The sequence below is a fragment of the Amphiura filiformis genome, chromosome 9, assembly GCF_039555335.1.
Source record: "Amphiura filiformis chromosome 9, Afil_fr2py, whole genome shotgun sequence".
Classification (NCBI taxonomy): Eukaryota; Metazoa; Echinodermata; class Ophiuroidea; order Amphilepidida; family Amphiuridae; genus Amphiura; species Amphiura filiformis.
Genome location: NC_092636.1, coordinates 29,206,912 through 29,267,859, shown reverse-complemented (window position 1 = coordinate 29,267,859; position 60,948 = coordinate 29,206,912). Strand labels below are relative to the sequence as shown.

The following is a 60,948-nucleotide window of genomic DNA, read 5'->3' as shown; positions in this document are numbered from 1 at the left end:
ACTGTCTTCACTATTTCAATGAGATAAATAACTTTGATAAAATCAATTAAATCATAGAAAGTGGTCATACCTGCACTGCATGCAACAGGAACCAAATCGATCTTAAACAGTATACAATTGCATATAATAGTTTAAGTAAGAATACGAATAATTAATAAGCAGGCGTTTATAACGCATACATTAGGTGTGAGCAACGCATTAAACATATGAAGTATTAACTATGAAGTGCTATACTAAAAAAATATACTTGTAAAAGTAATGATCACGGCTGTTGTATGCAAGCAGATTATCAATTGTATTTAATTTAATTTTGTTGGCCTTGTAGCCAGTTTAAAAGTCGATACACTATGAAGAATATGCAATGTTCAGTTTACAATATATACAATGTTCAGTTTTCAAAATGGTGGATTCTTTCACCCATGAAAATTTAAGACACATCTACGTCTGGTACCTCACCATATAAGTTTATGAGGTTGTCAATGTCCCACTTAGCTCTGCGGATAACATGCCGAACTGGTCTTACAGTGTCATGTATGGTAACGTAGATGACTCCATCCCATGACCAGGCTGCTCTTGCCCGGGGAATTTTGGTTACCATGTCCTTTGCTCGGTTTAGAAGGTCTTGCTTTGTCTTGCAGAGTAGTTCTTGTATTCCTTTGTGGGTACCTTTCAGTTTCTGTCGTGCTCTGATTAGTTTGTCTCTTGTGTTATACCTAGTGAGTTTTGCGATTAGAGCTCTTGGTTTTCCATCGCGTCTAATGTTCTTTGACACTCTGTGCGTGCGATCGATGTCCTCTGGTTTCAGTTCTATGTCCAACTTTTCTTTTGCAAAGTCAATAAGGACTTTATCAGTGTCTTCTGGAAGTAGTTTTCCATCTTGATCCCTCCGCTCTGCGGTTTCAGCGATGCCAGATATTAACAAACAGTTTCTTCTAGTATATTGTTGAAGATCTGTAATGTTGACACGGCTTGTGAAATCTCTTTCATACAACACACTGCGGTCAGTTTGAAGATGTGCTACTGTCTGTTGTAATTTAGCTAAGTCCACATTTAATTCGTGGATTTCTCCTCTTAGTTTTTCTGATTCTAGTTCCAGTTCTTCTTGCTTCTTGGTTACACTTGCAAGCTTATTTGCAACTACTTCCTCAATAGTTTGCTTAAGTAATTTCTTAAACGATTGGTCATTTTGGACCATGCTTACGAGTTTGTCCACAACCTGCTGTGACGCGTCGTTCACCACGTCGTCGCTAACAGCGACAGAAACATCCTCAGAAGCCATAGTAGCAGAGGTCCATAAATTTCCGTAAATTAAAAAATCCCGTAAATGAAAACTTTAATGTAGTAGCATCCAATATAAAATAAGATCCAAGTAAATAGTCAAGTAAACGTAGTTGGTTGCATGCAGTGAGCAGGCCTAATCACTCGTAATACTTTCCAATTGATTTTACATGTTGATGTGGAGAAGTGCGAAAACACGTCCGCACTCGATGAAATCTAAATTATAAATTTGGATGACCTTCAAAAAATGCTGCTTTAAATGTTGACTGTACCTACCAAGTTTCATGCCCATACGACTCTTTTTAGTAATTTGACCTTAGATGACCCCTGGGAGGGGACCCGTGGTCGGATGACTTAACGAACATAGACATCTTCTTGCCAGGACAGAACTACACCCACCCACCGAGTTTGAGCCCCATAGGACCTAGTTTCATGCCCATATGACAGTTTGTAGTCATTTGACCTCAAATGACCCCTGGGAGGGGCCCCGGGGTCGGATGACTTAACGAACATAAACATCTTCTTGCCAGGACAGAACGTCACCCACCCACCGAGTTTGAGTCCCGTACGACCTAGTTTCATGCCCATATGACAGTTTTTAGTCATTTGACCTCAAATGACCCCTGGGAGGGGCCCCGGGGTCGGATGACTTAACGAACATAAACTTCTTCTTGCCAGGACAGAGCTACACCCACCCACCGAGTTTGAGCCCCGTACGACCTACGACGGCCTCACATTAGCAGTCACAGACAAAACCTAAATCTACAGAATATATCCATTACTCGTCGATACTCGAAAGAGCTCAAAATAAATAACTTAGAAAATTTTCTTGATGTCCTTTAACATGTTTTCATAGTTAACCATCGTTAGCCATGGATATCTATCATGAGAACTGACCGGTGACTAAGTCCGATTTATTGGGACGTTTATCGGCAGTCAACGAGTAATGATTATATTAATCAAATCAAATTAAAAATCTGTTGAAAACTACCTAGGCCTATCCACATTTTAGCTTTTTTTGGTTTAGTTATAAGTAAAAACCTTAAGTGTTCCTTACAATATCAACCCTGACCCGAGTCAACCATCCCTTAACTCACCGTGAGTGATGCCCCTGAACTATCCCCCATGGTTGGTCTGAACCCTTAAATTATGAAAACTTTCGGGCCTCATATTAAAATTGTTGGTCTAAAGTATAATAAAAGTAGGCTATACATATTTAGAATGGCAAAGACTTGATAGGTTCATCTGTGAGGTCAAATTTGGGCCAAAATGCTCATTTTTGGCCCAAAAAGTTCCCAAAAAACGGGTTTTTTTGGCCCACTTAAAGCAATATTATAACATTATCATACAAAATAGATTAGCATTTCTTTGATATAAAATGTTAGTTTTACTGTCAGATATATCCTTTTATTTTTGAGCCGAACAACTACGTCAAAGCAAAGAAAATTGGAATTTACTACCAGCGCGTATGTCGCCAATACATACCACTCCTTCGGTCATGTTATGGTACGACCCTTTGTTGTGTAGATCACCGTCCCGCACTGTGTGTTATGGGTTACGGTTCGCTATCTCTAAGGTTCGCTATCTCTAAGGTTCGCTATCTCTAAGGTTCGTTATCACTAATTACGAAAAAGGTCCGCTATACCTAATGTTCGATATCACTAATTTTGAAAAAGGTTCGGCATTTCTAAGGTTCGATATCACTAATTTTAAATAAGGTTCGCTATCTCTAATTTTAAATAAGGTCCGTTATCACTAATTTATTGAAGGTTCGCTATCTCTAAGGTTCGCTATCACTAATTTAAAATAAGGTCCGCTATCTCTAATTTTAACAATCCCGGTATCCCTAAGGTTCGCTATCTCTAATTTCAAATAAGGTCCGCTATCTCTAAGGTTAGCTATCTCTAAGGATCGTTATCTCTAAGGTTCGCTATCACTAATTTCAAATAAGGTTCGCGAGATAGTGGACCTTTTTTAAGATTAGTGATAACGAACCTTAGGTATAGCGAACCTTAATCGAAATTAGTGATAACGAACCTTAGAGATAGCGAACGTTAATTAATTAGGAATAGCGAACCTGAAACAAAATTAGTACGGTGATAGCGAACCTTAGGTATAGTGGACCTTTATTGGAATTAGTGATAACGAACCTTAGATATAGCGAACCTTCAATAAATTAGTGATAGCGGACCTTATTCAAAATTAGTGATAGCGAACCTTATTTTAAATTAGTGATAGCGAACCTTATTTTAAATTAGTGATATCGAACCTTAGAAGTAGCGGACCTTTTTTTAGGTATAGCGAACCTTTTTCTCTATTAGAGATAGCGGGATTCTGATCGCCATAGACTTTACACGTTAGTGATAGCGAACCTTAGAGATAGCGAACCTTAGAGACAGCGGACCTTAGAGATAGCGGGATGTCACCGTGTTATGAACATCGTGTAGGCCTATGCGTTCGACTAATAATTTCATCGTAATAATAAGACGCCGGTTCCGGCGCTTTATTCAAAATATCGGATTTTGACAAAACTACAGCACCTAGAGTCTTGATTTTTGCAGGGTATATTGGTTTAATAAAGTACAATATAATTGTGTAAAAAAATGAATTTTAAAAAATCAGTGAGGGCGTCCTCAACAGCAAATGTTATAATATGGCTTTAATCTTTTTCGTTAATCGTAACAAAAAAATTCTAATCTTTAAAAACATGATAGAAATATCTAGGAGCCGCTTTTTTAAAAATAATTTCGACCAACTTTGAGAAATCTGCACCAAAAATGGTCGGAAAATGCTGATTTTGGCCCAACAATTGTTTTGTTACGTTTAACGAAAAAGGCCCAAAACCGTTATTTTTGGGATTTTAGGGCCAAAAATGGCATTTTGGCCCAAATTTGACCTCACATATGAATATTGACCAAGTCTTTGCCATATATAATTAGGCCTACACGAACAATTTTGCAGTTATGCATGTGAGGCCCGAAAGTTTCCATAATTCCAGGGTTCAGACCAACCTTAATACATTCCCAACACACCCCTTAGGGGCTGTGCAATAATTATGAGCCCTGGGGGGAGGGTAAAATTGGGGGGGGCAAGAAATTGTTGGCGAACCGAAAGGGGTTTGGAAGCAATTTTTGGCAAGCCGAGAGGGGGCCGGGGGCGCGATTTTTGGCACGCATTCATGGGGCGCCTTTTTAATAAAACGCTCTAAAAAGGCTTAGGAAAACAGTACGGAAACGCCTAAATATGCAAATTTTCCTGCTCGCTGCGCTCGCAACATACATCTAGACCATTTAAGGTTTGCAATTTAGGATCCCAAAATTTGGCATTTTCAAGGGGGAGGCAAAGAATTTTTGGCGGCCGAGAGGTGGGGGGGGAAGCGATTTTTGGCGGGCCGAGAGGGGGGGGCAAGCGATTTTTGGCGAGCCGTTTGGAAATTTTACCCCCCCCGGGGGGGGCTCATAATTATTGCACAGCCCCTTATCCAGTACCCTTCCTTTAACTAGCACTTTTTAATCCACGCTGACACCCACTTAACCCATCCCTGAACTCACTTCCTAATCTACTGTGACACTCCTTAATTCAATGACACCCCAACATTAATCCACCTGACCCCAATAACCAAACGTTAAACAACCCTGACACCACCTCAAGTTAACCCATCCTGTATTAGCTCACACCCGGTACCCTTAACCCATCTTTTATCTCAACTCCAATTACCCACCCCGACATGGCACCCCTTAACTTACCCCCATCAATCCACCTTGAAAACCCTTTAATCCCACTTAACCCATCCCAACTCGCCCTCTTATTAATCTACCCCAATGCCCCCTGAACTAACCCCATGACACCACCAAACGCTTAATTTACCCCGACATGGCACCCCTTAACTTACCCCCATCAATCCACCTTGACAACCCTTTAATCCCACTTAACCCATCCTAACTCACCCTCTCCCAATGCCCCCTGAACTGACCCCATGACACCACCAAACGCTTAATCCACCCTGACATGGCACCCCTTAACTTACCCCCATCAATCCACCTTGAAAACCCTTTAATCCCACTTAACCCATCCCAACTCGCCTCTTATTAATCTACCCCAATGCCCCTGAACTAACCCCATGACACCACCAAACGCTTAATTTACCCCGACATGGCACCCCTTAACTTACCCCATCAATCCACCTTGACAACCCTTTAATCCCACTTAACCCATCCTAACTCGCCCTCTTAATCTACCCCAATGCCCCCTGAACTGACCCCATGACACCACCAAACGCTTAATTTACCCCAACATAGCACCCCTTAACTTACCCCATCAATCCACCTTGAAAACCCTTTAATCCCACTTAACCCATCCCAACTCGCCCTCTTAATAATCTACCCCAATGCCCCCCTGAACTAACCCCATGACACCACCAAACGCTTAATTTACCCCGACATGGCACCCCTTAACTTACCCCATCAATCCACCTTGACAACCCTTTAATCCCACTTAACCCATCCTAACTCGCCCTCTTAATCTACCCCAATGCATCCTCAACCATCCCTTAACACAATTTATCCTTTTTCAGGAGAAATACGCATAAAAATTGCAACAAGTGTCAACTTGTAATAATGTAATGTAATAAGTATTCTCTTCGAATAGAGATTAACTTGTTTTTGCAATAGACCTGCCCTTTAACTGATCCCCTAGCACCTCCTTAACCCATCCCTTCACTCACCTCCTTAACCCCTGACAAACCCCCTTACCCACCCTGAATTGTGGGAACCAGAACCGTACTATCCTTTGTTATTATGCTTTTCATATCAAAACCCCTGAAGCAATAGAACTCAAAATTTGGACACATGCCTCAATGTCAGATAGAAAACAGAATATGGAAAAAATCGGACCACACCCTTAAAGATCAGAGTAAAATCACAACCTTTATAAAGAAATTGAACAAAATCATACAAGCAATGAACGAGAGCAATCTATTGCCCGGTTAGTTTATTGATAGCCCAGACTGGCCAGTCTCCATAGATATAGACATGGAACATTTTACATCATGTATTTAATACATCTGAATCTGATACCATTATACTGTGCCTTGACACAGCCACCACAATAAGGCAAGTGGTGAATAATGTACTCAAGTACCAGACAAACAAATGCGATATGCAGCAAAATTTACATTAATCGGGCTGTTTCTTTAAATATTTGTTTTTATGGTACAGATATTCTTGTTATGATTATACCAAAGTGGTACCCTTCTTGACTTTCATTTGCTTGGAAAAAAAAAGAGAAAAGACCAAAAAATCAGCTCATAACTGCTTATTTAGCATTTAAATTAATAAACAGATAACATTTTAGAATTGTGTATAGACCACTTGACATCAATGTTTATCAACAAAGGCGATATGCTCGAACGAACCGCTACACTGTTCAATGGCTTTCTTGTACTATATGAAATGTGGTGGGCTATTTAAAATGCATGTGCCCTGAGCAAACTACGATGCGTACGCACATTGCAGGGCAAAGAACAATGGAAATTGCCATAATTCGCGCGCATACTGCCGGGCAATGACGTCACATGTCAAGTGGTCTATATATACTAGTGCTTTTATAATTCATTGGAATAAATTTTCCATCAAATATAATTTTATACTTGTCTCGAAAAAGATATAGATAACATACATTTATGAAAAGATATAGAACACACCACTAGTCTTGTGTTCATTTATTGCCGAAAGTGTTCATGCTTTCAATTGTGACACGATCTGGTCCATGGGGGCCAAAGGAGGCATTTTTGAAAGTTGAGTTACTGTAATTGTTACATTATACATAGAATATGCTATCATTTACTGAAAACACCAATGGTCTAGCATACTTGGTTCTAAAGTTATGAAATATTTTGATGCCTATTTTCTTATGTATTTGATTGTTTTCTACTCCATATTTTTACCTTTATCTCAGTTTCAAATTTGCCCCCTTTGGCCCCCCATGGACCAGATCGTGTCACAATTATGCTTACTGAAAGTTCTCTATATAGACTAACACTATTTCATAAACATTTTTGTATGCATGTAAGGTTCATGTAACTTTTAGCATGTGAACATTAACATTCCCGCAAACACAAAACTGTTTACAGAAAATGTGTAAATGTCTGATTATATAAAGGATACACATATGAGTGTAAAAAGGTTTTACTAACCAATGCTAATATTCAAAACCATTTTTGGAAACTTGCTGCAAATGATCTAACATAACATTATTAAACTGTTGACAAAATATTTTGCACAAAACTTTGCCAAAAATCTTTTACAATAACATTTTTACAACATTTATAAAATGATGTTGTAGTATTCTTTTTCATATGAAACATTTTAAATACCGTTTTCATGACCTTTATATAATCCAACATTTAAATATCATATAAAAATGTTTTGATTAAAACCAAAGCACATTTATACCAAGTTTCTGTAAAAATGAGTATTTTGTGATACTAGCATCCTCTGTTTATGACATCGTTCAGTAGATATCCATTAAAAAAGCTCATTCCCAAAATTTCAGTTGATTCCAATTTTGCATTTGTGAGTTATGCATAAAGGCATGATTATGTGTTTTACACTGTTCCATAGACAATGTGTTGTGATTTCGTTCTGGTGTTCCAGAACGTAATTCAAATTTCACAATATTTTTGCTGAATGAATTAATCTGCAAGAATTTCAACTTTTTATGCAAAAGTGGGGGAATGATGCTGTGGATCACGATATGCCCTTGTAAGTTGTAAAAACATTTTTGTGTTTGCTGGGATAGCGCAAACAGTACACAAATCTCAAAATGGGATGCTGTTAAGTCCAAGCTCAAGTTCAATATAGTACAATTTTGAAAAGTATGTTTGACCTGATGGTTGATGAAGTGGACGTTCGTATTTTTCACATACTTGATACTGAAGTAACAGCCTAGAGATCCATGTTCATAGTAGTCCAGCCTGTTGCCTTATCACCATGGGTCAACCATTGCAACGACTGTGGCTCTGATTTAAATTGTAAGTAAGTGAAGAGTGTCAGGTCTTCATTCAGTTTTCAATTGTGTGTAATGCCTACAAAGTACACTGGACAAGCCTTGAAATAAGCAGACTGGAACCAGCAGCAATTTGTTTTCAAACATTGCTCCTGGTTCACTGGGATTTTACAAGAACCAGGAGCAATTTCTGAAGAAACAGGAGCAATTTTCAAATATTAAATCCTTTTCTGCATATAAAAGACCTGTGCAAAACTGTAACCAGGAGCAATTTGTTTTTAGAAAATTGCTCCAGGTTCATGTAAATTTTTCAAGGACCAGGTGCAAGGACGAGGGCAGCTCATTTCAAGGCTTGACAGTGGAAGGATCACCTTGAAAACTGAATGAAAATTAACCCACCACAATTTGGTCCCAAGTCCAGACACTTCAGAGCACACTGATCTAGACAGACTATGAAGAGATTGTTTTCCAAACCATGTGAAGGTCACAAACACATGTTTCTGATTTACCTGTGCGATAATGCAATGGGTTGTGATGCTATACAGGTATAGTAATTTCAGCTGGATACACCATACACAGCAAACAGTGGATGGATGCACAATAACAATACAATACAATAAGGCCTCACCCTTTGGTTCCCAAATGAGAACAATAGTCTGCATATTGTCAAGCCGCATTGTTGTGGTAAATAATGGCTTGTTGATGGTACAACTCATTGTTGCTAATGTCAAACTTGTCAAAATAATTGTGATTGTATCACACAAGTAAATGAGAAACATGTGGTTGTGGACTTACACGGTTTGGAAATAAGCTCTTCATATATTGCAAAAGGTGAATTTTTTACGAAGACACCAGGCTGCGACAAATCGCCTGTCCAATAGCCCGGGGCAATCACATTTTTTGTCGGGCAATTAAAACTCTGAAGAGCTGTGCCCGATCGGGCAAGTCTAAAATTAAACCAATTAATATGATTTAAAATGGAATATTTCTGTCCAACTTGGCGTGTTCACAGAAGTAAAAAAACGTCAAAACAAAGTAGAAAACTTCTTGAAATGGAACTCAAATTTTGCTAGGCACTCGTATCCCACACCAGACTTGCAGACATATACATGTATATATGCTAATGAACATTATGCCGTTACGTGACGTATTGGAAGTTTGGCCAATTATAGAACCTGTTTTGTGCAAATATCATGACGTCAATGACGTCAGCTGGCCATGTATTTGCATATGATTGAGATTGAGATGTACTAGTGGTTGGCGAAATACGTAAATCGCCGTGACTTTACTGACAAAATTTCACATAAAATACACATTATTTTCCACATGTAAGAAACAAACAGTGAAATAATTGAATGAAATGTTCATTTTTATGCATTTCATGAATACTCATTTATTTATCAACTTAACTGAGAAAAGTATTGGATTTCGTAAGAATGAAACTGCTAAATTCGCACACTTACGGTACTATGCACTGCACTGCATGATGAGTACGGTATGTGACTTTGTCGACAATTGTTGCCGGAATATGGGCTAATTTCGGGCAACCAATTTTGATATTGCCTGCCCGATCGGGCAAGCTAAAAAATAAAATTTGTCGCGGCCTGGAAGACACTTTTACAGAGTGGTAAAATTAGGCTCCGAATTGAGGCGACAGCACTGACGTGTGAGGCTATCTATTGGTCACTTACATGTATAACGACATGTATAATGAAATAAAGAACACAAAATTTAAGTGTAACATGGTCCCAAATATCATCTGTTTGTCCACAGTATGTTTATAATTGTACATACATACATACATAAAACATTTCTATAGCGCTTTTTCACAGTTCAAAGCACTTCACAGTACAAAGAAAAATAAATGAAATTGTAGGTTTTTTTTTTTTTTTTTTTCAATTCGAAGTCTGGGCAATGCCTCTTTGCTTTGAGAACACAAATGATGCACACGCAAACTAAAATCTAAGGAATATTTTGTGATTCACACATTGAATTTGCAGGTTACACATACTTGCATGTATTACAGTGCCCCACAGGCCACTGTCAGATGCAAAATACAAATTGAATGTCTTTGTCAAACGACTGTATGTACACAAACTTTGTGCAGTCTTAGGTCCGTATGCACAAAAGAGTTAGACCGGGTCTAAAGTTAGACCTGGTCTAAGCAGAATTTAGTTCCACCAGGAATGGACCTTTACTCTTATTTCCTTCCTAAAGTAGCTAGCAAATTTTAAAGATTTAAATGCAAAGTTCAAAAATAATACAAAAGAACTTAAGAAAATGTAAAGGAAAATGTCCTTTCTCCTGGTATTAAATTCCACTTAGACCAGGTCTAACTTTAGACCCAGTCTAACTCTTTTGTGCATACGGACCTTAAGGTTTAAAAATCTCAATTTTTTTGAGGCTGTGGATCACAAAGTACCCCTTTAATTTATATTCTGTTACCCGCCCTATAATTATAGGTTAATACATGTGTATCACTTGTTGGGAGTGAATTTGTACAAAATAATGCACGCGTACTGAAATGTTGATGCGTCTAATGCAAGAGGCCCGAAGGGGGGGGGGGAGTGCATTAGACGCATCAACATCTCAGTACAAGTGCATTCTTCTGTACAATTTCTCGAGCAACAAGTGATACGCATTTATTAACCTATTTCATACACAAGAAAAAAATCCTGTGATTTTAGCATTTTTATATAACAAAATTGTCACTAAAAATTTGGAAAATGCAGGCAAATATAAATGCAACAACCCGCAAGTAAAATGAACGTGCCCGAAAGCACTGCGCGTACTACGCGCCTGTGCAATTGTACAACATTTATGCACGGCTAGTAATTTACTAACGGAGGCTCTGATTGGTTCTCACAATCTAGTAGTGTATGAATTCAAAATAACACATGTGGTGTGACAAAACGCACCTTGTGAAAGCCCCCTTTTCTGCAATAATGTGTCAAGTGTAACCCATTCTATGCATAGTATTATGCTTGCTTATGCATACAATATTTCCGTGATATGCACTGTCCAGTACTTCAGCTGTAGATATGCGTACAGTAAACAACTGAAAAATTTCGGTAAAAAAGTGACCTGTGGTTTTAAAATCACTATTCTTTATGGGAATAGAATAAAAATAAAGGGTGTAGCTTTGCTGCATTATCCTGAACACTAATTTGGCCAATACACATAACAATGAGCCACCATTTTTGAGGTATCCCAGCATTCACTGCGATCAATGCACACTTCATTGTTATCATCGTCACTGTACACATTGAACTGCACAGTAACAACGTGTGCATCGTCACGAAGAATCGCAAAGACTTTTGGGATATTAAAAAATAATCTATTCTCCGATCACAAGGTCATCTCAAAAGAAGGTTCTACCCGCAAAGTGTGCAGTGTGTGTGTACACCTGTCAAACGCATGCTTTAATTACCACGTACGCGTTGCAAAAGCTGTTTGGCGCGTTGCTAGAAAAGCGTGAGAAACAAAAATTCACATTTTATGCATGTGTTTACAGGAAAACCTCGTTTTGGTAGCTAGATGGAGGATCCGTGCAAAGGGCGAATTGCAATACGTGGAACATGGGTTTCTTTACCGTAAGTCAGTACTGAAATTACAATAATTATGTCATGTCCTGGGTCAACCCGTGGTGTACATCGCATGCGAACACAAACTGTACGCTCTGCTGACTGTGTGTGTGTGGGGTGATTACAGACATGCTGTTAGCAAGATAAACCCAGGATCCACATATTGAACAATTATTCTAATAATTTCCACAAGAAACTCTTAGGCCGTAGGAAAAATTATTGTTAAGCTGGTGTTCCCCACCGCTTGTAAAGTATGGTCGGTGGCAAAATTATTTGATTTGATTGATTGATTTTGTGTGATGAACAATGTATCGTCCGTCCATCAATATCACTGCCATCATGAAATTGTGATATTGTCCGGGAAAAAGCCATCAACACGCGATCCAATAATGATGCATCAGCAGATTTTGCTTTGAAATTGCAGTTTTATACACATGTAGACGTAAAATTTGTTTTTTGGAATATCTACACTAATAAATAAAATCTCTATCAATTTTTTTTCCCAAGGCCTCAAAATGTTTTGAGCTACGGTCGGTCAGGGAGCCTATAAACCAAGCAAATAATTTTGCAGGGCCTTATTGAAGTTGCATACATGTACATCCTTTGAGATTCCAATCTAATCCTCTAAGAAAAAGTAGTTGCCAGTCTTCTTCTGTTCTGAATCTTTCACAGAATTCATCTTGTTGATGCGAGGTCTGAAGTTGTTGGGGTCCCGCCGGAAGGTGATCTCCAACGACTCTAAGAACTTGTTCATGCCATTGAGCAGTGTCTGAGGGCTGTAAGGAAACATTAAAAATTAATCATTAAATTGTTTACCCAAAATTCACGCACCTTTGGTATTTATCGTAGAAGTATGTTTGTTGGAATGTCTACAATGAGTTCCAAGGTATTGCATCAAATGCATCAACTCATTATGAAATGACTGTACCTAATACAGGGTGTATCAAAATGATTGGTACCCATCAACTTAAGGGATGGGGTATGAACGTTTGGACAGTATTTATTGTGGGACATTAGAGCACATCAGACATATCAAATCGCATTCTGAATACGAAGAATGTCCTTCTGATATCAAATAATTTTCATTTTTTGAAATTCGCAAATGTAATACACATTTTATGGCAAATGATTAAAAATTGATATTTTTGATATTTAACAGTACTCGAAGTAAACTTTATACATCTGATGATTTATACTTAGTGTATGCAGGTGGGATGAAAAGCCGACGATCAATTGAAAATTGTGACCTTTCATATTGAAGATATGGATTTTTTCCCCCAAAACACACAAAAATGAGGTCTTTTTGGAAAAAATCCCAATATTAAAGGTCAAAATTTTCAATTGATCGTCGGCTTTTCCTCCCAGCTACATACACTTTAAGAATATAATCATTAGATTTATAAAATTTACTTCGAGGACTGTTATATCTTTACTAATAAAATAATGAGCTCTGTCTGTCTGTCCGGCAATGCGTTTCGCCGCGCTTCGACGCATCAATCCAATATTTTGGATATAGATAGGTATCGGGCATTCCACGTTTATGGGGTGGTTTAGAAGGTCATCGGAGGTCAAGGTCAAAGGTCATGGATTTCAAACTTCGTCTGATCGGGCCCAAACTTGGTGGGTGGAATCCTTGATACGAGGGGAATATATGCCCGAAATAAAATTGAGGTCAACCGAGGTCAAAGATCATTACGGAGGGGTCAAATTTCAAACTTCGTCCGATCGGGCTCAAACTTGGTGGGTGGAATCCTTCGTATGAGGGGAGCATGAAAAACATTATATAGAGGTCAAAGGTCATGGATTTCAAACTTTGTATATCGTGAATTTCAAAAATGAAAATTATTTGATATCAGAAAGACATTCTTCGTATTCAGAATGCAATTCGATATGTCTTGATGCGCTCTCATGTCCCACAAAAAATACTGTCGAAACGCTCAAAACGCTCATTCCAGATCCCTTAAGTGTCTGACAAAACACCTGCTTCTTCCAAATTCTACATTATAACAGCTTGAAATGACTACAATTTATAGGTTTATGACCTTTTATCACATAAATCTACAAATAAGGTGGATGTTATGTTGTAATCTGAAGTGTCAGTCTTGGCCATGTTCACTGGATATTGATGGTACTAATCATTTTGATACACCATGTATATAAAAAAAAAATCTGCGCGAGTGAACCACAATGAACTTTTTACAATTTTGTGTTTCCCGTCTGATATACGCTATTTAACCCTATTAATTGAAGGCAAATATAACTCGGTATCAGGCAGGATAATTTGATATCGTCCACCAGCGAAACCCAAGTACTAGTGAATAATACAGTAATGGGCATTATAGATGGACATAAGTGCATCACTAGCCAGTGACAATACGGGCTAGCTTATTCAAGTTAAATTACACAACATTTTACATTTGCTGGTTTTTTGTACCAATTGTTCCAGTGTAAAAATTCAAAGAACACTATCCACTAATCATATACTGCCTTGTCTGACTCTTACAATTCTTTAATTAAAGGCTTAATTAATTAGTGATCCCAGCGAAAGTGTAAATTTTTTTTTAAAGTTTTGTACAAATTTCCTAAAACTGAAGGACGTCTGTAAAATTGTCATAAGGTATTTTAAAATAAAAATTGGGCAAAAAAATGATGAAACAAAGTTGAAGCCCCATTCAAATACATGTAGTTATAATTCCTCTCCGTAAGTAGAGAAATTACAGATTCAAGCAAAATGTATAATTTTGTCTTTAATATGTTGCTTAACCACTAGCAGGCTGTGTTAGCACACTAACACTAACAAAGGTGCCAAAATCTGAATGTTGATATTTACAATCCTCTGGATGAGCAATTGAATATGCCTTTAACCCCATGAGAACTACACACCGATTGGTCAAAAAGAAGTTTTCATTATCAATTCGACCAATCAGCAACATTGTTAAAATAATTTCACCATAAAAAAATTGGGGTGAATTATTTGCAAAGCTCCATTCTGATTGGTGATTAAAATGAAGATATCATGTTATTGACCAGTCACAGGCAATGTTAGATCGGCAAGTAGTGCTCAGGGGGTTAAGTAGTACCGCCTTCCTTGTTTGTCAATACAAACTTAGTGAATACTTCTCAATATTCATACCATTTTAGTTTTACTACTAAATGCACTATACTGGGAATTTCAATTGAATGAACATAGCTGCACAACAGTGCGTGCTGCGGAAGTGAATCTGACCATACCAACTTACTTGTGATTGGTTAGTATCTTCCAAGGTGCATTTTGTGTTGTATTTTGAAATATGAACAGATACGATAGTGGTCGTTTTGAAGCAACAAACGTATCTGTGCAATGTTTCCAGTCCGATATAAACTACTCAACCTTATAAATTCAAGGCAAGCATAAGTCAATATCAGAAAGGATAATTTGATGTTGTCCACCAGCGAAACCCAAGTACTGGGGAATAAAACCAGTAATGGGCATTAAAGATGGACGAAACTTATCTGCTACAAAATTAAAGTTTATTTACTGACCAAGTACAATATGGACTGTTGTAAGATTATTCAAGTTAAGGGGGTACTACACCCCTGTTGTAAATTTGTGACTATTTTTGCATTTTTCTCAAAAAATAATAACACACTGGTAACAAAAGTTATGTATATTATTGGGGCCAGGAATCCAATTACTACACTGAAATTTCAGTGAATCAAGACAAGCAGTTCAGTGTATATGATAGGAAAAGAGGTACATCCTAGCGGGTCTTATTTCTTATCATAAATAACGAACCGCTTGTCTTGGGACACTGAAATTCCAGTGTAGTAATTGGATTCCTTGCCCCTATAATATACATAACTTTTTGTTACCACTGTGTTATTAGTTTTGAGAAAAAATGCAAAAATAGACATTAAATTTATCGAGGGGTGTAGTACCCCTTAAGATATTTCAATTGCTAGTAGTCCGGTAATATATTAAGAAAATATCAGGTATCATAAACTGTTTTGTTTGAATCTTTCAACTTTTATTCATACCTTTTTACTACTAAATTAATTTTTTAAAGGTTGAATCCTTTAAGGGATGGGGTATGAACGTTTGGACAGTATTTATTGTGGGCCATTGGAGTTGGAGCACATCAGACATATCTGAATACGAAGAATGTCTTTCTGATATCAAATAATTTTGATTTTTTGAAATTCGCAATATGTAATACACATTTTATGGCAAATGATTAAAAATTGATATTTTTGATATTTAACAGTACTTGAACTTGAAGTAAACTTTATAAATCTGATGATTTATACTTAAAGTGTATGTAGGTGGGATGAAAAGCCGACGATCAATTAAAAATTGTGACCTTTAGTATTGACGATACAGATTTTTTCCCCCAAACTTAGTGCATATTTCTCAATATTCATACCATTTGATGTTTTACTACTAAATGCACTATACTGGGAATTTCAATTGAATGAACATAGCTGCACAACAGTGTGAAGAACGTCCGCGTATTCTGTGTGATGAATGTTCGCGTGTGCATGCTGCGGAAGTGAATCTGACCATACCACCTCAATTGTGATTGGTTAGTATTTTTCAAGGTCCTGCGTTTGTGTTGTATTTTGAAATATGAACAGATACGATAGTGGTCGTTTTGAAGCAACAAACGTATCTGTGCAATGTTTCCAGTCCGATATATAAACTACTCAACCTTATGAATTCAAGGCAAGCATAAGTCAATATCAGAAAGGATAATTTGATGTTGTCCACCAGCGAAACCCAAGTACTGGGGAATAAAACCAGTAATGGGCATTAAAGATGGACAAAACTTATCTGCTACAAAATTAAAGTTTATTTACTGACCAAGTACAATATGGACTGTTGTAAGCTTATTCAAGTTAAGATATATTTCAATTGTTAGTAGTCCGGTAATGTATTAAGAAAATATCAGGTATCATAAACTGTTTTGTTTGAATCTTTCAACTTTTATTCATACCTTTTTACTACCAAATTAATTTTAAAGGTTGAATCCTTTAAGTAGAGAGCTGTCATCAAGATCTGTTTGTGTGATGACATATTAGAATAATACAAATCCTGATGTCAACATGGTGTCAACATTTTAGTGTTGCCAATAATGGTGACCCCAATGAGTGAGGTTTGAATTGAGGAAACAGGCAACAATGAATACCCATTGTTATTTACTGTCACCCCCCCTCCGTCAATCATGCTGAATTACGAAATTATTATGTCTATATAGATGGAGAATTTGTTCTTACATATTTTTGTACCTCATTTAGCACGATGCACCTTTATTTCCACAAAACTATACACATTTGAATGCTATAAGCGACAAATTTGAATATTTCCTCCTAAAGGGGAATCCAGCATTTCCAGCTAACTTTTTGTAAAAGGCTTTTCATTAACAGTGTGACAGAATAACGCTCACAGCCCTGTGATCATAACGTGCATGCTTTGAGGGAAAGTCTATGTCAATTTGGTTACTTTTGAAATACTCTTTTTTCATTCAAAATGTTATAAGTTGGGGAAATAAAGTTGCATAATTGTGCCGAATGAGGTATCAAAATGTACAACAAAATTATTAACCACTATAAAAACTATCAACCACTTTAATTTAATTTCAGTGTCTTTATGAAATGGCTTTTGTTTAAAAAAAAACCAAGTATGCTAGACCTTTGGTGTTTTCAGTAAATGATAGCCAATTGTGTATAATGTAATAATTACAGTAACTCAATTTTCAAAATGCCTCCCTTGGCCCCATGGACCAGATCGTGTCAAAATGGGAATTTCAATTGAATGAACACAGCTGCACAACAGTGTGATGATCGTCCGCATACACTGTGTGATGAACGTTCGCATGTGCGTGCCGCGGAAGTGAATCCGACAATACCACCTCTCACTTGTGATTGGTTAGTATTTTCCAAGGTGCGTTTGTGTTGTATTTTGAAATATGAACAGATACGATAGTGGTCGTTTTGAAGCAACAAACGTATCTGTGCAATGTTTCCAGTCCGATATAAACTACTCAACCTTATAAATTCAAGGCAAGCATAAGTCAATATCAGAAAGGATAATTTGATGTTGTCCACCAGCGAAACCCAAGTACTGGGGAATAAAACCAGTAATGGGCATTAAAGATGGACAAAACTTATCTGCTACAAAAGTTTATTACTGACCAAGTACAATATGGACTGTTGTAAGCTTATTCAAGTTAAGATATTTCAATTGCTAGTAGTCCGGTAATGTATTAAGAAAATATCAGGTATCATAAACTGTTTTGTTTGAATCTTTCAATTTTTATTCATACCTATTTCCTACTAAATTAATTTTAAAGGTTGAATCCTTTAAGTAGAGAGCTGTCATGAAGATCTGTTTGTGATGATGACATATTGGAATAATACAAATCCTGATGTCAACATGGTGTCAACATTTTAGTGTTGCCAATGATGGTGACCCCAATGAGAGATGTTTGAATTGAGGAAACAGGCAACAATGAATACCCATTGTTATTTACTGTCACCCCCCCTCCGTCAATCATGCTGAATTACGAAATTATTATGTCTATATAGATGGAGAATTTGTTCTTACATATTTTTGTACCTCATTTAGCATGATGCACCTTTATTTCCACAAAACTATACACATTTGAATGCCATAAGCGACAAATTTGAATATTTCCTCCTAAAGGGGAATCCAGCATTTCCAGTTAACCTTTTGTAAAAGGCTTTTCATTAACAGTGTGACAGAATAACGCTCAGCCCTGGGATCATAACATGCATGCTTTGAGGAAAGCCTATGAAAATTTGTTTACTTTTGAAATACTCTCTTTTTTTTTTTTTTTTTTTTATAAGTTGGGGAAATCAAGTTGTATTATGTTGAATGAGGTATCAAAATGTACAACAAAATTATTACCCACTATAAAAGCTATCAACCACTTTAATTTAATTTCAGTGTCTTTATGAAATGGCTTTTGTTTTCAAAGGGCATTTCATGATACCAGCCTCATCCCCCACATTTCTCCAAAAAAGTTGAGATTTTATACCACTAGAAACTTCTGGCTACATGTTTATGTACCAAAAATTTCGTTTAGCAAAAATATCATCAAATTAGAATTAAAATTACAACAGTGGCCTATGGAGCAGTGTAATACACCACATAATCATGCATAACTCGCAAATGCAAAATCAGAATCAAATGAGATTTTGGGAATAAGCATTTTTTGTGGATATCTGCTGAAAAATGTCATAAAAAGCGGATGCTAGGATCACAAAATACTCCTTTAAATGTAATTAATTTTGTGCACAGTATAACAGCATGCTAACAAATTACCTGTTTGCGACAGTCTGTATGGAGGGTAGCCCATCAAATACAATGACTCTATCTGCTAGGTAGGTTGCCATTATGAAATCGTGTTCTACTACAAATCCAGTCTTCTTGGCATGCAGTATAAACCTGCAAATTGAAAAAATAAATACAAATCATAATTCAGGTTGGCTCACAACAAAGACTTGTTATACAAAGAACATTTAGGGATTTAATCATGTTTCACCGTTGTTCATCACCGATTAACAACGATGCGTCCTGCGTCGTCTGAGTGGTTTACTTACGCTGCCCGGCGAGGTAAACCACGAGACGCATGAGTTGATGTCGGTGATGAACAACGGTGAAACATGATTGAATCCTTTTAACAACAAAACAAGCTAAAGATGTCTAATTCACATGATTCTTTCATTCAGAATGTCCATTTGTCATTGCTACTCAACCTTTCCAAGACCATCGCGGTATTTCTTGGTTGATATCGGCAATAAAACTAAAGAATAAAGCGGTAATATTTAGCTGCTACCGCCAACATAAGAGAGTTCACGTTTACGCATACGTTCCAGGCATGACAAATTTTACGCGCTCATGCGTAACGCGTACGCGTAACCTTGCGTTCGTGTATACCCTACTGGACTGTGGATTCATCACAGATTAACAATGGTTGGCTCCTGTACAAAGGTATAGGAAGAGTTGTTGAATATAATATCAATTTTGTACCGGTCGGAGGGAGCATATTTTGATTTGAGTATCGGTTAGCAAATGGTATAGTGGCTGTTACAGCCAACAGGCACCATCAGGCTTAGCTACAACTCTTGTCATCAATATTCATAAATATACAAATAATTGGACACGAAACTATACAGCATAAAAGGTCATCATACTGTATCGCCCTACCAAGTTAGAAGTTTGTCAGTTATTGGTATTAAGCAGCAGAGTGTGTTAATGGAATTTTTCTTCCGCCCTCTCGAATATACTGAAGGATGCCGCAGCTATCCAAAATTGTCTGTCAGTATTTGTGTGTTGGGGGGAGGGGCTGCATGTGTGTGTGTGTGGGGGGGTGGATGTGGGGGTGTTTGGGGGGGGGTATGTGGGGGTGTGTTGGTGGGGGCTGCATGTGTGTGAGGTAGTGGAGCTCATCAAATGTGTATTTATTCCTGATCAACTTTACGTAAAATGGACGTTCTCTACAAAACAAACTGATATTCCCAGTTTCCTACTTGCCTTGGGAGCTTTCAAAAGTGTGAGTCCACTATGTTTCAATAAAAGCACTTCTCTTAGCTATGAACAATAACAAAGTATTTGTGACAATGGCAGGCATGGTACATTACCTTTTGATGACTTTGGCTGCTACAAGACGTTGTTCGGAATCCAGGTAGGCGGAGGGCTCATCTATTAGATAGACATCGGCTGGCTTGCCAAGGCACAGGGTCAAAGCTACTCTCTGCAACTCACCACCGGATAAGTTTTGCACCTAAAACATAAAAAGAATTGCAATTTATCACTTTTTTAAATTAAAGACTGAATTCTGCATGCTGTCAGTAGAAACTGTTGGTCTGTTAAAGAAATAGGTCATATCGCTCTGCTTATGTCTGCTGATAACCTGGGGAACAGACCACAATATGTGAATGGACACTACGAATCAGCCGTAAAGTCGGCCCCCGGTCAATTGTTTTATTTTGTGTTTTGAAAATATATATCATACGCTTTAAAATAGTATATCATTTGACTTCAAACAATATCCAGAAGCGGGGTTATGGTTTGTTGAACTCTGCTCCTTCAACAAAATAGTACCTTTTTTTTGGTTCTACACGTGTCTCTTTTTCCACATTGCTTGTAATAAAGTCATAATTGGCGGTCATTTCAAATCATCCCCAAGTCAACGAGGTTGACAATGATGACCTTTCATTGTCGGTTATACCTAGACAAAATATAATGCAATTGTAACCCACCACTTGAACAGGATTTAGCCAAAGCAAACAAAGACTAGATCTATTTAATGATTCTATATGTAGAAGATTATTATCCTTTTCAGCAATAGGATTATTGATTGGTTAATTAAATGCTATCAAATGAGAAACATGTCGCGCCTAATTGAGACGCCTATGAATACGACCTTCACGTACATTTTGCACTGTATCTTCAGAATACGATTTGCTGAGTTTACGGCTCATTCGTAGTGTCAACTCACATATAATTGAAGTAGTTGCTGATGAGCCCAGAAATTTGTGATTTCAGTTGATACTCCCTTCTTTGTAACAATGGTTCATTCCTAAAGAATGGCACTTTCTCGTCTGTGGTGAGTGTACACTGACAGTGTAACACAGAAGTGGGGTTCTGAAATTGGCTGATTCAATCATGATAAGAACTGACAGGTAATCTGACTGGCTCATTACACATCAAAGCGTCGGTTGGCGTTCATGAAGGGAATATAATGCCCCACATATGTCGCTCATTAACAGGGCCTGGCTGTCAGGGCCTGGCTGTGCGTCATTTTGATTAAGAGAGAGCCGGTCTTTCCTGAAAGCAAGTGTAATCACACAAACTCTCTATTCCCACACAGAGAGTAGAGTACAAAAAAGAGTTCCGTCTTAATGTCTTAATATACAATAATTGCTATTGTAGCAATAAGCATTTGAGAGAACACAGTGGTAGTAAAAGATATAACAATCATACCTCTTGGTCAAAGATACTCTCAATCAGCAGTGGTTTCAGCACATCAGTGACAAACTGGGGATGTATGTATGCATCCCGTATCTTATTGTGGAGGAGCTGCCTGACGGTGCCTAGGAATTTTGGGCTGATCTTCTGTGGCTTGTAACTGATGTTCAACTGAGGGACATCCGCTGAAAAGAAAAGATCATTTGGACTTTGCTAGGTTTGACAACATTTTTGTTTTACTGAATGGATTTTTTTAATGACCAAGTCTTGATTTTGTTTAAATTAAATTGATTTAGTTCCGATTGAAATCCATACACCCCATATGGAAGTCATGACCTTTATCTTCCACACAGGGAGTGTAGATTTCAAATGGGAGTTACCCACTCAGCTAACCCTACATGTATTTGAAATTCAAATTCCATGTGTGGACGATTTACTGCAGGGTTGTTCGATTTAAATCACACTGATTTAAATCATTGTGATTTAAATCACTTGATTTTTTTTTAATTGTAGAATTCAACAGGTTTCCTCCCATGATTTTACCAAATTTTTTCTTTGAAATTTTCACATGTAAAAACATGTTTTTATATTTTTTTGTAAATACTTGGTAGGCTTGTGCATATGACTAGCATTCATCTGGTACTCATTTGACTTTATTATATTATGTTGTATAGCTGTTCTTGAAATAAAAAACAAAAACGATTTAAATTTTAAAAACAATCAGATTTAAATTTTAAAAAATCTTATTTTTTTATTTTAAAAAAAATCAACTCTGCGATTTAGTCATTTATTCCATATTCCATTTACACCCTGTACAGATTTCAACTGGAATAGAATGGCATGGTTACACATTGGCTTTGACAAATTAGGCCAAAAAAAAAAAAAAGGTTTTTCTCAAAGCTTGCGCGCGCGTTTGTAAAATCCCACGATTTGACAAAAAACAAATGCAGAAATTTTTTTTATTTCAAAAAATTTTTTTATAGTTTTTCAGAAAAAAAACGGTGAAAATCAGACTTTTTCTCAACATACCATGAAAAAAGTCGGGAATAAAAAAAAAAAAAAAAAAATCGCATTTCGTATTTGTTTTTAAATTTCTTGTGAGCTTTGAGACAAACCTTTTTTTTTGGCCTTATGTGTATTTCCCTCACATTATCTTGCAAACAAAGCCATCCATCAAGTGTTAAGAAATTAACTAAAAAGTTGTTTGTTAGAGCAGCAAATCTAAACAAAAGAAGCATATTAATATGGTGATTTTTTGATAGACAATGTTTTTATTCACTTTTGATGACTGGTTGTGTCATCTTAAATGTTCAGGCTCAGGCCAAAACGAAAAGATTGTTTGCTTGTCCTCCACAACTTTTTCAGAATTGGGTTGGTCGGTCGAAATTTAAATTAGCTTAATTAGCTTAAGGGGGTACTACACCCCTCGATAAATTTATGTCTATTTTTGCATTTTTCTCAAAAACTAATAACACAGTGGTAACAAAAGTTATGTATATTATAGGGGCAAAGAATCCAATTAATACACTGGAATTTCAGTGACCCAAGACAAGCAATTTGTTATTTATGATAAGAAATAAGGTACAGCTAGGATGTACCTCATTTCCTATCATATATACTGAACCGCTTGTCTTGAATCACTGAAATTTCAGTGTAGTAATTGGATTCCTTGCCCCAATAATATACATAACTTTTGTTACCAGTGTCTTATTATTTTTTGAGAAAAATGCAAAAATAGTCACAAATTTACCACAGGGGTGTAGTACCCTCTTAATAAATAGCCCAAATAGTTGTGAATTGGGATAATTCCCTACTGTATACCACTTCATTCATGTTTTAAAACAGTAGTGTATAGAAACTGTAAAAAAACTTTCAGGATGTCAAAAATGTTGAAAGAAAAAAAACTTTTTCTGGAATTTCCAAAATTAGTGTCAGTATTCATTGGTACAGTAAAACAAACAAAAAACCCTATTTTCCAGATATTCAAGATTAGGGTTGGTCAGTGGAGGACAAGCAAACAATCTTTTTTTTTTTTTTTTTTGCCTCACTGCACTTATTGTATAATAAAACGCTTCAACATTAACATTTTTTCTCAAAAAAGCCCCCCTAATTAGATATTACAAAGATGTCTCTTGACATCAAACAACTGCATTGAAGTACCAGTCCACTTACAATTTATTCCCTGCCACTGAGATGCATCAGAATCATTTCACTTTGAAGAAGTGAACCGTAGTATTCAGATTTAGATCATTATATATTTATTCCCTAACAACTCCCAGGGTGTGGTGAGGCAAGTTTGGTAAAGTGCACAACATGTTGATGCTGCAGGGATTTGAACCCACCTCAAGAGGCCCCACCATTATGAGTCAATCAATGCCTCTACCGCAGCGCCAGTTTGCACCTGAGCCTTTCTTATATGCAACTAGCTTACCTGATCCGTCATCTGGCCTGAGAGAACCTGCCAACATCCGGATGAAAGTCGTCTTGCCGGTTCCGTTCTCCCCTAACATCACCAGAATCTCAGAGTCTGTAAACTCTCCAGCTTTGATGGTCAGTTGGAAGCCACCTGATATATGAACCATGCATAGAAAAATTGTAGTGAGCATGTATTAGTACATCCACACATAGAAATATTGTTGTCTGTTCCTTTACCTTAGGTTTGAAAAAAAAAAAGTTGACTTGCCCTTATGATCAACCGACCTAAAAATCTGAAAACACAGTCACGGTTTCTTGTTTTTATTTTTAAGTGCCATGTTTTGGTTTATAAACAAAATATGTGTTTTATTTATGTTTAACTGCGGTATAAACGTATAAGATTACTCAAAAATTCTGACTTGTTTTCTGAGTTTGTTTAGTTAATTTCAGCGTAAACATATATACCCAAGGTGTCTAATGGTTATTCACAGCACAGGGATTTAAACATGGCATCCTGCAACAGCCATGAAAGTAACACTGTACTGTAACTTAACAGGGAAATGTGGGACAGAAATTGTGTTCAGTCATGTTTCCTGCATTGATTTGAATCACATTTCCCATAGTATTTTTGATAATACTTGTCTGAATATGTTGAGCTGCAAAAAGTTTCTTGCAGAAATTGCAAAAACAAAAACAAAAAAAACCCAACCGACCCAGGTGTTCGGACCTAAAGAGCAAGTCAACTATCTTTTTAGCCTTATGTGAATCACAGACATCAGAATTACCCACTCAGTTTGAATCATAGGGTAGATTCATCTAGAGATATGAAATTCATCACTGACTGTTTAAAACTAGCACATTCATACCATGCTGACGTCATTCCCTGTATGGATGTGACTGGACAGCTCAAACTATATTAACTCGGTACATTGTTGGCTGTGGTGCTCATGTAATGGTTACAAAGCATGTAATGGTTACAACTCATGTAATGGTTACAAAGCATGCATTTATAGGATATTAACTATAGCACCAGATATTCTGATAACATTGCCTTACCAAGAGTTTTCACCAGAGCTGGGTATCTGTTGCGACACATTCTTTTGATCTCCTCTTCGTCTGCCGTTTCTGATACTTTGAAGACCAGCGATGTCTCTCGGAATCGCAGGTTTTCAGTTGGAACAAAGCCGTCAAGGAAAATGTTGATTCCTGTAAAAAATGTGAACAAGAGTACTCGGTAAAGGTAATCATAGTCTACCTCTTACACCCTTTTTAAATAGCATTCTTGATATTTATTACTTTCATAAATTCAAGTAATAGTGATCGCCCTCCCATGTGACCATTAACCTGGAAAAAGGGTCTACTTATTTTGGATTTGCGACTTCCCCATAGCGCTACACATATTCATCTCAAAAGCGAGATGATAGTGTGTGGAGGTGGTCCAATTCTAGCCAATAGCAACCGATAATATGAATGGAAGCATTGTCTGCATGTAAAGTTTGACCCATGCCGCAATATGTGCACACCACTCTAACAGTACTTTGCATTAATGAGATATTCTCAGAGTCATTTGTGACACGATCTGGTCCATGGGGTCTACAATCTATTGAAAACACCAAAGGTCTAGCATACTTGGTTCTAATATTATGAATTTTTGTGATGCCTATTTTCTAATGAATTAGAGTCATGTGGTAGCTGTGACCAGCAAGTTTCACGCATATAAAAAATAAAACCCACACTGTGTATTGCACACTGCATATCTTGATGTGAAAGCTTACCTTCTCTGACACTGAAAGGCATAGTGACGACACCATAGGCACCAGGTATTCCATATAGACAACAGATGAAATCCGACAGGTAATCAAGGACACTCAAGTCATGTTCTACTACTATGATATACCTACAGGAAAACAAAAACACTTTCTGTATTTTGTGATTCTAGCATCCTCTTGCTATGGTATGTATAATTCAGTGGATATCCACGAAAAAAGCTGATTCCCTTAAATTTCAGTTTTCTGATTTTGCAACTCATGCATGATTACAGTATATCACTATTATGTGTGTTACTAGTGATAGGCTGTATAAGGGTGTAGTTGCAAACAGCTTAGGGTACCAGCTTATTTGATGCAGCTTGTTGTTCTGAGTAATTTGACACCAATTTTATTGAAATCGGCCAAAAATTGAGACAGTGCCGGCCAAATAACGACACACAAGGGGGGGCAGATTTGACCCTTATTTTCTAGTTTTAAGGGAATTTTATCACATTAAGGATCATGTAATGCATTTTTGGTATCTACTTACATAGTTTTAGGTCCAGGAAGGTCATTTATGCACTTTGTGTCAAATGAAACTTTTTAGTGTCCTTAAAATTAACGGTTTTGGGTAAAATTGGGCCGTGAGGGCGCTTTACCTTTTAGCGACCCATTTCACAACTATTTTTGATTTTTAAGTTAATCATACTAGAGCTATTTAATCATGAATCATCCACATTCTGAAATTTTCAGCCATTTATCACGTTTGGTGTGGCCGTGGCACTAATTTTTAATACAGGGGTAACCTGCCCATAGCAATATACAGGGGTCAATAAACTTTGTGGTCTCTACACATACTCAAATGGGTACCACGCACAAGTGAAATAAGGTTGAGAGTTCAAATTTGGACAGATGATGTTATATATCAGTAACTTTGATTTGATAATAAGAAATGATAAAATTTTATTAGGGGGGATACGTAACAGCTATTAGGCTGAACAGCGCCCTCACATCCTAAATTGGCTCTTAAACTTGCATCAAAACATACTATTTGTGTAAAAATTGCATAAATATATCCAGGGGACCCAAAATCATGTAAATAATCATTAGAATCCAACAAACAGCAAAAGAAAAGCGCCCATAATTGTCAAAATAGTGAAAAATAGGGGGTCCCAAGAAATCCCCCTATGCGTAATTTTTGGCGGCACTGTCTCATTTTTCAACCGATTTTTTTTTTAAAGGTGTCAAAATGCTCAGAAGGATTAGCTGCTTCAATTCAGCTGGTACCCTAAGCTTTTTGAAACATCACCCTTTATTTTGGGCTGTACAGCCTATCACTAGTGTTACATAGGTTCCATAACTGAAGAGCTTTGTTTCAAAACCCCTTACATCCACTTTTGGCTGAAATTGAGTTATTGACATGACATTATAGTGTGGGTAAAAATACACAATTTGGTGGTATTTGACCTTCATACCACTTTCCCTTCCGCAGATATTGTATATTTTCCGTTTGGGAAATCTTAGGGAATTTCCGGAAACCTGAACTTAAAATGAATATTAAATTTTAGGAAAATAATTTCTTAATGTATAATAGTAGCCTGGAATGTTCTTTACCTATTAAAACCAAAAGGAACTATTTTGGGGTCACTATGTTTGAAAAAAATCATTGTAATTAAGGAAAGCTGTAGCTTCGGAAATGCTCAAAAACACCATTTTCCCGGATTTAATTAAAAATTCATAATTAAAAAAGTAAATGAGATAATTCAATTTTTCTTTTTGATTTTGAAAGCATTATTTAAGTTACATAAAGTAGTGCAAACCAAAATGGGCTCAAATTTGATTGCAAAGGTGGTTTCTAGAAAAGGGGTAAATTTGTTTTGTTGCAAAAGCCCTTACATCCACAAAAGGCACAATATTAAAGAAATAATAAAATAAATAGGAAGGCTTGAAAATTGTACCAAAACTATTCTTTTAGTTTCTATTCATCAACACTTTATCCGAACCCAAATTGAATTAAATCGAACAAGTAATACTTGCACAATTAAAAAGCGGTTTTTCTCAAAAAGTCAAAAGTGGATGTACGGGGTTTTGAAACAAAGCTCTTCATATACATGTAGGGCAAAGTGTTGCAATTCTATTTAGTACAATTTCTGTACAAATTTGATATTTTTGCCATGAATCTGCAAGGAATTTTTGCACACAAACATAAGAAGCCCGAGGTATGGGATGAGGCTATGACACAAAATGGTAACCCCTTCAATGTGTTATATGCATCCGTGTGCCATTCAGAGATAATGGGTATCAAATCTGATGCACACATTTCTGTGATATGATGACCCTACATACACACATCAAAAAAACTATACATTATTTTGCCACCCAGACCAAAGTAGGACGTTTTCAAAATTGAGTTAATAACATTACTCAGTTATTGAGTTACTCAGATCAGTTGCTTAGTTATTGACATTACTAGCCTAAGCTTACTGCATGGTGTTGACATCCTTTAAAGTCTCTGGGATATTATTACTTGGTTGCAAAAATATCAACTTTTATTTTTGTCTTGATCACAATTATAATTTATCAGTATTGACTTATATGTAACAATATCGAATAAAGCATCATTTTTAAAGGAACTGAAATGCAAATTAAACTCGTAATTAAACAACCAGCTATCTGACTTACTTTTTCTCTGCTATAAGTGACCTGATGGTAATAGCAGCCCGTAACCTTTGCTTGACGTCTAGATAACTTGAAGGCTCATCAAACATGTAACTGAAATGTGCAAAACAGAACATGGTAAGATCGGCTCCTAAATGTTGAAAGATCGCAAATTGAGTGCATTTCATTCAGTGTAAGACAGGCTACAGACATCAGAATTACCCACTCAGTTTTAATCAGAGTAATATCATGTACAAGTATTCAAGGTTCATCACAGTCTGTATAACGTTGCTCCGTCCAACACCACCAAACTAACTTTGTTGGGTCAATTGCTAGGCAAAGAGGCAGTACGTATTTTCCCAAAAATGATTACATATACAGATTGAAAATATAAATATATTGTGGTCAGCTGTTTGCAATGAATTACGCAGCTATTGAATGATGATAAGTACGATACATCATGAGCAGCGTTCAAAATTTTGGTTGTCAGGTTGCCCGGGACAACTAAAAAAGTCGCCGGACAACCAAAAATACTGATTCGGTTGTCCGCCGGACAACCATAAATCTAGCCAAAAGTCACATTTGTAGGCCTACAGACAACCAAAAACTTACACGGACAACCAGAAATTGTAATCTGGTTGTCTGTGGGACAACCATTTCTTTTTCCTAAATTCGAACACTGATCATGAGGACACATGGTTCTTTAAAAGACAGGGTCTGACCTGTGGATGCACTTGTTGTTTTCAAATGTACATATCGTGTTTGAGAATGAAATATAGAAACAGTAGTTGAATGGGAGAGATTCCAAAAATGTTTCTAACCTACATGTACATAATGGCTTTCACAGACCATATTCTGACTCAAACATATGTGTGCCCGTTTTACAGTATCTGAGGGGTATCCAAAAGTTGTTGACATCACTCAGAAGTGAAAGAGCTATACCGATGAAATTTTGTCAGTGTAATCACTGGTCCTTATGTACATTATGGTTCAAAAATGGTCTCATGAAAGCAATCTATGGTGATGATTACCCATCATATGGCACTATTGCTTTTTGAAAAAGGAATTTCCAAACTGGCAACATGTCCCTCACAGATGACCCAAGAAGTGGACGTCCATCACTTATGGATGATGCGCCACAGTGAAAAAACTCAAAAAAGTGGAGGATCTTATCATGAAAAGGTTATGAGCCTACTTCCCATCTAGCGCCACCTGTGAAGAAAGTAAACATACTTATGAGACCACTTTTGGACCATAATGTACATAAGGACCAGTAATTACACTGACTAAGTTTCATCGGTATAGCTCTTTCACTTCTGGGTGATGTCAAAAACTTTTGGATACCCCCTCGTATAGGCTTAAGAAATGACTAAAATTTTAGGCGCCATGGCAGAGATTTTGTGCATGCCATCAGAGCCAATTGGTCCTCACTATCTTGTCAGCAATTGCCACTTACATGTCTGCGTTCTGTATGCATACAACAGCACAGGCAAAACGCTGAAGCTCTCCACCAGACAGATCCTCTACATTACGATCACGCACCTTCATTAAATCTGTAGGAATGATCACAATGTTGGCAACACAATACATGTAATACTAAAAAATACTGTGAAACAATTAATGTACTAGGCTGGCATATCTCTCACTACATATGTCACATATGCAGAGCTGCCAACATTGGAATATGTAAATGCACATTTCTGCGAAGCGTGAAAAAAAGCTTAGGATGTGGCGCTCTCACGCCAAGGGCAGCGGCCCTTGCGTGGGATTAGACTGGGATCAGTGCCCCCGAAAGCTCCTGGATGTTACAATGTAGCTTTTTGAGACCCTTAAAAATGCCTTTCCAAGGCTACTCAACCTTTTTTTTTTTTGCCAAAGGACAGGACAGTGGGCGTATAATTGATTTTGTTTTGATTTTTTGGCCAGATGGCTGTAAATGCAGAAGATTTAGCCAGATGGCTGCAAATGCAGAAGATTTAATATGTTTTGCAGAAGACAGAAGATTGTCAGCAAATGAGGAAGTCTTCTGCAGTATCAAGAAGGGTTGGCAGGTCTGACATGTGACCGGCTCCCATGAAATGAGCGTCAAGTCGCAAGTTGGAAGTTTCTAGACTTTCCAACTGTTGAGTTGATGTTCTTTGTTTGAGGACACCTTTATAAAGATGTAATTATTAGCAATGTCACTTGTGAATGGGTACATATTATGCTGTACATTTATTACAATTCTTCACAGATAGGTGCTGTGTATGATTGACAGCTCTGATTCACTGATATATTTAACAACATGTGTGATATTGGGGACAAAGTTCCCAGGCAAAGTCCCTGCTCTAAACACAATGTTCGTAGTTGATTATTTACTCGAGTACATGCAGTTACTAAAAATCAGACCATTTGTGTATTAATTATGCCTAGATTTGTTTCAAAATGTTCATCATGATGAAAAATATAGGCCTTTTTATTCTCAAAAATTAACTATAGCATGGTCTAGACGGGTACCAATGGATCTTTCTAAAAAAAACCAACAAAAAAACCAGAGATGTAATTAATACATTATTGTATAGAGCCTAAAAATGATTTTTATTTAATAACAAATAGCACTATGTATTTGTTCAGGTTATGATGGAAAGAGCCACCAGTATCTATCAGGGTCCCAGTAAGTAGTGCTATAATACTACCATTATTTTAACTAAACGTTGTGCTCCCTAGTGTCAATTATTTTGTTTTTCTCACTTTGCACACAAACAACTTGATGATATCAGCTACATTCAGACAGATGTCAGAATTACCCACTCAGAGTCTACTCACAATTGTTCACTCATAAGTACTGAGAATCATCATGATCTGTCTGAAAACTGATAAAGGCAACATAAAGTTAATGAAAGGGCTACTGAACAGGGGTGAAAATAAAGAGTGATGGACCAGAGGCTACTTTTACATAAAAATGGCACCTGGTTTAAAACTAGCTGGAACCATTTCCAATCACCTTGCAATGGTCGAATAAAAATGAAGATGTGCTGAATAAGTTAAATGAGGACTTATCATCTGTTCAACTCCAGTGACACCTCATGCAGATTGTCCTGGGAAGGATTAGGCCTATGTTCACTGGAGGGGCATGGAAACTACCACTACAGCCGTCATATTGATTTTTCGAGTTAAAATGCCAATCCCTATTACAATACATCCAAAGATCCAGTGAAATTAATGAGGTGTCACTGGAGCTGGAATAGATATTTGAATATTTTGCTTAACTATCCAGGGGCCAGTTTTGTGAGAAAAGAGTTCCCTAGTCAACTAAAACTGAGATGGAACCAGGGGCCATTTAAAAGTTTCTGGGAGCTAAACGGCTCCAGTCTCCCACTTCATTTCACCCAATTAGAAATAAACATCATCACGAAGTTCATGGGACATATATCAAATGGGGCTTTGCTTTGATAGGCGCCCTCACGTCTTACCTAGTGCTTCGCATATCCGGTGTTGTGAATCTGTGTCATCCTTCTTGTCTAAAACTACTTGTACTGTGCCCTGGAAAATGAACCAAAGTTGCAATAACAATATTATTATAGCCACCAACGGTTGGTATATGTCACATTTGCATGTCAGCTAGCAGCAAGAGTGAAAAATTTTGTAACTGTTCACATTTTGTTGATAAATGGGAGAGGTTCCCTATTTGGATCTGCATGTTGAGCTTAATTTTCCGAAAGAAATCCACACACCACCTGTGGAAAACATGACCTTAAACTCCCACACAGGGGGTGTAGACTTAAAATGGAGTCGCCCATAATGTGTGAAAGATTAAGGACATGTATTTCACAGGTGGTGTATGGATTTCAACTGGAATAGCCCATTATGGAACAATCCAACATGGCTGAATCCCATAACATTCTGCAAAAGGCCTTTGGAATTTGACATGTTCCCTTTAAAAGTCTTTGTTTAGGCCTCATATCCTACATTGATTGGGGCTCAATTATCCTATTTTGCATAGTACCATACAAGCAACTCACTGCTATCAGCTACATTCAGACAGATGTCAGAATTACCGACTCAGAGTCTACTCATAATTGTTCACTCATAAGTACTGAGAATCACCATGATCTGTCTGAAAAGTGATAAGGCAAGAATAAGCTGATTGGCTTGGGTTATCATCATTTGAACCCTCCTCTTTGGAAAAAAAATGTTTTCTAAACCTGTACAAGACCTCAAAATTTCTAAAGAACTCTTCCAAAGTTTTGCGTACTACAGTACTGTACCTTACCTGCCTCAGAAACATGTCCGTATTCCCCAAAATAGAGGCAGGTAAAGGATTCCCTACTATAGTTTACCTCGTCTCAAGTTGAGAGTAATGTCATGTTGGATTTCATGAGTGGCGAATTCAAATTGGTGCATTTATGCACTTACAGGGCAAATCTCCCTTTTACGCTTGTGTACAGGCCCTAGAGGATTCGGTTAGCATGGTCAATATAAATCAGCTACTGTAAAGTCCATAATGGTGTTACTCTCAAGTTGAGATGAGATAGACTATATCATTAATATTGCATGAAACTGCTACACAATATTGAGCTAGACACAATGGGCCATTCCAGTTGAAATCCACACACAGGGAGTGTGAACTTCAAAGGGGATTACCAGAATGGGCGACTCCCTTTTGAAATCCACACCCTCCACTGGTAGACGGATTAAGGTCATGTCTTCCATAGGGGGTGTACATGTATGATGCAAGCACAGCATTTTAGTGGTCAGGGTTGACCTTCTGATCCTCAGTAAAATTCAGGAGCGGTAGGGAGACATCCAAGTAGCATTTCACCTTACCTTGACGGCTTTAGGGATCTGGTCCACATACTGTGGTTTAATGATGGCCTTAAGATCATCTTCCAGAATCTTGGTGAAATAATTCTGCAACTCTGAACCACGGAAGTATACAAGGATCTCCTGCCAATCTGGTGCGTTCTGTGTGTAATACAGACAACGAATAGTTCAAACCAATCTTTAACTTGTGTTACGTAGAACTCTATCTCTATCTAATACCCCGTTTACATTGGGCGAAAGTCGTAATTGAATTCGTGTAAACAGGTACAGTCGTAATTAATCGTAATTCAAAAGTCGTAATTCCAATGATGATTTGTATCATCATTCATTTCAAGTGAATTCGAATAAGTCGTCATTAATTACGACTTTTTGCTAATGTAAACAAACACGTTGTTGAATTCAGATTTACCTGCCGTTACCATTGGTAACAAAGCGAATTCGATATTTGTGAATGCGAATTTGAAATCGAATTAGGCCGATGCAGTGTAAACACCCACTAAACGAATTAATTAGCGGTCGTAATTCAAAATACGGCTTAAGTCGATTACGACTTTTGCCCAATGTAAACGGGGTATAATAATACCACCAAACAATCACACTAATTTTTATCTACTTTATCTGCATAATAATTTTATCGTCCATTTCATATAAAGACGTATTGTCTATGTAAATAAATACACTGTGCCTGTCCTATAAATAAATAAATAAATGTAGATATTTATATAGCGCTTTATGCCGTAAACAGCCTCAAAGCGCTTAACATTTATTCCGCCGTTATTAGAATATGTCGGAACCACGTTTGCTCCCTACAAATGGTGCAGGGTTCATTAGTACAATGACTGTGACTACCCCTAACAGCTTCCCATTGCACCTGGGTGGGGTGAAGCACAAGCGAGACAAAGCGCCTTGCCCAAGGGTGCAACACGGTGGCAAGACAGGGACTCAAACCCACGCACGTGAAGCAAGCTCTCAGATTATGAGTCCAAGGCCGTAACCACTGAGCCACCGTGCCCTTGTTAAATACATCGTATTGTGAAACGGGCTATGTTGTGTATGTAATCTTCGCTTCTTTTTTTATCTACTTAGGTCTTGCATAATAATTTTATCGTCCATTTCATATAAAGACGTATTGTCTATGTAAATAAATACACTTTGCCTGTCCTATAAATAAATAAATAAATGTAGATATTTATATAGCGCTTTATGCCATAAACAGCCTCAAAGCGCTTAACATTTATTCCGCCGTTATTAGAATATGTCGGAACCACGTTTGCTCCCTACAAATGGTGCAGGGTTCATTAGTACAATGACTGTGACTACCCCTAACAGCTTCCCATTGCACCTGGGTGGGGTGAAGCACAAGCGAGACAAAGCGCCTTGCCCAAGGGCGCAACACGGTGGCAAGACAGGGACTCAAACCCACGCACGTAAAGCAAGCTCTCAGATTATGAGTCCAAGGCCGTAACCACTGAGCCACCGTGCCCTTGTTAAATACATCGTATTGTGAAACGGGCTATGTTGTGTATGTAATCTTCGCTTCTTGCCTCAAAGAAATTTCCAAACAAGAGGAAATCAGCATAAAATTTCACACCCCTGTAGAAGGGTCCCACTGTTGGTTAGAAAAGAGTCAACAGGATTTAAAGCATCTCTACAACAGACGTCAGAATTACCCACTCAGTTTTACTCATAGGTAAACTCATACAAGTTTCTTTAACATTATCATCATTATCTGTCAGAGAGTGAGCCACGCTGGCTGGTTGATAAAGGTTGTACTTACACCAAATCTTCCTAAATTGGGTTTAAGCTTTCCTGCAAGAATTTTAAGTGCTGTTGATTTGCCAATACCATTGGTTCCAACAAGACCTAGCACCTCTCCCCCTCTTGGTATAGGTAATCTGAAATTAAACCAGTCAATCAGTGTATTAATCAGCTTTCTGACTGTGGCAAGTTGTAATACATTTAAGGATTCAATCATGTTTCACTGCCTAGCAATGATGCATCTGTGTGTTTTACTTCGCTAAAGCTGCCCGAGCGAATTAAACCATGCATACACGCCATATGCGAGTTGTTAAACAGTAATGAACAACAGTGAAACATGATTAAACCCTTTCAACAATGAAAACGAGCTAAAGATCATGTAATTCAATTGATTATTTCACGAGGAATGTCAGTTAGTCATTACCACTAAAACTTAGAAGTTCCGTGATTTCTCTGTTGATTTTAGCAATAAAATAAAAAGTTGGCTCCACGTACAAAGGTATAGGAAGAGCTGTTGAATAAACCTCTAGACCACATTGCAAGAAAACTTACTCCCAGATGATGTCACGGTTGTTTGATGGGATCATTAACATCATTTATTAGTTTTTCAAACAAAACATCATGTACAACCAAATTTTAGGCTTAAACAGCTAAAAGTGATATCATGCTAACATATACTGATGCTTTTGAGGCGGGTAACCGGGTACCCGAAATTGCAACAAAAAAACAATTTTTATTTTATTTTTTATTAATGATTTCAAAATTCATTCAAATTCAATGCATTTTGAAATCATTAATAGAGTATGACATGAATACAAATTATCAATTTTTATATTAAAATTTTTTTTTTTTTTAGGTCAACCATGAATGATCCTAGCATTTAGGTCTAGGTCCAGAGACACTACAAAACCGAAAAATTTTTTGAAACCAATTCTATATACATCAAACAACCGTGAAACATCATACAGTGGGACTTCCTGCATAATGTAAACAACACATAGTCACCAGAATCAACTTGCATTGTGGGATATGTTGTAATATCTTGACAGACTTTGATTGATATTTTATTTTGAATAAACACATAGATTGGAATGTTTCATGCCTGTGAGTGACCTCTAAGCATAGTTGAATTCAGCTGACGCCAGTACAGCATTTAAACTTGGCGACTTCAAGGAGTGCTCAAATTGTCAATGCTTATGCGCAAACTCTATTGCCGTACGCTCGCACCATTTACCCTATTTTTGAGTTCGCTAATGTATCCCTCACTTGTCAACCCCCATGGGCAACATGCCTACCTTTCACAGTATGTTTTACACAATGCACTAATGATAACAGACATCAGAATTACCCACTCAATTTTAAGCATATTGTTAAGCTCATATAATAAGTTGAGGATCATCATTATCTATTATTAATCATTAGTGAGTACAATATGATACTGTGATTGAAAGGAGGAACATTATTTTGGGGCACTACTAAAAACTTCTTATCAGAAGCGAAATAGCCATTGCCGTAGTAACAGATGCATCTCTCATTGAGTTTTCAAATCAGCAAATGTATGCCACTACATTTTACATGTAGAACATCAAACATAATCTAACACCCAGGGTAGCTCCCCTTCAGTGGCACCAACCAGGCTGCAAAATCAGGATTCTGAAGGGCACCCATTTCAATTTTGAAAGGGCACATCTATTTTACAAGGCAATTACATGTTAAAGAATAGCAGCAATTAATAGGGCATCAAGGCAACTGGTAGGGGCACCAAAGGCTTCGGTGCTTTCGGTTATTTTGCAGCCTGGCACCAACCAATCAATCGGTGCTGAACAATAGTAGCACAGAGGTAGGCAGCATATTTGATCCCTCCACCCAAACCATACCTACTGGCTGGGAGACAAAAATTAATGCTTAAATACGTACCGCACTATCACGTTCCAGGCATGAAATTGCTGGATAGGAATTGCCTGTTATTTTATGTAGTAATTTGTTGGCTCCATATAGAAATGGCCTGTAACTTTATGTATACATGGCTACCTACCTGTGAAGTTTGAATGAGTTTGCGCTGTATCGATGCGTTGTGTCTTTCTCTAGTTTAGTTGGAAGATTAATAATTGTAATAGCTTCAAATGGACATTTCTGAAATGAAAATGGCATTATACATTGGTCACACATCATCATATATATCTTTAATGAATTTGCATTGTTTAGCTTAGAGTTTCAATAGCAGAGAATACATATGGCCATGCGTTTTGAGTTGGGCGTAATCGTTACATGTTTTCATGAGATGAAAATTGCATGTTTTTCATTTAGATATGAATATCTTTCACATATTATACCCAACATATATAAAAGTATACATTTTCTGGCTGCAAATGAACTAAGGAATCCAAAAATGCACTTTAAAATGACACAGGGTGTAACACTAAGGAGTTATGAAACTGAAAATACCAAATATTTTTGGGAAAAAATGTAAAATTTGACAAATTAAAAAAAAAAGTTAGCTTCACCCCACATATTTAAAAGTTCCATATTTGAATTCCTCTCAGTCAGAGCTTTAAATACATATATAACATCATAGGGTTCAATAAAATTAAAATGATTTTGCGCCAGCCTCTTTCAAGGCATATTTTCCCATTGACTTCAATGTGTAACCCGAACGGAAAATCAAATATGCAAAATTGCTTCTCAAAGCAAATTAAATGACCTGGAATATGATTCATGATTGTATGGTGTTATAGTATGCAGTTTAAAGTGAATTGTAAAAATGTGAAAAAAGAAATGGACCTCTTGCATCATATCACCCCTGGGGTCACTTTTAGTAAATTTGCTCCTCCTGATCCTCCTCCACCCTGCACATTATGCTAATTAGATGCAAATTATTCAAATGTTAATAACTTCTTACAACTTTTTAAAGGTTTACTGTATTGGTCTCATCACAAGCTTTAATTTGACACCAAATTTAACTACATAGGCTGCATATTAACTGAGAAAATTAAAAAGATGAACCCTAAAATGTCGCGCGCATGTAACATCTCCACCTATTTACTGGCCCAACTCAAAACGCATGGCCATATATGATTTTATTTCATTAGAATTAAAAAGACATGTAAAATTGAAACCATTTATAGCATGAACAGGTTGCCAGGTATGCTCAAATGTTCTTAAAGGTCATATCAAAAGAATGCAATTTATCATTTTATATACCAGTAAATCCCCATCAATACAACCATATTTATCCAGTGCCCCCGGCCCCTGATTGGTTAAAAACTATACAATCTAACCATCAATTCATCTGCGTAACCAACACAGAATTGGAGAAGGAGAACCAGGACATGACCCTCATCTTGATACATGCATGGAGCAAAAATTGGGGGTATTCGGTTTTTCTCGGAATGCACTTGAGACATCACATATCAGAGACGCACTTGATGCGACCTGCACATGATACCAAGATGCTAAAGATAAGATGCAAAATTGTTTTCGTTCGTCTCCATGCACCATCTGCAAGGACTTGAATAACCCCAATTTTCTCCCCACAGCTGATGGCGTGATTGTATATATGGCCCATGTTTTTCTAAAAAATTATAAAACTTTTACAATCCTTAACTTAAATTAGAACCAACGAATGTAAGTAAAACAAAAGACAAAGATGAGAAAATTAAAATAACAATATACCTTGACACAGATACCGCAACCAATACATAAATCTTCAGATATATTAGCTATTTTGTCTGTTGATACTACTTCAATACACAGTTTGCCTGTTAAAAAGAAGAAAAGAGTTAAAAATTTGATAGCAATATTAATGTGCGGGCTAAAGAATGAGAGGGTCTGATGTCTTTGTCTTTTCTGTTGTGGCATTTTCAGTTCATCGCAGTGACTTTTAATTCTCAGTCTCGATTTTCTGCTCTGGTACCTGGAGGCATTATAAGCTATTCTGTTTTTCACATTAAATTAGGACTTGTATACACCCTGCGTTACTTTTCATTTTTCACAACTGGCATGTTTGATCTTGTTTCACATCTAAGCGCTTCAATGTGGTCGTAATTATCTAAACCCATTGCTAGATGCAATATGCCATAAACAAAGTAAGCTGTCATAAAAAAATTCAAACCCTACCTATATATGCATGTCAATTCGCCACCGAAGTAGTTACATAACTCCTTGGTGACTGGATCACGCACCATTTGTAGTACATGCCATAGACTTTATGTTGCGATCATTTCCATCGTGGTGCAAAACTCAAAAGCGTGATCCAGTTGATATAGTGATTGTCGGATTACACGTAACACTTCGTTGGCGAATTCTAGCCTCGGACCCTCGGTCCCAGCTGGTTGTGCTCTTTCTTCACAAGCTAAAACAGGCTCAAAATAACAATCACCGATTCAGTGATTGGTTTATGAATTTCCACATAAAAACAATTTCAATTGGCTATGGAACCACATGATTGCAAAATTAGGATGTGACTTGTGCAGAACTTACTTTTAACAATATATCATCATGATTTAGTGAAATTAACTATGTATGCACCTTCGCAAGTTTTGCTCTAGATATGACAAGGGGTTATAGAGATACAACACAAGTGTTGAGAGCCATAAAGCCTCTTCTCACATTAAATCACTTGCTTCTACAAAATGAGCATAAAGTTGCTAGGGCACTATAGAAGATACAGCTCCATTTAATCACTGCTACCCTTTTTGCATTGCCTACATTAATGACATGCGACCACTACATACATGTAGGAATTTAAAATTTAACTTACCCATGCGGACCACCGGGCAAGATTTCTTGCATTCTTGCCTACATCTTTTTGGTTTGCATTTGTCATTGCTGACAATAGCAATCCGTGTCATCTTTTCCTCCGACATTTTGATGTCTTCCTTGGATCTGCAAAAACAAAAGATTTGTACATGAGGCTATGAGCAGGGCTTGAGCTGAACTTTCAACTTTGTGTAACAACTTGCCCACTGGGCCAGTTGAATTTTGAAAATCGGTTAGCTCATTCCAGCGCAATTGGATGCCATAGAGTTATACAGCAAGATACATGTTGTTTACATTTGGGGCCCTGCCTGGAGCCCATAATATTTGACTTATGGGTCTCATACATGTGCATATGTTGAAATATAATTCAGAAGTGCTATATTTACTGAGTAACGGCCAGCCCTATGTTTTAGCGTTTGGGGCCCTGAGGCCCTTATTATGTGACAGCAAGCCTTACAATGTACATTAGACAGGCGCCTGGCAATTTTTACCCAGTGGTTCTAACCTTTTGGCTCCTGGTTCAAGTGAAAAATGCATGGACCAGGAGCCACTAAAAACAAGTGTTGGCTCCTGGTATAAAAGTTTATTGACCAGTATATACTATGAATTGACTGGTTTCATGCTCAGTTGGCAGGTCAACATACATGTACATAACAAACCACTTACCACTATATTGCTTTAAAACACTGGGACTGAACAAGGTCAAAGTGGCATCCAACTCCAAGGTCAATATAAATTGTATTTGGACTACATGTAGGTCTATATTTACTTGCTGAGGGCTTTAAGGTTGGTCTGAACCCTAGAATTATGGAAACTTTCGGGCCTCATCACTGCTAAATTATTGGTGTTAACGAAGTATATAAAAGTATCCATATTTAGAATGGCAAAGACTTGATAAGTTCATCTGTGAACCCCCCCCCAAATAACGTTTTTTGGACTTCTTTTTCGTGCAACCTAAGTTTTTACCTAGAACAAAAAAATTCTTGGGCCAATTTTTTTTATTTAATTTTTAAAAACTAGATAAAAATATCTTTTTTCAATCCCGAGCTTGCAGAAAATCCAAATACATGGGGTGAAAATTAAATCTCGGGGGTGAAAAATATTTTTCAGTGTAGTCAGGGGTAGGAGTAAGGTCCAAAAGTAGAGGGTCAGAGTTCACCCCCGGGCTTGCACATTCCCAATATATGGAGGGTGAAAAATTAATATTTTTTAAATTTAGGGGGTCATTCACCTACGATCGGGGGTTAACGCTACCCCTGTACCCAATGTGCCCACCCCAGTCATTCATAGATGCATCTATCATAGCAAAAATCTGCTAGCGCTATGCATGATGGGATAGGAATAGGAAAGGTCCAAATTTGCTTGAACTTCCCCCGACTCATAGTCGGCACAGAATGAGAATCTATCCCAGCATCCACAGCATGAGACCATCCAATTGGTATACACAAACCATGCTGGGTTTTAAAACATGTTCACTCACTCACTGGCAAAAGTCGCCGAATTCGTACTACACAAAGTCCCCAGTTCACTCACTTTTTGCGCAAGGCATCCATCCAATCTCATCAAATCACACAAATTTTATGTAAAAAAACTACCTTTAGGGAGTGTTCAGAAATACTTTGGTGGGGGGCTGGTAAAAGAGGAGGGGGGGGCCAAAAAGTTTTGGATCTTAAAGAGGGGGGACCAAAAGTTTTAGGTGGTAGAAAAGGGGGGCCAAAAAGTTTTCCTCTTCAAAACCCAAAATTTTTGCGCGCTTTGCGCGCATTGAGACCCTCTATATCACTTTTAAAATGGGCAAGTTTTGGTATTCAGTGCTTTTGTTTAAAAAAATAATGGCACTTAGTGTACTATATCTATTAATTAATATAACATTAAAGATGATCAGCAACATGCAACATCTGGGTTGGAAATACTGGCACTTTTTATCATAGAATTTTATATCTCTTCAAAGTAGGCTACACATATGATTATGAACCAATCTGATCAAAATACAACTAAATCAAGATCAAGAAAATATTGCAAATAAATTGGATTTCTTTGCACGTAAACTGCACACTTCAGTTTACGAGTTCTCATTGCACAATTTGTTGCACACATAGGCCCATACCACTGTCTTTGGGGGCCAAAACTGATACCTGTGTACATTTGCGTGACCAAATTAATCTCACATTTGACCATTTTAGCTTTTGGAATATTAAATTTGTTCCAATTTAAACAATATTTGACCATTCAAGCCTCAATATGGTCAAATTCTTTGCGCGGTTTGCACGCATTTGTACTATCATAATAGCCACGGATCCAAATGCCGATGTGCCTATAAACCTCCAAATAAATCCTCTATTTCATTTATCCCTGTAAAATCAGATAAACACCTTGATTTGGGACAAATCTAAATTAAGTATAAGATGAAAATTTCCTTGTGCTTGTAGGCCTACATGTATATATTTCATGCGCAATTGTCCCACCGAGAATGTTTCAAACATTTGCCTCCCTCAATGACATGTGAAACAGATACCACAGCACTGGAAACAACACTATTAAGCAATAAGTATGTTTGTTATACGATAAGGGGGGGGGGGTCAAAAAAGTTTTGTCTGTCAAAAGAGGGGGGTTAAAAAAGTTTAGCGGTCCATCGAGGGGGGGTCAAAAAAGTTTTCTAGCGAAAAATTTGAGGTGTACCAGCCCCCCCTACCAAAGTATTAATGAACACTCTCTTATTCACCGCATGCATGCTCCATTTAAAAGGGCATTTTGTGATCCACAGCCTCATCCCCCCACTTTTCTCAAAAAAAGTTGAGATTTTTATATCACTGGAAACCTCTGGCTACATAATGTGTATGTACAAAATATTTCTTGCAGATTAATTCGTTTAGCAAAGATATGGTGCACCAGAACGAAATTACAACGCATTGTCTACTATGGAGCAGTGTAATGCACATAATCATGCATAACTCGCGAACGCAAAATCAGAATCGACTGAAATTTTGGGAATAGGTTTTTTTCTTGGATATCTAATGAAAAATGATATAAATGGAGGATGCTAGGATCACGAAATACTCCTTTAACTTACCGCTCAACTCTGTGATTTAGATATTTGGAGAGTAATTTCCGAAAATAATTAGATCGAAATCGTCACTTTCAAACCCACTAGAAAGTCGCCAAAATTTGCCACGACCATGTGCGAATCATCTGACCTCTTCCGTGTTATGATCAAGTTTAACCTTTTGACTTGACCTTGTAAGCTTTGGAACTGTTCCTAACTCGATCTAATTCCCCCCAAATTTTTTTTCAAAAACATTGCCATAAAATTTACTACCGGTAATGAATTTCCAAAATGGCGCCGGGTGCGCGATTTCCCTATGCTGAGAGAGACTGAATATTTCGCATACTCAGGTAAGAAATGCTCACAGACACAGGTGAGGTGCTTTCACTCAGTCATGTCGGTTAAGAAAGTTTCCTACTATACTTTTGAGATAGTTTGTATGTTTGATGGTGCAAAATTAACAATAAGGCGCCCGGTTTTACCGCCGTGTTCAACAACTCATATCATAGGTATGCTAGGTGAATTCAAATTTGCCATCAAACTGCATCATTTTATATATCAAATCAAAGCCCTTGAGTAAACAAAGCCAAAACTGAAAACCATTTTTCATAGCACTTTCCGTAGCAAAGTTACATCTTGTCAAAGATTGACTTTCATCAAAAAGTTTCAGCTAGCAAAATTCCCCAAAACGTCATTTCGGGGGTGTTTCTAGATCTTAGTCGCATTATGATAGCAGCTTTTTTTAATGGAACTGATATCCAAATCCCTCTAAAATTCCATGTGCGAGTGACTTATCACCATAAAAAATCATATATTTGGGTCAAGTGTATACCTGATCTCATGTACCAATACCTTGTGTATTGGTACATGATTCAGCGGTATACTTCAGCAATAGCTTGAATAAGTGGTCGCTTTTTTACTCTTTTCAAAAGCGTCACATGTACACCAAATACAGCCACCGAAATGGTCTACTTTTAGCGTGCCTTAACTCTGAAACAGTTTAGTCAAAGTTAAAAAATGCGATCCCCAACCCTTTGCTTACCTTGGACGAATTTGCAGTATTTTCCGCTAGCTCCGTGTTGGAAAATGTCCGGTACTTGCCCGGTACAAACATAGAAATGGCCACATTTGTTTCAGTCCTGGTATGAATATTTCTTCCGTAATCCAATGGTTCCAACGTGGGCATCACGATGATAGTCTCCTACACAACCAGATTGTGTCGGCCTGAAGCTCGTCGATCCTAAAAGTGAGGACAGCGTGAGCTCTTACCTGCGTAAAAGTCTGTTCGACAAAGGCAATAAGGATGATTGACAGCGCCGTTCATTGGGCGGAGCCATTACGGCATGACAGCAGACAGGTTGCGCTGTTCTCTGACCTTGACTGTTCGTCACGTAGACATACCGTGACCTGGGTACACGATACAAAGCTGGGGGATGCGACTGCGGCCGCCATTTTGACACGTGGTATCTACTCTTCAGAAAAATTACTTTTGGTGACGTTTTATATCAAACAATTTTCGATAACGGATTTCTACTAGGATTTCAATTTTTTATTAATGAAGGTGCATGTAGTTTTGAGGAATAACACGGGATGTTTCGAGTTTTATTTCAACTGGTGGTGTAGGAAGGTGAGTGAATTCGTGAATGAGGCCGGGATTGAGGTTTCGTTGCTTCAACGATCCGATAGTAGGATACGAAACGTAGGCTAAAAATGTCTAATGACGCCATGTTTACATGAAAACATTAGCTGTTGCGAGGTCAGTGTCGTTGAATTCGTTACTTAAATTCCTTTCAGGATATTCTGATTTCACTTATTTATGATGTGTACGAAAATTCACCATATAAACTCAAAAGTGTGAATGCAAGCTGTTAGGCCAAGTAAAATAAAAAACATGTATATCGTCCCCGCCCTCACCGATTTTGGGAGATTTTCAAATATTTTTGTTATTTTTCCTATTTGCTTCCTTACTTTCTTTCTAAAATTGTTGTAATGAAAAGACATGTTTAGAAGTTCTTGGTTAGCATTTATAAACACATTGTAAACACTTTCTTCAAGTTAGGGGTAGGCTTTGGGGAAATAACAAAAATATTAGGGGGCCTCCCCGATTTTATGATGTGTTGACAAACACTTTACAATTGCAATTTTACACAGAAATGAATGGTAAAAAAATAACATAATAACAAATAATAAGGACCTCCCTCACCGATTTTTGAAAAAGTCTGGACGATATACATGTTATTTTTTTTACTTGGCCTTATTGCTGACAATAGAAACATTGTTGCAAAGTCATTAAAAACAGGTATGTATTACTAGACCTGCCTGCATGTCTTCGGTCCTATCCTTCAACATACTGACATTTACTGGCCCGAAGACATGCTGCGGTACATTTTGGTCCTTTTCGCAAAATAAATTTGGCTTCTTCATCGGCCCATAAAATATGATATATAAAAAATATACACCGAAATCATGTCTTATATTTACCTCTAAACTACAACCTTTCATATGCTGTTGTTGCCACTTCACTGCATTCTTCATTTAGTTGTAAAAGCAATTATTTCATGAACACTTTTTGGTCCGGTTATATTCTAAGTGGAAAGTTGTCGAGAAGAGGTAGGTTAAAGGTCAAATTAGTCGACACGTGGTGGCGTGTTTACCAACTTACACCTTGGGCTCTCCCAGAGCAGTACGTACGTGATTTTATAATAGTACATTTATGTAATAATGCTCCCACGGTATTCAATATTTATATCCATGCTCTTTATAATAACAATGAAGAAACGCCCTGCTATTACGCTAACGAGTTGAGCCTTTTCTCCCAGGAGTTTTAAAAAAACTTTATTGCAAGCACTTTATGTCCAAAGGGGTGACGTTCACATTTTGGCCTATTATTTCACTTGATCCGTATGATATTTATGATTATTTATAATTTATTACTATACTACATTGGGGTGTATCATTATTTAATTCAATTATATTATTAGGCCTATTATTATTATATTATATTATATTATATTATATTATATTATATTATATTATATTATATTATTATAGGCATTTTATCAATTTCCCATTTACGATTTCAATGCCGTAAGGGTAATAAAAAGGCCTACCACCAGCGTAAAACATTTAGGGCATTCCATTTATTTTAATACCACCCAAAATGTGAACTTGTCACTATGCATCATGTATTATATCATTCATAGATAATCTAAAGTCTGCACAAAAAGTAACTCAGCTGTTATAAATAGGCCTACGTATATAGATTCAGAAGTAATAATTGTTTTCACAATATTTCAACATAGAGAGAAGGATGATTTATTTACAGGCATTTTTATACCCCATTCGTCAAATGTCGTTCAATATTAGGCCTAATAACACAGTAGTGTTTTTAGACAAAAATACCCGAATTTAAAAGTTGCAGTTCACAGCGATCAATGGTGATAATGCCAGCACTGTAGTCACGTAAAGCATGTAAAGCCCGGCATTATCTTCGCGCTTACTTCAAATCAATACAAAAGTGCAACTTTTAAATTTGGGCATTTTGCTATCAAAACACTGTTGTATTGTCAATATTGAACAAAATTGGACAAATGGGGTATCAAAATGCCTATGAATATTGCTATATAAACCGACACCTGTTCTGGCATTGTACCTATAAATGCTTATTGGGGCCCTAAATGGTGTAATGTTTATAGCCCAGGGGTCACTCCCATTGTGGCCTGTAACCATACCCGCTACGCGATATAAAACACGTAAAAAGGGTAGTTTTCGTGGGTCGGCACGATACGCGCGTATCGTGTTTAGGGTGTAAAAAACGTGACAAATTGGTAGGAAAATAGCATTTGCTAATACGCGGAAATGCATGTGAAAACAGGCCCGTGTTACCTGTTTACGATATTGTTTTAGGCAAGGGTTAAATCCTTGTTTAGGGTGCTTTTCAAAAGATGATTATCGCGGATGGTGTACAGGCCACAATCGGAGTGACACCCCCGGGGTTCATAGGAATAATGCCAATTCATTTCTGGTGTTGAATGCTACGAAAAGAAACATAGCTGCTCTGTAGCCTTTGGCTACTTCACATGCATTGTTTGTACTTGTCAATGCCAACAAAACACTTAAGAAATTAATCATAAACGCACTGATTTTCATTTTCAAACCCTTGAATTATTTTACTTTCACTATTCAAATGACGATAATACCATCATTGATGGCATGCAAATAAGTCCCGTTTTTTTGTAATTGTCAGGCCTGTTCAATGAAGTATGACTTTGTTGTCTTTGAATCGATAATTGCCTAGCCCGCATATTTAGAAGGTGAGGCTATTATGAAAACAGGCGGTAAAACGCGGTAAAAACGTGAACCGTTTCTTTCTTTCTTTCTTTCTTTCTTTCTTTCAAATCCCGGGTGCTTAGGATACCTGAGACCATAAATACCTACGTATTAATGGTTTCAGGTTAATACACTTGTTGTATAAAATATGTACCTGAAATTTCAATTCATTTCAATACTTCGAGCAGGAGACTAGCAAAGATTGAGCTTGGGCTACTTGCATAATGAATAATAATTATGTGTCTTGAATAATGAATAATTTGGTGTAAAATCAATTCTTGGTGACTGCTGCATTCTACGCCTGGCTACGCCCACCGCCCTCTACAGTCTAAGCAGGTCTAAGTAGCGGGGAATGAGCGTCACGAAAATTCACAGCATGTAAACAGTGTGGAGCGGAAAGTGGGAAGTCTGAAAAAAACCATCAAATTATACTAATTTACGTGAATATATCAAGACATCCATATGCGGATAGTTTGCCGGAGTGTCTGAAGATCACATATTGCACTACATTTGCGTAAGTTATTTATGTGCTTTAGAGAAAGAAGAATGTTAAGTTTTTGGCAATCGGCAAATGGCCAGTATAAGCGCTAACCTAGCTTATTTGCTAAACGGACCAAAATATGGCGACCTGTAACTCGGTATCCGATAATGTCATAATGTTAAATAAAGATACCGAGTTACAGTTACTGGAACTAATGTATTACAGACGTTCTTTGCCTTTGGCCGAAACGAGATACAGGCCAGTTAGGCAGTCTAGGTCAAGTGAAGTATAGAAAACATATTTATGTACGTACGTTTCCTTCTTCGGCCAGTTGTTTTAAATTTCTATGTAAATATGCATTGACATTGTCGGCGAATTTGGCTGACTAGCAAATGTGTTAACTAAGGTTTGCCTGGGTTACCTACATATCATCACGACACCTGTAAACAAACCGTGCTCCGGAGTTTGATTGACAGATGACGTCGACCTAGTCCGAATAATCAGACCCAGAACAAAATATTAATTTCTGACATGATCGTGTACTGGGTCTGAACTGTTTCCATATGAAATCTTGATGGCAAATTGGACAATAGAAGCACATGGTTCTACGTGACAGCTTTACGTGAATCACGCTATTGTGGACCATCCTTCTGATACTTGAGTGTTTGGACAAGCGGAACGGTTTTTTGTCTACCTCTCTGTTTGTAAACAAACCAGGAGGTCGAAATCGTCCTCCTCGCCGAATACGAAAGTCAGCGTAATAGTACGGCACTGACGTCGACCCATGATAGACATGATCACATTTTGAACATGTGAGGGCGGGCTTCATTAAGCTTAGTTGTGCACCAAGATCCTGTCTTAACTGTGTAATCCAATAGGAAAATGAAGAAAATTTGGATTTTGACCCTCAAAACTCCAACCTAGCATGATTTTTAAAAAAACTGCATTTGAATAATATTTGATACTATCAAGTAATGAAAGCCACATTTCATGAAACATTTGCGAAAGTTTTGTAAAATGGCCCTTCGTGCTCAAAAATTCAGCCATAAAATACATACACACATGTTATGACATAGGAAGCCATTGATAATGCTGGGACACACAATTTGGCCCATTTTCGGACATTCAGGCAAACATACTTTTCCTCATAACATTGCCAATTATAGGCCTACACACATGATTGACCCCTCATTTTTTAAGTTAAATGATTCTCTTTTTAATGAAAGCAATTTTAGATGAATTTATTAAATTTCAAAATTTTATGAACATGCCTACCCATGATGCGTCAGAAGCAAACTAGTCTTTTTATCTTTGTCTTTCATTATACTTGCTAGAATTCTAGCGAGCACGCAAAAAAATATCCGTCCATGCGAATGTAATATTGACAACGTAAAATCCCCACTAGTCTGATTATTCGGACTATTGTGGTGGAACAGCTGTTTATTTTTAATCATCCTCATTCACTCAGTCATTGATCATCATGATCATCTGTGAATTAGTCAATTACAACAACCAGAATGAACCTTAACTTATTTAAACGATACATCGGAAATAACATACCTCTTATGTGTCCTTTATACTAATAATTTTTCTTTTATATTGAAGAATTTGACGGAAAAACAAGCCTTTATTCCGCACATCCAGTATCATGCACTGATGAATGACTGCATGTATGGCGGCGATATGACATGCCCGCTAATACACAAAAGGCTTACATTACTTGCATGATATTATGACTTTACAACGACAGATTCCCGATTGTTGATTAGCTAATAATGTCAGCCTTGAGGTTAATAAGTTGCACGTGTATTGAGCAATCGCAGGGTGAGTTATTATATATCGGTATACGCATTTGAATAAGGCATCAATATGTTGAAATTGTTGGCTTAGGCTACAACAAGATTTTAGAATAAAAACAATAAGAAATGTCTTTAAAAAGTCAACGCGGGTGTTTTGAAGTCAAGAAACAGGTAGTTTGCCCTGGCACAGTGTCATCGACCCTATATCTTCATAGCAGAAATCGCCATGGTAGGTTGAATGGCGGTAGGTTGAAAGGCCAACAAAATTAAATACAATTGATAATCTGCTTGCATACAACAGCCGTGATCATTACTTTTACAAGTATATTTTTTGAGTATAGCACTTCATAGTTAATACTTCATATGTTTAATGCGTTGCTCACACCTAATGTATGCGTTATAAACGCCTGCTTATTAATTATTCGTATTCTTACTTAAACTATTATATGCAATTGTATACTGTTTAAGATCGATTTGGTTCCTGTTGCATGCAGTGCAGGTATGACCACTTTCTATGATTTAATTGATTTTATCAAAGTTATTTATCTCATTGAAATAGTGAAGACAGTTTATCTTCAAATTTAAGAAGTTTTTTACCTGCTATATAGGCCCTATACGTAGTTGGAAATTTACATTTTATCAATTTTGTGTTGTTCTTTGTTCCTTTTTATGTTGGGTAAAGATGTATGTGTAAAGTGCTCAAAACTGTAAACCAATGTCACAAGAGTATATCATGTAAAGTATGTAACGGTTATGTTCATAAAAAGTGTACCTTATTAAAACCAAAACAACTGAAACTTCTAAATCCCAAAGAATGGATTTGTCAGAAGTGCAGTAGACCTTTTGAAAGTTGCAACAACTCAAATTCTGATATTGAAAATGAAGTATACGATTTAAACCAGTCCCCGCACGTTAAAAATATATCAGATGTAGACCTAGAAAAATATGATAATATGATTTTTAATCCCTTAATTTTGGATTGCAATTTGAATAATAAAAATTATAATGATTTTGTAGATAGTGTAAACTGCTACACGCATGAATGCTCATATGTTACCCCTGCACAGTTCTGTTCAGACCCTGATGCAAGTCGTGGAAAATTTAATATACTAAATGCCAATATCAGAAGCTTGTTTAAAAATTTTGAAAAACTCAAAACATGTTTAAATACATTGAACCAAAATTTCAGTGTAATTGGTATCTCCGAGACTCATTTGAACAATAAACCACACGACTATTTTAATATTCCTGGATATAATTTGGAGTATATGAACAGGACTGGTCGGGAAAAAGGCGGTGTCTGCATGTATGTTTCTGATAAAGTAAGGTATAAACTCAGGAAAGATCTTTGTCATGCAAATTCAAATTTTGAATCTTGTTTTATTGAAATTGAATGTAAATCTAAACAGAATGTTATAGTCGGAGTATTATACAGAGCACACACTTCAATCAATGATTTCATGACAGACATTGACCCTATTTTTAAGAAGTCAACTTCGGATAAAAAAGATATTTATATTATGGGCGATTTCAACATCGATTTGCTTAAAGTAGACATCGACAGACCTACCCATGATTACCTTGAACTTCTTTACTCCTATTCATTAATACCTACTATTTATAAACCAACTAGAATCACAGAATCAACTGCTACAATTATTGATAATATCCTTACAAATAATGACAATATTATCAAATCAACAATTATGGTTACTGACATAAGCGACCACTTTCCAACTACTTTATCGACCAACCTCGAAGTAGAAAATCGAACGTGTAAAGGGAAAGACGTACTTTACAAAAGAAATCACAATAGTAAGAATATTGCTCAATTTAAAACAAGACTATCCGATGTTAAATGGGGTGAAATTCTTGATAATATTGATGCAAATGATGACTATAATAAATTCATTGACACCTTTAATACGATTTACGATGAATGTATTCCGCTAAAGAAATGTACTGGTAATAGAAAAAAGAACCAATATCGCCATGGATTACGAAGGATTGTTAAAAGTATTAATAAAAAAGAATATGTTATATAAACAATACATTCAATCTCCAAACGACAAAAAATTTCAAATATTCAAAACATATAAAAATAAGTTGCAAATGCTTATTCGAAAATCAAAACGCAAATACTTCTTCTCCAAGTTTGAGCATGCTAAAAATAATATGAAGCAAACATGGAAAACAATTAATAATATTATTGGACGAGGAAAGAAACAATCTGCACAGAGCAAATTTAAAGCTGAAGATGGCAGTTCTATTACCAATCCTAAAGAAATATCAAATCAGTTCAATGACTTTTTCGTAAATGTAGGCCCTAAGCTTGCATCAAGTATCCAAAACACAGGAAAGCAATATTTCGCTTATCTCAGTGAGAACAAAACCAGTAGTATGTATATGAAGCCTATTGTTGAATCCGATATTGTAAAAATAATTGATAAATTCGACATAAACAAAGGTGGAGGCCATGACAATATTGGCAATCTAATCATTAAAAAAGTGTGTAATGAAATTGCTAAACCTCTTAATATGATATTTAATTTGTCTATATCTACTGGGATTGTTCCTGATAAATTAAAAATAGCAAAAGTCATACCATTATACAAAAAAGATGATGCTGAGGCATTCTCAAACTATCGTCCAGTTTCTCTCCTACCGTGTTTTTCAAAAATTCTTGAAAGGTTGGTTTTTAACAGATGTACGGATTACATTGACAATAAGCGAATCCTTAACCCCAAACAATTTGGCTTTCGGTCAAAACATTCGACCTTTATGGCTGTAGAGCAAATGGTAGACAAAGTTACTGCAGCAGTTGAAAGAAATGAAACGACTATTGGAATATTTTTGGACTTATCAAAAGCCTTTGATACAATCGATCATAACATACTCTTACATAAATTAGAACACTATGGATTTCGTGGTATTGTGTTAGAATGGTTCAGAAATTATTTAAGTAACAGAAAACAGTATGTCTATTATAATTCTTATGAATCAGAATCACACGATATTATATGTGGTGTTCCACAAGGATCAATCCTGGGACCACTTCTATTTATACTATATGTCAATGATATAACCAATGCATCTAAAGTACTCGAATTCGTCATTTTTTTTTTTTTTACCACCATTTTATACTCCCATAAAAACGTAGAACGCCAGACAAACCTTGTTAATGAAGAGTTAAAGGAAGTAAGCAATTGGTTTAAAGCTAATAAATTGTCAATTAATGCTACCAAAACAAATTACATGATACTTGGCACACCCAAAATGACATCGATGAATCAAGACCTGCAAATCACACTAGATCACTCGGCTTTAGAAAGAGTGCATCAAACTAAATTCCTTGGTGTACTAATAGACGAATGTCTCACTTGGAAATGTCACATAGATTGCGTATCTAGAACAATTTCAAGAAATGTCGGTGTCATGAATAAATTGAAACATTTTGTTCCAAATCGTATTTTATTTACACTTTATTGTACATTAATATTGCCTTATTTGAATTATGGAGTACTTTTATGGGGAAATACATGTAAAACTTACTTAAATAAAATTGTAAAAATTCAAAAATGGGCTATTAGAACGGTGGCAAACGGTCACTACAGAGACCACACAGCGCCATTGTTTGCTAATTATAACATATTAAAAGTTGAAGATATGTACACACTGGAATTAGGTACATTCATGTACAGGCACTCTATAAATGAGCTGCCCTGTTCATTTGATAATTATTTTACCAAACGTTCTGACATACATAACTACAAGACACGATATGTAAATGACCTAAATCTAACCAAAAATAAGAAAGTCTTTTCTGATCATGCCATACGTACACGAGGTCCCATTCTTTGGAATTCTTTAGATAAAAATCTGAAAGCTTCAAAATCTGTTAAACATTTCCGTAATCAATTCAAAACAAAAATGATCTCTAAATATAATTAATCTTTTTCGTGAGCACCCCCCCCCTTCCCTTGTCTTTTGGTTATGTTATGTGATGTTGATTTATTTTGTTAATTTCATTTGATTTCAGGGAAAGGCTAACTTTCAGACCTTTTTGGTCTTCCAGCCTTTTCCTCCATATGTACCGTGTTTATATATATTTTTTTATGTAATGTCTTTGATTTTTATGGAAATAAAATATGAATGAATGAATGAATGAATGAATCCACAGCCACGATTGGCCATTTGGTTCAGACCTTTGAAGCTCTTTGAGACGAATAGTCGAGGGACATGACTAAGGCTAGGGTAACTTGGGGCAAATTGGGACACGGGGTAATTTGGGACAGTGATTTCGGAAATACTTTTATACCTTAAAATAGTCACATTTTGCCCATTTTTGCAACAAAATAACTTTGATAAAATGTCTATTTATATTTCAAACCGTTTAAAAGTACCATTCTTCATTAAACAGGAACTTCTGAGGGCCGTAAGCTTAACACATCAAAATAAGTATTCCATTTTTTTGTCATGTCTAAGCAGAGGTCACGACTTGTGGCTCAATATCTGAATCAATGGTCCGGATTAGTGTTTCTCAAATTAAAAAATAACTTCTAAGCTACCCTTTCAATTAAATAAGACAAAAATTGTAACTTTTTCTTCGAAAATTATAAGAAAAGCTTTCTTTTAGAAATATGCCAAATTGGGGTAAAATGGGACGCCATTGATTTACTGTGTGCTAACTCAAACTGTCCCATTTTGCCCCAACAAAAAAAATCCCATAGTAAATCAATGGCGTCCCATTTTACCCCAGCTGTCCCATTTTACCCCAGCCTCTGTTACAGAAAAATCTTGCAGTGGGGTAAAATGGGACGCCTTAAAGACACCTTAATAAAATAATGAAGCCGGAAGCCGACCGGCACCAATTTTTGTGAAACGTAGTCTACTAGACTCTTGGTGATGTACATTTTGTTTTGTAGTGGTCACTTGTCGCAAGTTGCCGGATATTAGTATTATAGCCGAGTAAAATCTGATGGGGCAAAATGGGACATTAGGTGGACCAATTTGCCCCACTTCCCCCTACTCACAGTCACAATAGCCGGGTAATTGATCTTGGTTGTGCGTGAATAAGCTTGTATACCCCATGAAGTCAATGGTCATCGACTTTTATACTGCCTAGTAGTGAGTGCAGCTGTACTACACGATGTAGTCTATACAGGACCAACGCAATATAAAATTAGAGTTTTGGTCCGATTTTGAGTTCAAAGCGCACGGCCAATTTTCAAAGCGCATTCTAGCGACCATCATAGGCCTATCTGTTCAACACGTATTTTCAAGTGTATGAGACCACATCTGGTTTCTTGAGAAAAATTCATTTACGGGAGATATTCATCATTTTCTAACCCGGTATCCGAAGATTTTCGTCTGATATCAAAATCGTGCATAGCAATTCACGTGTATCGATCCCGTATATTCATTTTAGTGTCTCTGCTACACCAAATAATTATTAGCCAGGCGGTGTCGGTGTGCCTGGTTAGACCATGGAAGAAAGAGATCTCTTTCTTCCATGGTTAGACCCAGATAAGCAACACTCGAAGCGGGGGGAGGGGGGGGGGGGACTTTTAAGTATTAAGCCTTAATACCGTAAAATGGGGTAACTTTGGGCACTTTTCAGAGTTTTTAAACCACTGCTTCCAAACAAAACCAATTATATTTCTAATTAACTCTTTTTGTGACATTAGGGTTCCCTTCAACACCTTAAAGTTGAAAAAAAAATTAATAAGTTTGTAAGGGTGCCCCAGGGGTTAAAAATAGCCTGACCAAAGTTACCTTTGGGGCAACTTTGGTCACAGTATTACATTCCATGAAGGGAAAAAAAATCAAAAAAATTGATCTTCGCTGTATATGGGCAAGTTGTTATTTTTTGTGACATTTGACTCCTTGCAAAATTAATCAAGCACACATCCTTGCTCACAAATATCGATTTTTATTTTTTCTGAAAAAAAATGTAAAAAAATGCTAATTTTTGGTCAATCCCATTAAAAAAAATATATTTGACCGACCAAAGTTACCCCGCTGACCGAAGTTACCCCATTTTACGGTATACGATTTCCGTCAAATTTTAATTTTGTTATTCTTTATTCAAAATGTTGAAATAATATTAGTATTAACTGACGGGAAGGGTTGCTGACCATTTTGGGGGGTTCAAAAAATTTTGGGTCCTAAAAAAAGGGGGGGGGGGGGTTCAAAAAAAATTCATTCCTTAAAAGGACATTTTGTGATTCACAGCCTCATCCCCACTTTTCTCAAAAAAGTTGAGATTTTTATATCACTGGAAACCTCTGGCTACATAATGTTTATGTACAAAATATTTTTGCAGATTAGGCCTAATTCGTTTAGCAAAGATATCGTGAAATTTGAATTACGTTCTGGTGCACCAGAACGAAATTACAAGGCATTGTCTATCGGGAGCAGTGTAATATCAGAGAAGATCTTCTCTGGTAATACACATAATCATGCATCATTACTCGCGAACGCAAAATCGGAATCAACTGAAATTTTGGGAATAGGTTTTTTTCGCGGATATCTAATGAAAAATGACATAAATAGAGGATGCTAGGATCACGAAATACTCCTTTAATAGGGGAGATCAAAAAATTTGAGGGTAAAATTCCCGGGTAAAATGTACGAGAAGGCATGTACTGTACGTTCCAAAAATTTTAAGCGCTTCGCGCGCATGAATGTTAAGTGTTCAATTTTGAAATCTCAAGCAGAGAAGATTTCTTCTCATCTTCTCTGTCTCAAGCTATATACAAATCAACAAAATGTTTGCACTTTACAATTTGGGTGTAACACTATGATTCCAATGAGTAACAACTCCAAAACGGTAATTTTATAACCATAGGGGTAGATCCGGGGGATGGGGAAAAATCCCCCGCAATGTTTTGATAGGGGGATGGTCCATACAATCATCCCCCAATGTTGACGCCTGTATATGGGTTTCTAACCAAAATTAACCCTATATTTGGTCATTTTAAAATAAAAAGTGCCAAATGTTTGCAAATTTTTTAGTGCGCTTCGCGCATTTGTAGGCCTACCATAAACTTATTTTGTCGGCAAAGGTGCTGGATTCACTGGACTTGAAGAAATTTTCTCCAACCCCGGGTCAAAAATAAATCTATACCACTGTTAATAATGATGTATATTTTTGGTTTCTTTTTTACGACATGAGGGGGGGAATCAAAAAAAATTTAGACCATAAAAAGGGGGATAAAAAAACAAATCCACCCTTTTTAGGGGGGATCAAAACATTTTTGACGTCCGAGGTTCAAACTTTTCCAACCCCCACTACCAAAGTATTTATGAACACTCCCTAATGTGAAAGAAACCCCATTGGTTTATATTTAACACACAGTTCTATGGGAGGACATATTATCATAATTTTTAAATTATGATAGTAGGCCTATGTCGAACTTTGCTCTGTTGACCTACAAAGACAACACATTTGACCGATTCCATTTTAAGGTGCAAGATAGGACATGAGTAAACATTACAAATTATGCAAAAAAAAAAATCAGGTTTGAAAAAAATTAACCAATTTCATATTATAAGATCGTATACATTATGGCTTTAACTAAGTGTAAATGTAAGTAATTTATTATGTGCGATTCTTTCAGCTTTATTTTCTTCTTCTTTATATTTGTAGCCTTTGAATGAGCTGGTCGGAGTGCAGCATGCCTGCTCTTTCGTTCTGTTCCTTTTCATGGAGTGCTTTTTAGGTTCATCAAGAGAAATCTCAGATCATGTAATGAAGAAACCAAACTCACAGCTTTCAATACGCTGGTCAGACCTACCATTGAAAGCTATTGAATACTGCTCCGCTGTTTGGGATCCTCATAAAAGATCTCATTTACCAAATTGAAGCGATCCAGCGTCGAGCAGTCCGTTTCATAAAAAATGATTTCAGTAGAAAAACGAGTGACACCGAACTTATGAAGGACTTACACATGAGCAGCCTACAGGATAGAAGGAAAATCGACCGTTTGACAATACTTTACAAAGCCAGAGATGGTCACCTGGCCCTTCCAGTGCAAAAGATACTTCGCCCACCCCATCGCCTCACCAAACGAAGTCATATAAATAGCTACCAAGAGCTACAAGTCAATAAAGACGTCTATAAATACTCATATTATCCCAGAACAATAAGGACTGGAATTCTCTCCCAGCTCCTCTAACTCAACAACAAGACTCCAAGTTATTCAAAGAAAGCATAAAATACCACTTCTGTGGCATGTAAAGCAGTCCTCGTAGCGCACAACCATATTCCTTGTCGTTTAACCCCACCTGGGGCGTTGATGAGTATCTTCGTAAGTGTTAGAGTTAGGTTGACCACTTCGAAAGTGGCATTCTGCTATTATTTGGTATTCCCCGACAGGGCACTCTCGTTCTTGTTCGTCCCTGTAGCTGTGTTCATAGGGCCTGCACTTTGGCCAGGGGGATGACACTCTATTCACGTGGTTTCTTTTCCAACGCTAAAAGATTACGAATTTTGGTGGTTTGTAAATGAAAAGTGTCCGCACTATCGATTGATTACGTAACTGTTATGAATAATTTATTAGTTTTTCAATGCAATCGCCTCGACCCATTAATACATATTATCTGTATTTATCAAAGTACTTGGAATAGCAATCTGGTGAGTTCACTGAACTACGCCCAAATACTGATGGAGTTTTAATGGCGCTAATCCTCTCCATACACAGATGAACAAATACAATAGGAGAAGGTCAACACATATGACCTCCTATATGACATGTTATATGAGATGTACAACAACCTGAATATCATAAAGATCAGTGTTCGTTTGTGCATATGAACTGCATATTGACAATACTAAATATTACTCGTTATATATTATGTCAAATATTGGTATTATGACAACACGGTATATACATTGTATATAAAACGACTAATAGATCCTACTATCATGGCGTCAGGTCATTGGTTCATCATATCCCGTATGTTTCTTAAAATTCATTCATATTTGAGACAAATTTCTGTGCCCATTTTATAGGCGTACAGGTGGATCCGTTTTTTTTGTCATTTTCATTTCTTTTTGATGAAAGAATTAAGGTTTTCCACTGCACGGAGGCCACTATGTGATACTAATTTAATGCTATTTGTAAATGAATGCGGATTCCCGGTTGTTGTTTTTCCACAGTGTGACAACTGTCCACCCATCCAGACAACATCATCACATAATAAAACGTCTGTATTTTTACGATGAGTAAATATTAAACTGAACTTTGCCTTGGAACATTGTGTAAGACGGTGTAAGATTTTGTGGGCGCCCTCAACATTATTATCCTCTTTGTATCCGTAAATGACATGGCATAGACTGTGTGAATTCTATGAAGACTAGGGGCCTACTTATACATGGGGTCATATCCATGGACACAAGTAACGATAATTGACAACACGATACGCGACTGTATTTAGGAGGCTAACCACTAATAATTAATAATGCCGGGTAGGGCCTACTCCTGGGCGACTCGTGTGGGCAAGGACGCTTAGGACGGTGACCAATGAGTCTCAAATTTCACCGGGGAAGGGCACTCAAGTATGATAATGTAGGCCTATACGCATGTGTGGCCAACTTTTTTAAACACCCCCCTAAAACGAGTTTTACCCTACCAGCAAATTTAGGATCAATAGGCCTAAGCTAACTTAATACACTAAACTGCTAAAGGAAGTTTTGGATGAGAAAACGGACATTTTGATGAGAAACGGCCAAAATGGTGAGAATTTAAATTTTCTCATTCTTTTGGATGAGAAACTTCCTGGTGTGTGTGTCAATCATTATTGTCTTATTAAAATCCGGGACTTTGGTTGACCTGTGCTAGACTCCAGCACATGTTAATGACGCAAAGACAGTTGTGGTAACACCATGGTCGCAGACCTGCAAAAAAGCTCAAAAACAGATAGTAATGAAACCAGTTTTTATTTTCCTTGCTCTAGCGAGTTCACAGAGAAGGTGTTTCTAGTACAATGCAGCGTCGGACTCTAGCTGAGAGCGTAGCCTGAGTCCAAACGGACTCCAAGAAGAGCTCTCCATACACAAATGAACAAACACAAAGGAAAGTAGTCTCCTCCGTGACCAGCTTGATTTCGATGGAGCGAAACCAAATTGGCTGCAGAGGAGACGGGTAATTTTGCCATGCAAATGAGGTGAGTGCCCTCTCAAGAATAACTACTCTCTGCTTTGGCTCGACATTTGAAAGGGGCGTGAATTCATTTTTGGATACGCCCCTATTATAATTAGGTAATACTCGACTCACACACATTCCCTATATGTATATACATGTACCACATGTAGTAAATCTGCCTGCTTTATCTGTATTGTGCCGTTCTTAAGCAAATACGGTAGTTAAACACGATTTCATCAAACATTATAACAATAGCTCTTTTACAGTGTGCAATCATCCCGGGAAATAATTGGGCAATAATAGAGGACGTGCGTGAAATTATTGATTGGCTCCATACAAAGGAATTGAACCGGTGTCCTTCACCGTAATCATGGCGAAATGCAGTGCATTCAATCAAACGTTGTCGTCAACCTATTTGATCGTATAGTGCATTTGTTATGTGTGTGAGACGAGCTGTCGCGGTAGATTGCAATAGCTTGTAATCATGCTTTTGTTGAATGAATTTGAGTACTCCGCCATATTTACGGTATGATACGTCATAATCTAGGTGATTATTTGCATTGGATGTCTTGAATACGCTGGCGAGGTTGTGTAATAATCGGATTAATGCTATAACAGTAGGTGAATACAAGTTTTGAATATATCGCGTTGCAAAGCCCCATTCAGTGATCCCAGCGAAAGTGAAAAAAAAAATCAAATTGTTACTTTTATAAAAAATTTAATGAAAACAATTGGCAAAAAACCCAAGAAAACGGCAGTATTGACGAAGTTGAAGCCCCATTCAAATACATGTAGCTAATTTATATATAGGGGCCTACTGTCAGTATATAAATTACAGATTCACGTAAATGCATTATTTTTTGTCTTAAATAGGCCTACACGGCTTAGGGCTGAACCACTAGCAGAAGACACCAAGTTGATGTTTTATGACCTTTGACATTCTTTTTTGTGGCGAGTGACATGGTCAGTTCAATTCACGCCGAGTGTCCTTGACAGGTTTAACTCTGCTTCAGTGGTCATGAAAGAATTCAAAAGATAACCTCTGCCCCAACAATCCCAAGCAATTGTCTGAAACTGCTCTTCGGATGATGTATCATAAGAACTCAGTCGTCAAATGATGATAGTCATATAATGACCAAAAGATTATTACTGACTATATCATTGAAGA

The 60,948-nt window shown here is 37.1% G+C and overlaps 1 protein-coding gene across 1 annotated transcript; it reads right to left on the bottom strand.

Annotated features, from left to right (window-relative positions):
* Window positions 1-10,663: 10,663 nt before the first annotated feature.
* Window positions 10,664-49,539, bottom strand: LOC140160831 (ATP-binding cassette sub-family E member 1-like). The gene is made up of 16 exons (XM_072184143.1): window positions 49,394-49,539; window positions 39,982-40,106; window positions 38,895-38,980; window positions 37,258-37,355; window positions 35,242-35,359; window positions 33,468-33,605; window positions 32,114-32,183; window positions 30,118-30,214; window positions 28,686-28,775; window positions 26,031-26,152; window positions 25,312-25,461; window positions 24,272-24,406; window positions 21,856-22,025; window positions 20,511-20,653; window positions 19,192-19,314; window positions 10,664-12,643 (listed from the first exon to the last, which is right to left on the bottom strand). Exons 2-16 carry the CDS (start codon window positions 40,085-40,087, stop codon window positions 12,484-12,486), a joined length of 1,806 nt encoding a protein of 601 aa, XP_072040244.1. The 5' UTR covers window positions 40,088-40,106; window positions 49,394-49,539; the 3' UTR covers window positions 10,664-12,483.
* Window positions 49,540-60,948: the final 11,409 nt, after the last annotated feature.

Coding starts and splice junctions, on each gene's coding strand:
- LOC140160831 (XM_072184143.1), bottom strand. CDS start 40,087: ATGTCGGAGGAAAAGATGACACGGATTGCTATTGTCAGCAATGACAAA. Junction 35,360..37,257: donor AACTCATTCAAACTTCACAG/GTAGGTAGCCAT, acceptor GTTTAATTTCAG/ATTACCTATACCAAGAGGGG. Junction 12,644..19,191: donor ATACAGACTGTCGCAAACAG/GTAATTTGTTAG, acceptor GTTTCCTTACAG/CCCTCAGACACTGCTCAATG.